We start from the raw sequence: 72089 nt of genomic DNA, 5'->3' as shown, positions 1-72089 counted from the left end.
TCTCCTTGAGTGTAGGCAGGACTTAGCGACTCACTCCCAAAAATAACACATGGAAAGGAAAAACCAGCAACTTTATAGTGGGAGACCTGGAGGAAATATTCATGATTTAGGGATAGGTCTTGTTGTTGTCATGCACCTTTAGATATGATGCAAGGAGAAGGGCACTTCTTCTCTGTGGTCTTCTTGCCATGAACCCACAACCTCCATTTAATCATAAGAAGACATTAGACAAACCAAATTGAGGGGCATTCTACAAAGAATTTGACCAGTTCTCCTTAAATTGTCAAAGTCATGGAAAACAAGGAAAGGCTGAGAAACTAGAAGACCGAGGTGACATGATGACACAATGCAATGTGATATCTTGTATTGGATCCTGGAGCAGAAAAAAGGACATTAATAATAATTTAAAAACTGGTGAAATCTGAATATAGCCTGTCATTCAATTAACAGTAATGAACTGATGTTAATTTCTTAGTTTTGACAAATGTACCATGGCCGTCTGAGATGTTAACATTAGAGGAAACTACAAAAGGTATTCAGGAGCTCTGTATATTTTTGCAACCCTTCTATAAAACATCTAAAATTATCCAAGATAAAACATTAATAAAAGTAAAAATCTCTATGTGTCCCACGATTCCAATTTTGTTTAAACACACCCACATGTGCACACACACACATGCACACACACCCTGAAAAAAAATCAGAAGGAAATATAGCAGAATATTAAAAACTGTATGAACACATACCCCTCCTGTCGGAGCAGTGTTCACTGGGGAAACTCTTGGAGATGGGGACAGGGCAATGAGCAGGACCTCGTTGTCCATTGCCTTCTGGGACAGTACCAGAGATCTGATTAGGGCTGGGTGTAGGGTCCAGGACAGGCATCTCAACTCCTGGGTTGTGGGGTTTAAGTTGTCTGATTAGTGAAGCACCAGTCTGGTGTGATCAGTGGTCAAGATAAGAACCACAGGACAATATGGCAGGACTTTGGCTCCAATCCTATCAGGACACCTCAGTATTTGTCGTTGTGTAGAGCACTATGCCCTCCCCTCTAAAAATCAGGTTGCTGGTTCAAGCTTTGCAGTTCCAGTGTGTGACATGGAAAACTAGTGGTAAAATTCGCCACATCAGTGTTCAGGTTTTGGGAACAACAGCCAGATTGACTTTCTTAGCACTGGGCCATAGATGACTACCATGGAACTTGGCAGGAGGCCACCTCCTTTTCTGGAAGGCCAGTTTGCAAGGGATCAGTCTGAGATAAGTTAACATTTACCTCTCACTCACTCCCTGATGCAACAGAGTGGCTTCTAAATATCACAGCCATCCTGTCAGCAGTCCCTAACATTTCAGCCCTGAAGGGGCTGCAAATCACAGTTATCACTATAAGGCACCCTGGAAGATGGTTAGGAAGAGACTCTCATGGGTGTGATCATGTTCACTTGAAACACAGAGGGGAGGACTATTTAAAAGCAAAGCCTAGGAAATGTGCGTCTCCTGCATCCTTGTCTCTTGGCCCTGAGCATGAGTTTGGGCAGTATAACAAGGTCAGCATTTGTGACTCCAGTGAAAAGTCAAGAAAAGGCTCGCCAGGACCTGCTGCCAGCTCTTTTTTAGTGATTGGAGAAGTCTGAGTGGTTTTGGGGAAAGGAAGAGTCTCCCTGCAGGGCTGACTCAGTCCCGGGTCCCATAGACCAGAAAGTCAAGAGCTGCCAGCAGAGTCTTGTGATGACAGGAGACACAGGTAGGGCTACAAGTCCTCCCCTGCCTTACCACACAATGGGTAGTAGATTCAACATGTGGAGCAGGTCACCATCTATGAAGTACGTACTTGGACATTTGGAGTGGCTTGGTTGATATCTCTTTTGCAGGGATAGTCCTGGAGGACAGTTAGTGCAAGTCAGTGAGTATGCCTCCCCTCCTACTTCTCATGATATTGAGGCTTTCCTTCCCATGAGGCAAAGGGATATGGGAGTAGTTATCTTCAGGACCTGTGGTAGCTGAAGTATACTCCTGTGTCTAGCACAGTGCTCACCACAGGGCATTTGGAGCAGTAAGCACGGTATCACACAGGGTGGGCGGTGTCACAGCCAGCAAGGAAATAGCAATGCTTCCAGATTGACATCCATCTCTTGACACAAGAGTCATCCAGACGTCCCAGCCACTTGAGGGAAAGAAGGAGTGTGGAAAGGATGTCCAGACTGGGCTCCCTACAAAGATTGCACTACTCTAAACACTTCTTCACCCGCCAACACCTGGATACCTAGTGGACATCTAAGAGCAGATGGACCCCTGCAGGAGATGGCTGAACTGCAGGCAATGGCTGAACTTCTCCACCTGCCAACTCCTGGGTGCCTAGTAGACACCTAAGAGCAGATAGACTCCTGCAAGAGATGTCTGTGTTTTACATTAGGCCAGTGGCTGGACCACTCTGTCATGATTAAAGTACAGGACTGGTACAATTTGCCATTGAGTCAGAAATTTTAGGGTCCTATGGCTCCCTCTCTCTATAGTTGGTAAAGGGCATGGAATATACCCCATAGCTCCCTACGTATATGGCACGGTCTTGACAAAGATACATCTTCCCAGTAGTCCATGGAAAACCTACATTTTCTGCATTTATCTCACAGCATTGAGGAAGCAACAATGGTGGCCAAATCCATTTAAATATCTACCTCAGAGGGCATCACCATGTGTAAAGGCCACTGCACATAAACATGCTGCTCTGTGTGCAAGGCAAGTCTGTGGCCTTTTCAATTTTCTAAATAACCACAGGGAAACTAAAGATATGGTCAGCAAAATGGATCCTCTTTTCAGAATAAGAATATTAAGCCAAATATCACTTTATTCACAACAACAGGCTTAGAAATCCCAATATAGAAATGTGGGTAGACCTCCCAGGGCCCCATTTCACACTCAGGGCCAAGAAACAAGGATGAAGTAGGAAAGATGCTCAGCAATGATGCTGAAGGAAAAGCAAGAGGCTAGTTGAAATGTCCAAATACTTACAGAGAAACAGGGCAGAGGTCGAAGGCCCAACCACAGAGGAACTTGCAAGGTATGTATTGTGAACACTGTGACGGTAGCAGGGGTATGTATCAAGTCAACTCAGACTTGGTGACTGTGGCTTTGCCTTTTCATTCACTCACCAAATTTTAGTTAAATACCTCCTAGATGCACAGAACTCTGTAGCTCCAGATCACTCATGGTGAATGTTGAATCTCAGGCCACTCTCCCAGATTCCCTTCCAAGCCTCCCTTCACTGATTCTTCTGCAATCACTTTGGCAGCAAATAAAGCAGATCCTTAGGATAGATTTGTCCACCGTTTCTGCCACCAACCCACACAAGCAAGGACTGCTGTGCTCTGCAGAAATTCAGCCTACAGGAATTCAAGGAACCAAGCTGAGAAAGGATGGGGACCAGGTGCTACAGAGCTTTTGCTTGGGGGGCCAGGCATATTGTTCAGAGGAAGAGCCTATGCACGGAGAGGCAGGGCCAACCCGTTACCTTTCTGTGCAAACATCTGAATCCCAAATGGGTGTGGGGAGAGGTAAGCAGCACCATACACAGCTTCTCAGAAGTTTGGCCCATCTCTTGTGAAATGAAGGGTCACTTCCACCCTTCATTCCCAACAACCCACTCAGTGCCCACCCTTGGGGTTTTCCTTCCAGGTGGTCTCAAGGAAGATTTTCACTTAGCTCAGTGGAGTTGGGGATGCATTCAGGAGACCCAGATGGTGCCCCTTTTTTGCCCCAGTGTCCTCCCTTAGAAGCTCAGTGTGGTTACTATTTCAAGTGCTTGCTTAAAGGTGGAAAAACCAAGATGCTAACACTGATTAATCAGCACATATGCTTTTGACCTGACACTCTCCTGATCCAGGCAGCCCCTCTCCCTCAAACGTCAGGTGCAAGATACTGAGGACGTGCAGGGAATGACTCCTATCTATAAGTGGGCTTTCTCTCTAAAGCTGTGCCAGTAAGAGCCTGTGTGTTCTTGCCTACAGGCCCATCCATGCCACAAGTGGAAGCAGCAGAATGACTCATGAGAATGAGGGTGGAGTCAGTGCCCTGGGATCTACATAAAAATAATGGATCCACATAAAATTCAAACCCAAAATGCTGAGATCATCAGCACCACACTCTTTCCAACAAAATGTCTCTGTTGTGCCTGAATTGATTCATTCAGCAAGCACTTTGACCTCATACTGCATGCCAGACCATATATTGGGGACCATGGATACAAAAGTGGAATTGCTAATTGTGCACACAGCTAATCCTGTAAGGGAGTGTGAGAGAAGGCCATGTGTGTGCAGCATTCTGTGTGGGAATGAAGACTGCCACTCCAAAGGAAGGAGGGTGCAGAAAAGACCTCATGTAAGAGATTGCATTAATCAGGGTTCTCCTGGAAGAACAAGTGTACTGAGAAGGGGCAGCTGCAGAGAGGTGTGGACAGTGAGAAGGGGGCCAACAAGGCCCTGGTGACAGCGGGCAGCTCCTAAGTCCCTGGGTCTGAAGGAGCAGGTGGATGGCAGGGAAGTAGGATGTGCAGAACTCGAAGGTGCTGCAGCTATGGAGACAGGCTTGTAGGACTGGGGCCCAGGAAGGGGAGTATAGTCACTCCCCAAATCACAGTGGAGAATGGGGGTTTCTCTTCACCCTCCCTCTGACCTCCTATTAGTGCAGGATTCATGGTAAATCCAACCGAAATGTAGACAGCAATGGACAGGGTCAGACCAGAATTGCCCTGGTCTCCAGGGCAAAGGAGAAGAGGAGAATGGATTTAGAGGAGCAAAGACAATTACCAACTGGTGGCAGGTTTGGAGCTGGACAGGCATAAGCTGAAGAAGACAAGTTGTGAGAAGCAATCAAGGAGATGGGCAGTGGCAAGGTGTTGGCAGCATCAGGAGGAGTGGTCCTCCATGTCTGGGACCCAGATTAAGGGTGGGGATGGGAGTGGGGGCAGAGGAAGTAGGGGAGGTGAGGAGCTGAGAGCAAGATGATCCGAGTTATCAGGAGTCAGGGATGTTGTGCAGCATGCTAAGAGGGGTAAGCTTCATTCTAGATGCATTGGAAACCATGAAAGTTCTGTTTTCATTTTTGAAGTCAGGGTAGTGGCATGATTGGAACTTTGTCTTAGCACAGCTGGCTCGAGGTGCCTGGGTGGCTCAGTCAGTTAAGTGTCTGACTTGGGCTCAGGCCATGATCTCACAGTCAGTGAGCTAGAGCCCCACTTCAGGCTCTGTGCTAACACAGCTCAGAGCCAGGAGCCTGCTTCAGATTCTGTGTCTCCCTTTCTCTCTGCTCCTCCCCCACTCACACTCTGTCTCTCTCTATCTCTCAAAAATGAATAAATGTTAATTTTTTAAAAAAAAAAGCACAACTGGCTCCACTGTGGGAAAGGAACTAAAAGGGAAGAGATGAGGGGCAGGAGACCAATGACAGCATCACTGTGGTAATTGTAGTAAGACATGGGAAGACCTGACCATGGCAGGCAAGCAAGTTTGCAGAGAAAGAAGGTGAAGGAAACAACCATTACAGCATGAAAATATCAAAACTTGGAAAGCAGAAAGGAAGTAGATTGGAATTACAGTCCTAGAAACATCCTCGGGACTCTGGTTTGGGATAGGACATTTCAAGCTCCTTACAGAATACTTGGGGAGTAATGTTGGCCTTGCCCACCTTGTTGCCTTATAGTCAGGCTCAAATAAGCACAGGTATTTTGAAAGAGCAAAGAGAGAGACATGCAAAGTGTAGTGGGGTCACTTTAATGATTAGTAGAGCCCTCCCGGTGAGGTCAATTTTGCAACACCGTGAAGCCAGAACCAAAAATGAGTCAAATCACCCTTTTAGGGGTCTGGATGAGGTGGGTGATTCACAGTGAATCCTCCAACCTTCCTAAGTCCCCTTCTGACCTGGATATCCTGATGGGTTTGATCTCTGGGCTGGCCAGTTACCTTCAATGATGGAAACAAATCTAAAATGTACTGCACAGTAATTCCCTTTTCTACTGAACTGTGGACTGTTGGGCAAAAGGAGGAAGTGGTTGCAATATGGCATGTTCCCACCAGGTGGCACCCAAGGCCCGAGTTTGAGATTCAGCACTGCCTTCCAGTCTCTTTAATGGAGACTTCTCGCTCAAAAGCCTACCCAGAAGAACCAGAAAAGATACTGCAGCCTTTATGACTTGTTCTTTATGGGACATAAGTCTATGGTGACAGAACAAGGCCAGAAGGGCAGAGGGCTAAAACTACATCAATTCTGACAGATGAAACTGAGACAAAAATAAAAACATTCCAGTGTTGATATGTGCTTGCCTGCATGCAGAGTGATGACCTCCATCTGTAGAGGACTTTTAAAAGGATGGCCTCTCAGCAGTCTGGAAGCTGCAAGCCTATCTGGAGACAGAAGATGGGAAAACCACCTCTCCAGGAACCTGCCATTGCTTCCAGCCTGGAACTCATAGTTTTGAGCATGTGAAGATTGGCATATCATTGTAATTTTATGGCTCCATGTTCAAGCTCTAAAGTTTGTGTCTACCTACCTAGCTTAGGAGTTTTAGAAAAGATGAGGAAAAACGTGGACAAAAGCAACCTCCATAAAATTGTGCATAACATTCTTTTCATGTAATAATTATAGTTGAATTTGAGCACTTAGTATAAGCAAAGTATTTTTTATGTGACTCCATTTACTTTTTTATTTTTTTATATTAAATATAATTTATTGTCAAATTCATTTCCATACAACACCCAGTGCTCATCCCAACAGGTGCCCTCCTCAATGCCCATCAAGCAAAGCATTTTTCAGGGCAAGATATGACTTAATCATCACAAGCACTCAAAGAGGCAGAGATTTCTCATCCTCATTATACAGATGGGGAAGCTATGGCTCAGAACATTAACACAACAAGTAGACGGCAGGGTCAGGACTTCTACCCAGGTCTGTTAGATTTCCAAGTTCAGATTCGTACCTACTGTACTGTGGAGGCTCCCTGGAGTGTGCTGCCAGTGGGGTCTGTGTGAAGGGCTGGATATCGACAGTGATGGGACATAGTCCCTACCCTAGGGAATATTCAGAGACATATATATGACCAAAATACACAGGGCCAAACCAAACATAGGTGAGCACAAGTGCTTCTAAGAGCCTAGAAAATAGACCAGTTAGCCTCCGAGGTCATCAAGGAAGGTTTTGAAAACTTGAAAGGTGAAGAAGGGCATCCCAGCATAGAGATGAGGTTGTGTAAAGGCACAGAGGCATGAACTTGCACAATGTCCAGAAATAACTGTGAGCCTGGAGTGAGGAGAAGAAATCAAAAACCTCACTTACGCCTGACACTGAAGAACTGTACACAGCCTGACACAGCAGTTGGAGATGGTTGGGGCTAGAGTTTGAGTGGCTGGAGGGGACAGGTGCTTCCCAGAGGACAATGGTGCAATTGCCTGTTGGCCGCACGGTGTTGAGTGTTTTTCTTTCTCCCATGGTGGACTCAAGGAAGTCCTTGGTACCTTAGTGAGGGAAAGGGAAATGACAGCTACCTTCATTGGCATGACCCAAGAAAAACTCAGAAACCTGAACACCACCTGGAAACTTACTGGCGAAATCCAACTGTCCTGTTGAGGCTTCCAAAGGACCAAGAACACAAGCTTTAGACAAAGGTTCTTCAAGTGCAGGGAATGGTCAGACAGTAAACACTTGCTTGGAGCTAGTAGGAATTGGGGGTGGCATGGCACTATGATTTTTAGGGGCATTACAGAAATCTCTTCCCATCAGTCTCCTTCAGGGAAAATAGCCCCATCTTAAGAGTTGGGAGCTAGTGTTCTCAGCTCATGTTTGCTATCACTGTGGATCAGGAGGGATCTTGCCTATACTGGGGCATGCTTCCTTTTCACAGAATGGCAGATGGGCTAACATATCTTTTGTCTTATTTTCTCTAGGCTGCTTCTTAACTTAAACCTAAAAACTCTGATATGGGGCTGGAAAGTAGGCAGAAAGGCCAATCATTAAATGTAGGGAACCAGTGAGCCCAAAGGAAAATACAGTGACAACACTCTTTTCTCTGATATCCTTTCCCTGTTTCCCAGGTAGAAAATTCTTAGTCCCCAGATGGTCCTCCTGGACATGATCTTAGTGACTCCTGAAACAAGCAGCCTGACCTTTCAACAGGCCTTCGACCTTCTTTCACTCCCACGCTCCCTGCATCAGGGGAAGGCCAGTCTTATCTGGCTCCCTCTCCAGGCTGTTACATCAGAGTGAGCTTATTCCTCATGGACTCCATGGCTTTATCTTGCTTAAAAAGATAGATTTGGCAGTACTAAAAATCAAAACATTTCTCTGGCCATGTCTTGCTGACCAAGACACAATTATCTCTGACCCACTGAGCATGTTAAGTGGCTTTTATTATTATGGAAATCATTGCATGCTGAGGATCTTAAAAAATAGTTACATTTCAGAAAGGCACAAAATGAAAACATTTTTCCTCCTCTACCTTCCAGAGACAACCTTCTCACAAGTGTCTGTGTTTTGTTTTCCTTGTGTTTATCATTGTAGCATAAAATAAAATGTATAGGCTTCTATTCCTTTATTTATCAAAATTTGATGGAAAGCATTGTCTACCAACTGTCACAGTGAGGTATTTATTGAATTCTACAACCACATATTTTCCTTCTCCCGTCTGTGTCCTGATTTTCATTAGTTATACTATTTCATTTTTTTCCTTAGTAATCTTTGTGACCCAAAAATATGCTTAAAATGATTTCAAATTTAAGATATACTTCCAAATATACTTAGAATTATTATTTTAAGATAAACATTTACTATTAATACCCCTACAGTTAGAATTTTAGTATTTACTCAAGTTCAGACAGTCTGTTAGCCTCTGTCTATGAAAGATGAGGAATTCGAAGTGTTTATCCCTCCTTTCACCTTCATCCTCAAAATCCTAATGTATTGTGTTATTATTCTTTCAATGCCAAGATAACAACAGTTATATTCATGCCAACATATACTTCCTGTCAGAGATTTTAACATCAGTAAGACCCTTCTTTCTCATTTTCAGTGTAAGCAGTGGAGCATATTAGTAACTATCCTACAAAGGAAATTTTTCAAACAAGCTGGTGCCTCTCTTTCTTCAGAACTGTACCTCCCACCTTATTAAGCAGAGAGCTGAAACTTCTTGGTCATCTTCTAACACCATAGGAAACTGTAAATAGGAAAAACATAGCTATGGATGTAGGGGAAGGAGATATTCCCCATCTCATCTGCCTTAAGGAGATCATTCATTACAGCTTCCTTTTGTGCTGTTTTGTCACCATCCAGTGTCAGGGTGCCCTGGCAAGCCCAACAGAAGTCTGTGAATAGAAATCCAGATCAGTATCCAGCCTGGGGGTTGGGGCTAGAGGGCAGGGAGTGGGGATGGGGAGAGTTGAGAAATTAAGCTCCCAGGTGGTGTAGGCCTCCTCTCACCTTGAAGAAAAAATGGATGTTCTGAGTCTAGCTGTTGGTTCAGCACCAATAGAACTCCACAGAAACGTCTGGAATGATAAAGTTCCATTCTACTAATCCAATTAAGGATTTCTTTGTCTGGGAAGGAATCTTGAAATATTACACCATCTGAGACTTTTAGGCAGGGGGATACAGTGAGCTAAGCTCTTGCAAGTTCCTACCTCAACACAAAAAATGCTAAAAAAAAAAAAAAGTAAGTTTTAAAAATTAAATATGCAGTTGGGCTCACAAGAAAGAAAGGAAAAAAATCCATAGATGTCTGAAATAATAATGGAAACGAAAGTCAGAATAATAATACTCTTTTCCTACAACAGCCGTGGGAAAAAGGGCATGAAGACTAGACTCTGAAATGGACCCCAACAGCCAGAGGCTTCCTTAGCAGACACAGAACAGAAGATGCAGCCTTGAAGAGTAGGATTTGAGAAACTTATGTGAATCTGTGATCCCCAAGTAAAAAGAAACTATAAAATCTCTGCCTCGTTCGTAAAGGGTGATAACCTCAGTAAAAAAAAAAAAAAAAAAAAAAAAAAGTGACTATAAAATCTCTCCCCTCCAGCCCAGGGTGCTGGCAAGAAGCTTGTCTCTACTCGGAGTTGTGAGAGGGAAAAAGCTCCCATGAGAAACCAAAAATCTCAAGGCCGTGTTGAGCATGAGCCTGGTGTCCAAAAATACACTATGCACATGATGGAGGAGAACATCGATATAGAAACTGGTCCTGGGCCATGATACCCAACCTGTGGCCTCTTGTAGAAGCAAAGTCCACACTGATCAACACCCTACAGCCAAATGGCTTCGGATTTCCATTTAAACAATTGTGGTAAAGATGAGCTCACACTAAAATACTTCAAGCCACCTTGAGAAATAGTTTAAGTGAAATCAGCTTTACTGAAACATGTTAAATGCTTAACATAAAAATTTAAGGGATATAAAAAATAGACACCATAAAAATACTATCAAAGTTACCTACCTCATCCATACCTGATTTCTCTTGAAGAAGGATGTCCCCAGACATCTCAGGAGAAAAAAGTCAGAAAGCCAGAAGGGACCATACACCCTCTCACCTAGCACCACCCTTCGTCTTACAGATGAGGACACTGAATCCGAGGGAGCAGATCTTGACTGTGTGGGAGTCTGTGTTGGAACTGGAGAGCTCAGGTTTCTAAACCACAGGCTGGCTCTTGAGTTCTCTGCATTGGAGGTGAGGTGGTAGTGAAGGTGGTAGGACAGCAGCAAACCAGGGAATAATAGTGCCCATTCTCATCTCCGTAGAAATAACCCCCCAGGAATGGCAGGATCATTTCCATAATTAGATTATAATCAATAATATATTATTAATATATTAATATTAATGTATGATGCCAGTGCTGCTGGTCCAGGGACCATATTTTGAGTGGTAAGTCTCAAGGTATTTTTCTATTATTCTGCTTCTTGTTACTTCTACCTACCATAGATATATATGCAAGAGAGGAAGGAGTCTGCACTGTTCTTCTTAAAGGCTCTTTTCCTTCCAGAGAAGCTCTCTAACACTCCCCCCCCACCTCCCTCAGTCACTTATAATGATGGTGAGCAAGTTAGTGAAGCCAGCACTGAGCCCATTGCATCAGTTCTGGAAGCTGAGGTCTTCTGTTGGAGCGGCCTTAATAGTATTATCACCCTTCAGGTTGGGTGATATTGGGGGAAGGCATGAAGGAGAGATGGGGAACTGAAATATGAGGTAGTAAGAATGGTTGAGGGGAAAGGAAATGGTCATGGTCCAAGAAGGCTCAGGAATACCTTAGCATGGGACCAGTGCAGAATGTCCTGTACTGGCACCAGCTTTCTTAGAAAAAAAGAAAGAAAGAAAGCTGTTCTAAAATTGGCCTTTCTTCTCTTGGGAAAGTCAGATTCTTTCCCAACAGCCACTAGTCTGAGGAAAATTGGGGGAGGGGGAGGGGAGACAAATCCTTCCTCTCACCATTACCTTCTATAATGGATGACTTTTCCCCTGAGGCTTCACTTAAAGCCAGTATTCTGAGTCTTGGCTCAGGTCCAGGCTGTCTGGGAGCCTGGGCTGCCATGTCTGATAGAGAGGAACCAGCGCCTGGGTTGGGTTCCCAGATCCAGCCATGGTTTTCTAATTATAATCATCTCTTGCTCTCAGGTTGTACATACATTTCTTGAAACACTTCATTCGTTCATTAATTTCTTTCATCAACAAATATTTATTGGGTATCTGCAACATGCATAGTGTTGTGTTATACCCCTCTAGGAAGGATCTAAGAACCTAAAAGCCATATTGATCACTAGACTGTAAGATAGAGGCAAATACTGTCCTGGTATTCAGATCTCTTACAGTGCTCATTCCTCAATGTATCTGTATATGTAGGGAGACTCAAGGGAATTGTTTTTCCTAACCCAGAGAGGGTTATCCTGGTTCACAGGACACTAACAGTCAGCCCCAGAGCCAGGGCTGCCATTCAAGGCTATCCCACCAAAGTATGACATGTCCTATATCGACTAGTGTAGACTCATGCAGGGGTTTCCCTCCACCTTCTCTCAGACCCAAAAAGAGGAAACAGGTTCAGGAGAGAAGTTTGAAAACCAAAATGAGACAAAATATGAACTCACCAGTGAGGGCTTGGGGACCCCAGCAGATCCCCAGAAGCAGATCCCCAGTACTACTGACTCCAGAGTGGTTTTCATGACCTCCTGCCAGGGCGATTGGAAGCTATCATGACAAGGCAGAGAACTGGTGAGATGGCTTTGTATACAGCCCTGAAACCTCAGCTGTTATGACTACCTTTGGCCAGAACAGAACACTACCAAGACTCTCTGTAACAGCGGGAAACATTTTCTCCTGATAGAAGTTTAATCCAGAAGTGGCTGCCGAAATGAGGGCAGAAGTCTCCCTGGGTAAAAGGCGGACGTCAGATCAGCACCTTTTGGGGAGACCCTGCAATGTTGAAGTTACAGTTGGGTAGATCACTACCAGCTGTTCTTTTAACATCTCATCAGACTCAGGTGAGGTCAGAATCATCATGGAGCTTCCAGAAAATGACTTACCCAGGCTTCATCTTCTGAGGTTCTAACTTTATTTATAAATCTGAGTGGGGGCCTTGGTGTTATTGGTGACTCTGATATGCAATCAGAACAAAGAACCATGAATGGACCTCTTCATAGCCAGAATTCTCCTTATCTCTATTCCCTTACTCTGCCTTTTTTAAAGGTTTTGGTCTATTATGGAATCTTCAAGTATTTGAAAAATAATCCATGTACCTACTGCCATAATGTAACAGATTTTACATACCTTGACATATTTATTCTGGATATTTTTGTTCAGAAATAAAATTACAAATGAGCATGTAAGCAAAGCAATAGGCTTTGCTATCTGGATACACCATCTTACTCTCTGCCTTCCCTTCCAAGAAATCATTCTCCTAATGTCATATGCACCCTTCCCGTGCATGGGTTCCATATTTCTACAAATGGGCATGCTTGTTTAAAAAGTTTGCATGGATGATGTCCTGGTGCATGTATCCTTTTGCCCCTTGTATTTTTCACTCAACATTATGACTTCAAGGTATACCAACACTGATCCACATTGATCTACTTCATTGCCTTAATTGCTCTTCAGAATGTGCAAATCCCCTGGACCTGGACTGCTGGCTGAGGTCTGGGTGATTTGTTCCATTACTCTGGAATCTTTCTCTCGAGGCTCGGATCAGGATCTTATAGACTTGTGGATTCCAGAGTTCCACTGGAGTTGGCCTACACCCAGGGTTGCTCTTGCCATGGAGTCGACACTATTTGCCCAATGGAGCATGTCAGGAGAGCAGCCCACCTTGCAGCCATCACAGCAGCATGGATCCTCTTACATGGCAATTGGAAAATTCTAGGCCTGGGCTTTCAGGGGTCCTCTTGTTTCCTGTATATAAACTTGAGAAAGGAAGGACCACCTAGACCGGCAGGAGAAGGGCACTGCCAGGACATGGCTCATATTTCGTGCTGCTATGGAATTTTCAATTGGCCTTTTCATTTTTCTGAAAAGTAAGGATCAGGTACAGTGAGACTGAGTGCCCTGTTCACTCCAGAAACCTTTCAGAATGGACAAAGACTGATCCAAGGAAATCTCTGAGTTTGTAACTTACCTGCAGACTCACAATATCTTGGGGTTTGATGAGACCCTAAGTTTTCTATTTTGGGTGATTTAACTTTTGAGTTTCCCATTTCTATATCCCATTTCTCCCCTGTAAATTTCTGAATGTCCTAAAACAGGATCCTCGCTGCTTCACTCTAATGCCTCAACTTACACTTATTGAATACTTGCTCTTTCTTACGTTTATTGAACACAAAGCACACAGCTTGCATATGTGTGGGGTGCAGGTGACTGGAACTGTACACAAATCAAATCTCTCTCTGGCTCCACCCAGGAGCCCCTGAACTTTCTACCCATGCCTTCCTGATACAACGCAGATTCTAATGCCTAAATAATAGACTCATATAGAGCTAAGGGTGGATACACAGAGATTCTGGAGGAACATGATTTAGAGTATCTGGGGAGCTTCTTGGAGAAAATGGTCTTAACCTGGGTACAGACCAACTTAACCCATAGAGTTTTAATCCATTGCAATCCTGAGCAGAATGATTTTTAGTGTTTACTAGGGAGCACTCAGAGGGTGTGGCTATTGCTTGGAACATAGTTAAGAGCACAGTGTCTTCATTAGCACTTTCTGGGAAGCTATGTCAGTTGCCATTATGCACAGGTAAGAAGAGGAATGAAAAATTAACCAGGCAATGGTGTAGAAGACAGATGTAAAGACCCTCTACTCACCATTTATAATGTAGACAAAGGAAGAGTGTGCTCCATGTAAGAAAGGCAGCCATGACAGAGCCTGAAGCTTGTAGGCCAAAGAACTGCCCAGACCACATGACCAACCATATGACCCAGATGAGGGGAGGTAGTCTCGTAGCATACTATAGATGATATCCCTGATCCCTCTGAGTTCAGCTTGTACCAAGATCATGGGTGAAACTTGCTCCAGGGTTAGGGGAAGGTATCTTCTGCTTTGCCTAAGGAGAACCCCACAAAACTGAAGGAGATTTGGGAGATCTTTGAAATCTTCATAACAATTATAGTTTACCTGTGCTTCCATCAACGTGGACTTCTTAGGTTTACAAAAACCCTAGGATTTAAGCCATTCAGTTACTATCACTGTTTTAATACAAACTGTTCACAGAGATGTTAGAGTCCACAGTCAGTACTCTGACAAGATAGAGATACAATTCCAGTCTTCTGATACAAATCCAGTGGCATTTCCACTGTCTGCCTCACATATATTATGCAATGTACAAACACTGACAGCAATAATGTCAGAGGAATCGTCTCAGGGTTTTACAGGCATTTCTCTTTAGCTTATAAAACAGCACTTCCAACAACCATGCCAGAGGATGAGGAAGAAGGCACATTTGAAAGAGAATGCCTCCACGCTTAGAGAACAATACCACATTTAGCTGCATTTTTCACAAGCAGCAGAACATCATGTGACAATGAACAATCCAAGTGTGTGAGGAGAGATAGCTGGGTCTGGGGATCTCAGAAACAAGAAGAATCCAAATTGCCTCTTGCGTGGAATTCCTTAGGCTACCAAATCATTAGAGGTTGACCTGAATCTAAACCAAGCCTCACCCTTCCCTCACCATCTCTGGACCTCTTTGCTTGTCATGCACTCTGATCATCTTTTGTCCCAACTGTTGTTGTTGGCCAAAGTCCCGGCAAGCCCCATGTCCCCAACCAAAGTTTCCACTCTCTGCATGATGTATCTTTCGGGGCATTTTTGGCTAAATTAAGTCATTTGAATGCTATTTGTTGTTGTCTTAAAGTATTTCTCTAAACTGAAAATAATTTTATTTGTACTTTTAAGGTATCCATTTTCTTGACTTCAGGAAAAAGAAAACAGGATTGTTTGCATTTGGGATACTTTGATGTTGTGAAACTGATCCAAAAGCCCTCAAGTACCTTGCAGATTGTAGAATGAAAGCACAAAAGGAGTTCCAGGTCCCCCTGCCCATTTTCCTCCTTCTGCACCTTCCTTGACTCATTGTTCAGGTTTGCAGCACAATGAGCAGCTGCGTGGGCATCCTATCCTTGAATCATCTGTGGCCCCATTTGTCCCTATCCCCACCTGCCTTTATCCCACCTTCAGGAGGTCCGAGTGCATGAGTTCACAAGAGGGGAGCTGAAAACTCAGGAATTATTTAGAGGTGGTCACTGAGGAATTGAACTGAGGTGAAGCAAACTGAACACAGACATGGTTCAGTTGCTCTGATCCCCAGCTCATAGGAAGGTAAGCATGCCTGCACCATTCAGATTTTTTTTTTAACGAGGAGGAGGAGGTATCAGGGAAGGAGGAGGAGAGTGCATGCATTCCTTCCCATCCCCATGAATTGGAGAGGATTCCCTTGATAACATCACATTTCCCATTCCCAGAATGAAATGCTTGGAAATGTTTCATGAGAAATGGGGGCAGTGTGGATAGTAGCACGGTATGAAGTCTGGCTCCAGGGATAGCTGTCTGGGACTGTAAGTCATAATATCAGGCACTCTGTAGACAAAATCCCCTCCACAGTGCTCCCCCAGGGCAGTCACACTAGGAAATGCTGCCATCTGGTGGGATTTTTGCAGCCTTCCTCCTTTTCCTGGCTTCATGCCAAGGAATGGGGAGCATCTTGAAATGGCCAAAGGGCTGGGCCCTAGAGTTCCAAGGTCTTCTAGACCTCACAAGGGTTGCTGTCATTAAAGCCTGTACCTCTTTAGGGCATGAAAATCAAGGACTGTTGCCTCAGGTTCTGTGTTTTACAATCAGGACATTCATGCATTCAAGACTCCTTCATCCCAGACTTTCCCTTATACAATAATGTATCCCACCTTTGTGTCTTCCCCAAGGCTGTGCCTCTGCCTGGATTCTCTCTCTTCTGTGGGCATAGATCCAAGAACTGCTCATCCCTCAGGAGCAGCTCATTGTCTTACTATATCACACCCTTCAGTCTTGGTATCCTTTAGTTTGACTTACCTCGTCTTTACATATCTGATAAGTCATTTTATATTCCCATGTCCTCTCCACTCACCTGGCACATTGCCCAGCATTTAGAACATGCTCAATATATGGCTGTTGATTGATGTCCAGCTTATATCCTTCCAGGTATAATAAGCATATTTCATGAATTGGAAATCTGGTTGCACCCAATCCTTAGAAGCAGAGGGAAAATCAGAGACCTTTTCAATTCCATTTTTACAGATGAGTCTATAAAGCAGAAGATTCTTACTCTGTGGACCGATGTAAGCTGGCCACTAGGAATGCAGAGTTTTTAGGCATTCATGTCTATGGATCATTCCAGGTTGATGGGGGTGGGGGGAAATGGAGAATATTAAAGTGTGACAACCGTAGGGGACATTCATCTGTGTGGTATCATGGGAAGATTTTGAGTCCTGAATCTGTTTATTGAACATAACACTTCTTATCAATCACAGGAAGTTTGTTTCCTCCTTTATACAATGGAATTAATAACTCAAGATACACTTGACCAGCAAAAATTTCTTGACCCCAACACCTATCTCTGGTCACATAGTAATAATCCAATAAATATTTGTTGAAAGAAAATAAAATACCTAGCCTAATGTTGTGGAGTATAAAATGAGAAAACACAAAAGCAATGAGTAAACTGTGAAAATCCATACAGATTCTCATTGTCAACATTCAGACTAAGGACTGCAGTAGAGATGGGTTGGGGCTCTCAGCATCCACTTCTCCCTGCTTCCTTTCCTCCATAACAAGGGTTCCTGTGTTATTGTTCTTAGTTCTTCTCTGTCTGCCTCTGTTTGTCTCTGTCCGCCTCTCTCTGTCCTCCATCATGGGCCTCTATTTGGATGATAAACCCATGTGAGGCATGGGTACTTCTGACAGCAGAGCCTAAAGATACCATGAATGACACTCAGAACCTAGTCCTTCTTCTTCAGGCTCAACCCCAGCAAGTTTGTATTCTAGGAAGCCAGTCACAGGGGATCTAGCCCCTCCAACAGCAAAATGCATGATGGCTGCTCCTTGTTTTTTTTTCCCTTTTGTAAGTAGGTCACTGCTGCCAGAACCTCTCAAGGCCTTACTGCTGATGCTTCCTTGGGCCAATGCCACATGGCTTTCCAGCACTTTCCCTCTCTGCTCCAGTGAGCAGCCCAGAGCAACTCAGAGCAGGCTGGATTGCAAGACTGCCATTGTGCTAAGAGCACAGGGGCAATGGTAAGACAAGCAATAATACCTGGGAGCTGGCTCCACAGGAGAGAGGTAGACATCCCAGTTCTGGTTCCAGAGAAATCCCAGTTATCATTGAAGTTTATAGACAAGGATAGACATCCTTGTCTATAAAATGAAAGGCTTGGATTTGAAGATTTCTAAGCCCTTGGCCAGCCCTATAGTATTAGGAGAGACTTGGCAAGCATAAGCAGGCTGTTTGTCCCCTGATAACCTTCACTTTCCAAGAGGGAGAGTATCTGCCGCCTAATCTCCTTATATGAAACATGGAGCTCTGTGGATTGGGAACTTATTATGTGTCAGACATCAGAGCAACTGCTTTATATACATTTAATTTAAGCCTTCTAACAAGCATATTAGGTCAATATTATCATCCCCATTTAAATTAAAGGGACTGGTATTCTGTTCTTGAAAGTGGTTAGCCTTGGGGCCCCTGGGTGGCTTAGTCTGTTAAGAGTCTGATATTTGGTTTCGGCTCAGGTCATGACTCAGCTGCTTCATGGGTTAGAGTCCCGCATCAGGCTCTGCACTGACAGTGTGGAGACTGCTTGGGATTCTCTCTCTTTCCCTCTCTCTCTGTCCCTTCTCCACTTGTGCTGTCTCTGTCTCTCTCAAAATAAATAAATGAACTTTAAAGTATAAATAAATAGGGGCACCTGGGTGGCTCAGTTGGTTAAGCGTCCGACTTCGGCTCAGGTCATGATCTCACGGTTCATGGGTTTGAGCCCCACGTTGGGCTCTGTGCTGACAGCTCAAAGCCTGGAGCCTGCTTCGGATTCTGTGTCTCCTTCTCTCTCTGCCCTTCCCTCACTCACACTCTCTCTCTCTCTCAAAAATAAATAAACATTTTAAAAAATTAAATAAATAAATAAAGTGGTTATCCTAGTTAGAAAGAGGGAGAATTATTCTTTTTTTTCCAATATATGAAATTTATTGTCAAATTGGTTTCCATACAACACCCAGTGCTCATCCCAAAAGGTGCCCTCCTCAATCACCCACCCTCCCCTCCCTCCCAACCCCCATCAACCCTCAGTTTGTTCTCAGTTTTTAAGAGTCTCTTATGCTTTGGCTCTCTCTCACTCTAACCTCTTTTTTTTTCCTTCCCCTCCCCCATGGGTTTCTGTTAAGTTTCTCAGGATCCACATAAGAGTGAAAACATATGGTATCTGTCTTTCTCTGTATGGCTTATTTCACTTAGGAGAATTATTCTTAAATGCAAGACATTCTGACTCTGAAGCCCTGCTGATAGCAGGCTGGCATGTTGCCAGGGAGCACCCTATAAAAAGGGAATAGTGCCTGTATTAGTCAGGATTCTCCAGAGAAACAGAACCAATAGCATACCTATAGATATAGACATGAGGAGATTTGTTATAGGAATTGATTTACACAGTAATGGAAGCTGAGAAGTCCCATGATCTGCCATGTGCAAACTGGTGGAGCAGAAAAGCTAGGAGTGTAAATCAGTCTGAATCCCAAGAATTGGAAAGGGAGTAGTGAGAGGTGATGGTGTAAGTCCCAATCTGAGTCCAAAAGCCCAGGAACCAGGAGCAATAATGTCCTAGGGCAGGTGAAGATAGATGTCTTAGCTCAATCAGAGAGAGTGAATTCACCCTTCCTCCACCTCTGTCTTCTGTTGGGGCCTTCAGTGGATTGGATGATGCTCACCCAAATTGATAAGGATAATCTTCTCTACTCAGTCTGCTGATTCAAATGCTAATATCTTCTAAAGACACTCTCACAGACACACCCAGAAATACTGTTTTATGAGATGTATGGCCATCTCAGTCCAGACAAGTTGACATATGAAATTAATTATCAGAGTACCCTGTAGACACGGTGGCATGTTTAGTTTATCACACATAAATAAACATAATTATGCAAATGTGGTATAACACCCTGCTGAGAAAAGAGGGGTGGGGGTAGGGGCTGCAGAAAGCTGACTTGCAGACAGTCACTCAGCTGGTAAAGGAGGGAGCTGCTAGGTAGCTTCCTGGTGGTTTGCGTTCGGGTCAGGCTTCCTGTCACTAGGCTACAGTTGGAAAAGGAGTACTAAGTGTCCTTTGCCCTCTCTGTCCCCAATTTCCCAGTTCACAGCCAGGATAACGTAGGCATAAATAATCTTCATCTTAATGGCACTTGAGTGGCTCAGTTGGTTAAGCATCCAACTTCGGCTCAGGTCATGATCTCACGGTTTGTGAGTTAGAGTCGTGAGTAAGAGTCCTGAGTTTGAGCCCCACGTTGGGTTCTGTGCTGACAGCTCAGAGCCTGGAGCCTGCTCAGATTCTGTCTCCCCTCTCTCTCTCTGCCCCTCCCCTGCTTGCACTCTGTCTCCTTCTCTCTCTCAAAAATAAATAAACATTAAAAAAGAATCTGCATCTTAGGGTATCTGGGTGGCTCAGTTGGTTAAGCGTCAACTCTTGATTTGGGCTCAGGTCCTGATCTCATGTTTCATGATATCAAGCCCTCTATAGGGCTCTGTGCTGTCAGTGTGGAGCCTGATTGGGATTCTCTCTCTCTCTCTCTCTCTCTCTCTCTCTCTCTCTCTGTCCTTCCCCCACTTGTACTCTCTCTCTCTCTCAAAACAAATAAATAAACATTAAAAAAAAAAAAGTCTGCTTCTTAACCATTCCAGAATAAAGATGGTGTGTGTCCAGACAGAAGCCAACTTTTCCCAGCTTCTAGCCCACAGTTATTCCCCTTTACTAGAGTCAGATGGCTTCCCTTGGTTCATGAGACCCTTCCCAATCTACTCCCAACTCCTGTCTCCAACCTATTCATGCTTGAACTTGTATATGAGAGGTGGCCTCTGCTCAGAGTCAAAGAAATTTGAGCCTCTTTGGTAGAAATGTAGCTCCATCAGTTAGAGCCAGAGGTTCTTGGGTAATTCATAAAAGACAGGTGAGCTCTATTTAGGGAAGTGGGGCCTGAATGCCTGCTTCACCACTCTCTACTTGCACCATTGCAAGTTCCTGACTTCTCTCAGTTTCAGCCTCCTGATGTCAGGCCTGGACATGACAATAGTATTCACCTTATGGGGATATTCTGAGGACTGAATGAAATAACATATGTGTATTGTTATCATTAGCTACTTTGTGGAGGTTGTTTACATCCTCCATCTAGGTTGTTTAAATAAAATAAATATATGTGAAATGGAAGGCACATGACAGAAACATAGAATATTCAATAAGTGTTCACTCCTTTCTTGTCAACCCACCACTTGGTTTAGCTGCAGTACAATTCCTGGATGCTAGAGGTAGGGTTATTCCTTTGTATTCCCAGCATCAGTCATAGTCCAAGGTACAGAGCAGAAGCTCTATAAATGCTTGATGAAACATAGAAAAGAAAAACAAGCAAAAGAAAAGAAAAGAGAGAAAAGCTTGCAATTTTTAAATGTGTTTATCTGTCTGATAGATCAAAAAGGAGTTGGGCACCTGGATGGCTCAGTCAGTTAAGCGTCTGACTTCGGCTCAAGTCATGATCTCACAGTCCGTGGGTTTGAGCCCTGTGTCAGGCTCTGTGCTGACAGCTCAGAGCCTGAAGCCTGCTTCAGATTCTGTGTCTCCCTCTACCTCTGCCCCTTTCCTGCTCTCATTCTGTCTCTGTGTCTGTCAAAAATGAATAAATGTTAAAAAAATTAAAAATAAATAAAAATAAAAAGGGGTCATTTGCCAAATAATGACACTATCATTACAATCTATTATTAACACTGTATTAAAAGAATAACTATGCATTGTATAAATGCACTACAAAAACAAAAATCCTTTGTTCCAGCTGGTCTAAGGATTTGGATTAGGAGGATCAGATTTCTCATCCCATTGTCTCTGTTATCTGGGTTTCAAATTCAGCCCCTGGCCTCTTGCCATAAGTCTTTCTATCTCCTATAGGAAGGAGGAGGCCTCCCTCTCCACAAGACCCAACTCAGCCACTGCAGTCCCTGTGCTCCTGAGACAAGACCAGAGGAAGGGAGAAGGGTGGCCAGAAAAATCACACTGCAGGTCAGGGCTCAGAAGACACAGCCTCTGCCTTGTCTCCTCACACTTGCCACAATCAGCTGGAGGGGCCCGAGGCCAACTACCAAAACAGCCCCTTCTTGGGAACTGTCACTCCACACTTTCTTCATTTGAATCTCTTTCCTTTCAGTGCTTCTCCCCAGAGGCACATAAATTCAAAGATATAATTATAAAAGCAGTAACAAAGATTAGAAAAATACTTGAGAATTTATAAAGACTTTCATGGAGATGCCTTGATTTGGCCTGCACCACATCTCCCTAAGTTAGGTACAGCAGGGTTGTAAGAAGTCTCCCTCAACTTCACTTTGGAGTCAGCAACATGAAGCTTAAGAGATTGAACAGTGTGTTTAAGTGACAGAGATGGGACCTGAGCCCAGACTTTTATCCTCTAAATTTAAAGTCACATGATTTCCATAGTAGCAATGAGGATTCATCCAATTTCCATAGTTTCTTCCTCTCAAAGACCTCAGAAATTTCTATTTATACACACACACACACACACACACACACACACACCCCATCTCTGGTTGTTGAAGGCCATATCTCCACATTTAATAAACAAAGGAAACTAAGGTAAGAAATAGAATTTGACAAATTTAAGACTCATGCAGACACCTCATTAAAAATATCTTGTTGACATTTGCTTTGCCCACCTTCCAACCACCATGCTATCTCTCTTTAAGTGGAGTTTTATGGAACAATTATCAGTGCATTGTTCCCATTTTCTCACCCACAATCTTTGAGTTTTGAGTACCTAAAATCCAGCTTCAAGGGGTGATTTGTTGCCCAAACCTCCAGGGAAGTGCAGGGGTGGAAAGGTTTTTCTTGACCCTTTTAGGGTCCCTGACTGGGTTGGAAAATTAAACTTACAAAGAAAGATTAACAGGAGAAAAGCATATAAGTTTCATTGAATTTCTCCCAAGAGAATGAAGACCTAAAGAAATAATCATACTAGGAAGCTTTTAGACAAAGAAACAATAGATTTGTGAAGAATTGCAAGACAGAGGGGTTTGGGCTGGGGTAGTAAATGTGAAGAAGTAGCAGTCAAGACAAGGATTGGTTTAATAAGGTTTGTTTACATGGATTTCTTGGCCCCAAATTCCATCTCCATGATAAGAATGTCTTCCATCTTCCTGGTACAGGGAGGGCACCTTTCACATAAGCAATTTATGAACTGTTTTAGGGAAGAAGGGTGTGGTGGGGGAGGTCAGAGGAAACCTCCTGCCTCTGCTATTTTCTCAGGCTCTTTCAGTTTAAGACATTCAATATGCCAAGGTGCCACATTTTGGGGTAGCATATCCTAACCCCATCACAAGCAAATCGAGAACTACACATTTGAAAGACTCAACACTCTCAGCCACTATTCAAATAGGCACTTGTCAAAATGCAATCAAATAACGATGAAATAGCTTGAAGAAGCATATAAGGATGAACTTTATATAACCCACCAGCAATTTTCTCTATATTAAAAACCTCTCTCAGTGTCTCAGCTATTATAATTCCTCCTCCTACTATTACTGCTGCTACCATCTACAGAATGGCAGGAACGCTACTGTTACTACACATTTTACTCATATCTCATGGATCCTCACAAGAACCTCATCAGTTAGGGACTTTTATCACCATTTACAGATAAGGAAATAGAAGCTTATTGAGGTTAAACAGCCTGCTCAGGCTCACACACCTCGTAAGTGGCAGTGGGCAGCATTCAAAGTCAGATCCATGCGAATCCAGGTATTGAACTCCTACGTGACTCTGAGGAATGTTTTCTGGGGCTGTAATTTCAATTGGATTATGCCCTAATTTAGCAATATTTTCAATAATGATTTGTGATCCACTTGTGTGCATTGCACCTTTTTTGGGTAACATAAAACAAATAAAGGTATTTGTGCCCTGAAACTGAGCCCAAGAAGCTTGTGAATTTTTGGAGGTAAAAGTGTTGAGAAAGAAGACAAATCACTAATACTGTGGAGCCAGATGGCCCAGGTTAAGCCCTGATTCATCCATTTATTTGCTACATGGCATCTACTCTTTCACCTTAGTTTGCTCATCTATTAAATGGGACTAATAATATCTACCCTTTGAGGTTGCTGTGAGGACAAGATAAATTGTTTGTTAAGCACCTGGCATAGTATGTGGCCAAAGTAAACAATCATTCTTATCAGAAATTTTACAGAGAGCCTTGGAGCTGAAAATATTGTGATGGACTGAGTGAAAATGGTCCTTGCTTTCACTGAGTTCACTGTTTAGCATGAGATAGTTACTTATATTATAGTAGATAACCAAGTAACACAACAGCATTGGAATACATAATTAGAGGACAGAAGGCTGGTCTTCACCTAATAACTGCAACAAACAGCTCCCTCATGTAAGTTCAATAGGCCAACCAGAGTCCTAGCAAATGAATTTATGAATAGTTTAGAAAAACAAGCACTACATTAGGAGTTAGACTAAAAGCCCGGGTATCTTGGTCTTACTGAGCAGACATTCCTTTATTTGATAAAATGAGTAATGCAGATGAATTCTGTTAGATGAGCCAGTTGTATCAGTAAAAATAACATCAGAGCTGGTACCACAAAAAAACATCTGGTTCTGGCAAAGGACTGCAGAGTGCCAGAGGACTGCCTCACTGCAGAGGCAAGTGAAATAGACATAAACAGGAGAGCTGGATTCAGGACCCAGACCAATGCCGAAATGGCTGTGTGATTAGGAAAAAGACCCCTAGCCCCTCTGGGTCTGTTCCCTATCTGTGAAGCGGGCAGAGCCATGAGCTCTCATCCACCTCTGTCACTCTATGGTTCAATAAATACAAATAGAACGATAATTAAATAAGGTTAGTTTTCATAGCAGTAAGACTACCTCCAGTGAACAACTTTGACCTCTAGTAATATTAGAGATTAGACCATACCTTGACATCATTTCAGAAGGTGGATTTTCTCCACGTTGCGCATCAAGAGGGGATTCCTGCTTTACTCCATAGTGGTAGTTAAAATTCTGACAATGTTGGCTTTAAATTACCGACTAGGGCGGTGATTATTGTTCCCAAGTATTTTTGGCTGTCTTCCTTCTGGACAGAATTGTTGGTGGGTTGCTGTCATCATGTGACTAGTTCTGGCCAATGAGTGGGGATGCGAGAAGCATGTAACACTTCCAGGTAAGAGCATTTAACTGGATAAAAGACTTTTCAGAGCTCACCATCTTCCAGCATGGTAATTCAGAGTGTTCAGGATAGGGGCTGTGTGTGGCTCTTGGTTCCTGAGTGACTAGAATGAACAAAGCCCCATGCTATCCCATGATAGATATGTAAAAATAGGCAAATAAAAACATGTTTTATGCCTTTGAGATTTAGGGGTTATTTTGTTACTGCAGCATAATCTAACCTATTCTTATTGACACATCACTTCATATTAATGGTTTGCTGATTTAACAGCTTCATGAAATATACACTAGAATTATGTACTAAAATCTAACTTCCTTCCACCTGATTTGACACCACTACATTGCCACTATGGCTACTGCAAGGGCCATTTGTGTGGAATACAACATAATGAGCAGTTCCAGACTTGTAACAGTATAGGGCAAATAAGTCATCCCACTTACTGTTTTTACTTCATTGATTTTCAGGTTAATGGAAACTTGAGAAATGGGACTTGAAAACTATACAGCTTAAGTGACTGCATGAGGATGCCAGTTAATAAGTGGCCTGGGTGGCTCAGTCAGTTGAGCATCCGACTCTCGATTTTGGCTCAGGTCATGATCCCAGGGTTGTGAGATCAAGGGCCACATTGGGTTCATGCAGAGCACAAAGCTTGCTTGAAATTCTCTCTCTGCCCCTCCCCTGCTCATATTCTCTCTCTCTCTCACTGCTTCCCTCTCTCTCTCTCTCTCTCTCTCTCAAAATAAATAAATAAACTTTAAAAAAATTAAGTGGAAACACTGGGATTTTAACTCTTGTCTCCTGACTCCATGTGTGGGACTAACTCAACTGTACCACATTTCCTTTGGCATCTTTACTCTGAATGGAAGTCTCTTTTTGTTTCTTTCCATTTGTTCTAATCAGGTTTCTCTTAAGTGGGGGAATAGTATACTAATCAGCTCCTTGTCATTATTAGTTTTTTGCAGTCTGGTTGTTCAAACAAAAATGCAGCTGGCAGAAACCTTCCACCATGTGCTCTTGGGGCAGTGGAGTCACTCTAGAAGTCTAGGAGATGCCAGCCACTAGGACTAATAGACTGGAGGCCAGCCCTCTGGTCAGCCCTGAACTCCTATACTCTGCCTTGGTTGTCAGTCTTGGCCCTGATCTTGGAGAAGCTGACAGCCTCTGCAACTCGTAATATGGCAAAGTACCTGGCCCATGAAGTGTGGGGACAGGGAGAGCAGCAGGAAAGTGTCCCCACAGCATTATCCAGCTACTCTCCCAGAGAGTCTGAGAGCTAGCCTCTTCCTCTCACATTGCCACCTCTCTTTCCTTTCCTTCCAGGTTTTCCCTTTCGGTAAAGTTTTGCTTTGAGTTGATCAGCCTCCTTTTCTTAATTGGTTTCATATGAATGAAATTGCCCTGTTTTCTGCATCACTGATACCAATGCTGTCAGTTGGGCTGAGGCACAAGGACTCAAAATCTAAGCAGAAAAGCCCTACCATCCAGGGTCTTCAGAGTTGACTCACAGAGAATCCCTCTCTGTCCTCTCCCCAGTTAACACACTACACGCAGATAGTACAACGCTTCAGAAATCACCTGTGTGGTCCCTGAGTCTCCAGAGCTCTCCTGTGAATGCATGTGGTGATGCCCACACCAATATTTGGAGGTGAAATGACATCAGAGTGCCTCCCTCTGATGTCCTCACTTCACCACAGAAGGCACACCGGGCAAACATAGGGCATGGCCATGTCTCCAGGATCTGCCAGTGGGACCTCAGCTCCCACAGAGTGTCCATCCTCTTCTCCCCTGAGGTCTGCATACCTGATACCCATTTCTCTGTCAGCAGAATGGACATGGATTATTCTTTTCAAGAACTTTCTTACCACTATGGAGGGTCTGATGCTGAATTCTCATACTGGGAAGGAGTAAGCTTTCGGGCTGACAGCTAGGAAGACCCGGCTGGTTCACCCTTTCAAGGGCTCACCTCAGGACTAGAAAAAGTAGCAGGTAAGAAAGGGAAGAAGAGAAGGCATAGCATTCTCCTGTTTCTTCTCCTCTCTTTCCAAACCAAGACTCCCGAAGCTGCGGTTAGGTCACAAGGTAAACTTAGCAGTTGTGGGCACACTGCTAAGGCTTGCAGGGCCTAGTTATACAGGGTCTTGTAGTTTTCAGACCTCCATTTCATGCATACCTGACCAGGAAAATCATCATACTGTGCATTTTCATGGCATCGTGGACATCTCCTTCAGTACATTTTGCTTTTTCACGGAAGCAATTTCACATAGATTTGTAGGATTATTTGACCAGTGTCTTTCTCCCTCATTAGACTCAGCTACTTAAAGTCAGAGACCATACAATTTTCCCTAGCTTAGAAAAGAGTAGGCACTTGATAAATATTTGTTGAATGGATGAATTAATCTTCGGTGCTGACATAGCAAGAGAGAATAAGCTTAAGCTACAGCAAGAAGGATTAGCTCAGCACTACTCTGGAGCCCACTGCCTGGTTTTAAATCCTGGCTCTGCAACTTACTTCCTGGGAGACCCTAGGCAAATATCACTGTGCTGTCTCATTTTATAGTTCTCAAGGGTGGAAATACACTGTACTACTGCTCCACATGTTTGTTCTGAGGATTATATGAGATGATATATGTAACACATTTCAGACAGTCTCAATATAAATGTTCAGTAACTATTAGCTAACTACAGCTTGCTCACAGATGGAGGGTAGCTGAGGGAAAAGTTTTGATTTTTGTCTTTGCAAGATACAGGAGGAGAGGTATAATACCTTCTACTTATCCAAGGAGGTGGTTTTCATAGTTAATTAAAAAAGATTGTTTAACTATAATTTCTTAACAAAGACATTGGCCATACCTAGAAATAGTGTCTCCATAAGAACATCATCCTGGTTACTATAAACAATGACATAGTTTAAGGAGCCAGGATGGAAACCATGGAAATCTTTGGCAACAGACAACTAATCATAAGTATCTAAGACCAAAAAGGACAAAGTGGGCATCCCAATAAAATCCTATTTAAATAATTTTAAAAAACCCTCCAGATGTGATATATAGCAGCCTGATATACATCACAGAGCTCTTCCAAAGAAAGAGAGTCCAGGTGAAGTGCAAGGTTAGAAGAATGCAGAGTTTGGAACCAGAATGCCTAGGCTTGCATCCCAGGTAACCCATTACTTGCCATGTATCTTGGTTACTTCATCTCTCTCAGTTTCAGCTTCCTCATCTGTAAAATGGGAATGTTAATAGGATACCAGTTTTCCAAAGCTATTCCTAGGATTGAATGTATAATATCACACAGTAAATACTGCATTAAATATTAGGTCTAATTAAAACAATTTTTAAAAACCACAATTGTGTAACACAAAGCCTATTCATAGCTAACGGACAAAAAATAGTCCTTTTTTTTTTTTTCAACGTTTATTTATTTTTGGGACAGAGAGAGACAGAGCATGAACTGGCGAGGGGCAGAGAGAGAGGGAGACACAGAATCAGAAACAGGCTCCAGTCTCTGAGCCATCAGCCCAGAGCCCGACACAGGGCTCGAACTCACGGACCGGGAGATCGTGACCTGGCTGAAGTCAGACGCTTAACCGACTGCGCCACCCAGGCGCCCCAATAGTCCTTTTTTAAATCATAGAAAATAGATAGTAGTTTGGCTCTACAGTTAAAGACATAGATGGGCCAACCTCAGAAGACCAGTTACAAGGGGGTTCAGGAAAGAGGTTTGAAGAAGCAATGGGATACAGAATGACTAAATGCCACCACAGGGTCTCTTGTGCGGAGCTGATGTTTAGCAGTCAGGTTGACCAGATGACTCCCTCTTGATGTCATTCCACTTCCTTCTTTGTGTTTCCAGAGTATTCTGCCTGCCCAGCTTCCCTTAGCTCCATGTGCTACACATACCTTTCTATAAACTACTTTTCTGCTTAAATCAGACAAGATGCAATTCCTACTATTTACAATGCAAAGTTCCAGCTAATAATGCAAACTCCCCAAACCTACTAAGTCAGACTCTGGATTTTTAGAAGCACCTCAGGTAATTCTTACACCTACTGAAATTTGAGGGCCTCTGCTATTGTGGACTCTGAGACACATTCCAGAAACTCTCTGATTCTCTGGTTGTCTGGGTGTATGAACTCCTGGGCCCACTCCATGTTGTCAGATCTACTAGGCACAGTTTTCAGAGGCTGAAGCCATCTTTATAATGTGGAGAGAACAGTAGAGCAGAGACCTGAACCTTCCTCTTTTCCCTTCCCCTCACACCTGTACATCACACTCTCATCTGCCGTAGGTGTGGCACCTGAGCCTGGGGTGCTTGTAGCAGTCCATAACAAGGGAACTGACACTTTTCTTGGTAAAAGTAACTCTATGTTTTCCAGGAGCCCTGATCACATTGCTGGGGGAGAAAATCATGATACTCTGTTTTTCATGGACAACTTTTCAACAACTTTCCAGCAAGTCAATTATGATGTTATGGACTATGTAATATTAGTCTCCCATTTAAAACAAGATTCACCCTCTTCCCATCCTTCTCCAAATGGGACAAGGGAAATAAATTATGTTATAAGTGCCCAAGTTATTTCTCTAATGACCAATAACATTTTTAACAAGACAGTAAAAAATGTGTATCCCCTCATAATGGCAATGTATTGGCAGGCTTCCCTCAGGCTGAGATCTGCTGAGCTCAGCAGAGTGGGCATAGTGGTGGCCCCCTGGCCTGAGGGAGTCACACCCAGCCCTGGCAGAACCTAGGCAGAGCACGTAGGAAGGGCAGAACTGTGTTGGCTATTTTGGGAGGACATGGGCAGCTCTGTTGAGATGGAGATAAGCAGAGAGGACGGAAATGGTTCTCAGACTGAACAGCCAGTAGGGACCTGGGAACAGTCTCACACCTCTGCCATGACTGAATCTCACTGCTGGTTTCCCTGCCCTAGATCTCCTACATGGCATCTGCATCTGTCTTCTTAAAATACCACTTGCATCAGGTTAATTCTTCCTCTTCAAAACCTCCACAGCGGTATAAAATGAGTCCCAAACTACCTAGTTAGTTGTTCAAAACCCACCACAGCCTGTCTCAACTTGTTTCCCCAAATTTGGCTCCTGCATTTCCCATGAACCTTCTCAAATACTCATACACCTTCCACTCAAGCAAAACGAACCCTTACTCTCTTCCCAGTTAATTTCCCACATAGTTACCTCCAGGCTTTTGCTGTCAGGATTTCCCATTCTGCTCCTGAGCTCTATTCTCCCTGACCTGGCCTTTCCTTTCCAACTTTTCAAATCCTGTGCTTGCCTGAAGGTGGATCTTCATTGCTCTATGTCTACCATCACCAACATGGACCTTTGCTCCTTCATTGTCAGTCCTTAACAGCTGTCTGGGTGGAAAGAGACACACAGTCTGGAGGCAGAGAGCATGGGTTCAAATCCAGCTGTGCCACTTATTAGCTGTGTGATTTCTCTAAATTTTGTTGGCTCTACAACCTGGGAGGCTTTTCCTATGATTGGGGATAATGCACATAAAATGTCTCCCATGAAGTATGGCACACAGTAGGTGCACAGGAAGTAGTAGCTAGCAGTAAGAGCAGCACTTACTACCTTGAGTTCTTAAATCTTATCTGTGTAAGGGTTAACAACCCAATATGACTCTTGGTGTCTTCACTATACTACCCCCAACCATGGTAGCTCACTTCCCAGTTCTTAGAATGGACTCAGAAAATATTTTCTGGGGTCTCTGGGTGTTTTTGCTATGAGTTCACTGGTTTTTCCTAATCAAAAAGAAGGTGATGAGGCCTGAGACCAGCTTTGCTCAGCTGATAAGCCAGCTTCACAGAGCCTGGAGACAAATTCATACAGCAGTCTTAGAATGAAATCAGTGCATGCTTCTGAGAAGGGAAGCCCTTGAGAGTTATAGTCTTGATCTGAAAGCCAGAGCTTTCTCTGCAGAGCTGCCTGAGAACACCAGCAGCTTGCTAAGGAAACCACTTGGTTGTCAAAACACATCCCAGCTTCTCCTGTCAGAGGTGTCAGCCAGCATCTTAGCGAATGGCAGAGCAAGCTCTTGGGAGTTCAATGCTGATAAATGATTTGTAAATGTCACGTAGACCCTAGAGGTGGATGCCAGTGCAGATGGAAGTCACTTCTATTACAAAGCTATGGAAAATTGTGAAACTTCCAGCTTTCTTGTATAAGCTCATGTACCATATTTTTAAATTTATGAGCAGTAAAAATTACTATATATCCACTTGTCCATACCACACCCCAATAATAAGACCTCTCTTTACACGAGAAATAATTCCCAATGCTTTTTTAGTCTTCAAGACCAATAATCTTATTGCACCCTTTACCTCGTCCAGGTATGCTTCCTCTCTGGTTGCTATTGATTCGACCAATCAACCAACAAGTATTTATTATGTTTCACCATGTGTCCAGAACTCTGTCAGGGCTGAGGAAGACAACAGAAGAAAACATGGCCTCTGTCCTCAAGGAAATTTTTTAAAATCCAGTTTTCCTGTCAAAACTGCATTGCCCAAGACCTTCTGCTGGCCTTCATTCAGTAGTCAGTCAGCCAGGAAATATTTATTAAACACCGCTGTGTGCCTGAGATACAGAGGGTGAATGAGCCAGACAAGGTCCTGGTTCTCACAGAGCTTACATTCTAGTAGGAGAAACAGGCAATGAGCAAGTCTACAGGTATTATAAGTTCAGAAAATGGCAAATGCTACAAATAAATTAGGTAAAAGACAGGTAGCTGGGACTGGAGGGGCTGGAGGCCAGAGAAAGCCCTCCTGAAGAAGTGGCATGACTAATCTGTCAAAAGAACTAAGAAAAGAAAAGATGCTTAGAAACCCCTTCCAGAAAGGGGCTGCCTATAAACCCTGGAGAAATACAAAGGATGTGAAAATTAACTCTATGTCTCTTGGTCAAGGGCTCTACTTTATTCTCAGCACTAAGCACAGTCCCTGGTACATAGAAGATGCTGAATGATAGTGATGCATAATATTATTCACAATTTACTACATGACAGGCAATGGAGTGGGTACCTGCCATGCGCAGTCATTTCTCAGTCACCATATGAGGAAGGCACTGCTATCCCTACATGACAGACACAAAGAGGTTTTCATATAAAATAAGCTAGAGCGACAATGCAAACCCCAGCAGTCTATTTCCAGACCAGTTGGTCTTTTACACTATAATGCATGTAGGCATGAGTGAATGAATGAATGATCATCCACATGATCTTCAATCTCATTAATGTCTAGGATGGATACAGAGGGGGAGGTTACATACTTCAGGCTTTGCATTGTTGGAATCCATATATTAAATTGCACCTGCAACAAAGCTACATCCAAATGTTCACACTGTTTCCAGTATCCAACCAAATAGCCACTTGTCTGAGACAAAAGGCTGAGAGAGGTTTCATTTCTGAGTTTGGACAAATCAAACAGTGAAAGAAATGCGTTTATTTCATCCTGTGTAGCTCATCAGTTCACATGAAATTTTTGTGAACTGGTAGATCAAAATTTTTTTCTTTATCACTATAAACTGTAATATTGAAAAATAACGTTTAGTGCCCTGTGATGGTCAAGTAAGGGCCCAGTTCCTCAGACCTGTGATGGATACAAAACTGAGATAAGGTGAGAGTCATTTAGGGAATTTTTTAGGACTTCACATGCGATGTACCAGGACAGCCTTAGTCCCACTCTGCAGCACGGGCAGTCCACCCATGGCCTCTGCTCAAAGGGAGGCTTCCTCTTGGATCCCCTGACATTTCCCTGACCAGCATACATCCCTGCCATCCTTCACATCCATCCCAAACACCTGATTCCTATATCTGTTTTTGTTTGGGCTGCTTTGTAGATCACAGGCAAATAATTTCCCCTTATCCATCTTTTTACATCTTAGAGATCTAGCCAGGCACAGGAGATTTTAATGCTTAATTAATTGCTGAAATGAATTTGATGTAGCTCCCCCTTGGATGGGCAGAGCTTATTCTAAGCTCCCTCCTGGAATTTTACATGATAATAGCAGCAAAAGCTGACCCGTGCTGAGGGCTTACTGCCTAACAAACATTTGTGTTGTTTATGGCATTTGTCTATGACAACTCTGGAAAAAGGCCATATTATTATTCCTAATTTATAATTGGAAAAAACAACAAGCCCTTTAGAAAAGTATCACTTACATTTGGTAACATTGCCTGATAAATGACAAAACTAGGATTCCAACTCAGATCTTCCTACCTCCAAACCTCTCACTTAACCAAATGCTTGACTACCTTGGTGCCTTCTCATCCACTAGCCCTGAGGTTCCTCTTTATGCCTTTCTGACCCCCTTTCACTGGAGGCCCCTACATCCTAGCCCTCTGTCTTCAACTTCCTGGGGCACAACTCTCCCCAGCTATTCTCTAAAGGCCTTAAATATTCTCTATTCCCACAATTCTTTAACCCATTCTGCTACCCAGCATTCCACTGCCAAGTTCTGCCTTCCCCCACTCCCTTTCCTAGACTGTAAGATTATAGTTAAATTGCATTTGACTTAACTAGTTCATGCTGAAGTGTGAGTGACTGCCAGCCACTTAAAGTTCAGTGGGAATTTTCCATTTGATAAGAGGATATCTATCAACTCAAAGAACTCAGTCTGAATGTGTTTCCAAAGACGGATTTCAAAATGTTTTGAGCAATGGCAGTATTTCCTAGTTACACACATAGCCTTCTCCAGGATGCCCCTTTGAACACTTATTTATTTGTGTGTCAAAAGGTCTGTACGTATACATTTGCTTAAAAAAAAACTCTAATGAGTTTATGGTCAGACTTTATTCACATATTCTTTATCAGACAATTCAATTGTGTCATCAATGTATACTTTTCATCATGATCCTATCATTGTTCCTTTTTCCAGGTTAGTCTCTAAGATATGGTGTCCACACTACAAATCCCCTCTGCTGCCACAGCATGAGAGTGGTTTACACCCAACATCAGAAAGGAGTAATCAGTAATTCACAGCAGAGATGTAATCCTCAGCTTTGCCCTCTTGGAGTTTTCCCAGAAAAGACCTAAGAAACCATGCCTTGCTGGGGATGGCATCAGAGCAACCCCTTCAAAGCTGCAGAACAAAGGCCTCTGTGTGGCTCTGGGAAATTCCATTTTCCATTCAGATTCAGGTCTGGTTTGGTGGCCTCCAGCTGTCAACATCTGGAATCCATTTCCCACTTGGAAAAGCCACCCAGACAGAACTGCTTATCCCCATAATTGGGTCCAGTGATGTGGCCAAGTGAGCATGGGGATCTCCTCTGGGCTGGGAGGGGATTGGGTCAGTGCCAGATTTTCCAATTAGAAGAGTTAACCTGAGCTGAGGGCACCCAAAATTTTTTAAATAACAGTTGATATTTCAGTAAAAGCATCAAGAAAAATATTAGAACTTCTGGGGACTTTCTTAAATTTATGTTTAGGTTAATATTGTTTTTATTTGGATTACATACGAGAGAGCATCATATTATTTTCAGTACTTAAGACTTCTAATGATTTTACCCAGTGTTATGCCAGGGATTGACAACTACATTGCATTGGACTGGGGTTAGATATCACACAGAGCACCCTAATGTCTTACATATACTTAAATTCCAGCAGCTAACACAGCACAGCTCAGAAAATGTGTGGTGGCCCAATTGCACTTGGCCTTGTAGGCAACATTGCTACTGGTATGGCAGCCAACCAAGATGGCAATCCAGGGCTACCCATGAAAATGACAGCGGAGAATGATAGAAAGAAAGACCATCACCACTCCTCCCAAATCCTACCTCCACTTGGGTGATCATTCAATTCATCTTCCAAACTGGGACCTTTTGGGAATAAGGGAGAATGGAGTGTTGGAAATAATTAATAAGATTTCATTAATCAACAACAGGTATACATTGGTTGTCCTTGGCAGAGCTGATGTATATTCACTCTATCCTCACCAACACTTTTTACCCACAGTGACAACTTCTCTGGTTTTCCATGTCTGTCCCTCAGCCACCTTCTCTCCCGTTGCCACCCTGTGGCTCTTCCCTGGTTCTGAAACACTCCCCTGGATCCTTGTCCAGAGACCGCTCCATCTTTCTAATTCTAGGAGCTCCAGCTCACACTGAATGCTCTTGTCCACCTAGATTACACACGTGGTGAGTGAAAGCAGAGCAATGACAACTGCAAATACAGGCCATTCTCCCACAGCTTCCTAGATGCCAAAAAGTGTATCAGTGACTGCTCTGCAAAACTTAGTGTGGGAGGCCCAGAGTGACTGTCTTTTACTACATTGCAAAACAGCTTGCCAAGGGCTTAACAAAGCTCCCTGCCCATAACAGGTGCCTCATCAACATATTACATATGGACATCACAATGTAGCTTATTTATATGTGTAGTGTCTTAGGAGGACTGGGACATAATTCTAGGGTACAAACAAGAAGTCAAAAGAGGAGTCAATTCAGTCCAGAAAACTATCTTATTGAGTGCTCCCTGTATTCCAGGCTAATTCTAGGCACTGAGATGAATCAGAAGGTGGCGGCCAATTCCTGCTCTGAAGGAATGTTTGAGCCTGGGAGAGAGATAGGTAAACAGCTGCCATGGTGGGGGCAAATGTATTTAAGATAGGAGCACCAAAGAAGGGAGATGGCTTTGGGCTGAAGGGACTGAGTGTGGCTTCTTTAAGAAGGAGGTATTTGAGCTGTGCATTGAAGTAGGAGTAGAATTTCAACAAATAAAAATAAGAGTCAGGCATTCCAACCAAGAGGATGACTGATGGGAAGGCATACTGCTGGGGGCATAACTTTCTCCAGTTTGGTTACAAAGTGTAAGTCTTTGGAGGTACATGATGTAGAGAAAGAAATGGCTGGAAAGAAAGATCTAGCATCATATTATGGAGGACTTCCAAGTCAGGCTAAAGGGACTGGAATTATTCTGTTTAGCAGTCCTCAGATGACCTGATTATATGGGATGTCCTCTGGAAAGATTAATTTGGAAGTCATATGTAGGTGGACTGGAGGCAGACATGAAAAAAAATTTTTTAAAAGGCCATGGGGAGGCTACTATGGCCATCTAGACACCATTTTAAAACTGGTATACAGGGGCACCTGGGTGGCTCCATCATTTGAGTGTCTGACTCTTAATCTCAGGTCGGGTGTTGATCTCAGGGTCATGAGTTCCTGCACTGGGCTCCATGCTAGGCATGAAGCGTACTTAAAAATAAATAAATAAACAAATGAATGAATGAATGAATAAATAAATAAATAAATAAATAAATAAATAAAACTGGTGTCCAAATGATATGGGATTTATAGGGGCTGTAGTAAAACCAAACAAGAGCAAAAAATACATACATATATATACATACACACACACACACACACACACACATATATATATATATACAACAAGAATATAATAATGTGTACACTACAGAGAATGTACAGTCGAGGAGCATAAGCATAAACAAGAGTGGATTGTTCAACCTAGATATTCTGTGAGAAATATAGTTGACCCTTGGACAAAAAGGAGGTTAGGGGACAAACCTCCCATGCAGTTGAAAGTCTGCGTATAACTTTTGCCTCCCCCAAAACTTAACTAATGGTAGCCTACTATTGACCAGAAGTCTTGCTGATAACAGACGATTAACACATATTTTGTATGTTGTATGTTATGTGTATTATATGTTGTATTCTTAAAGTCAGCTAGAGAAAATAAAATGTTATTAAGAAAATTGTAAGGAGTAGAGAATGCGTTTGCATTACTGCACTGTATTGATCAGGAAAAATCCATGTATAAATCGACCCACACAATTCAAGCCCCTGTTGCTGAGGGTCAACTGTACTTGCCTGGCCAACTAAGCAAAAGGGACTGTGTGTGGAATTGCTTGCTTCCATTTCCCAAGTGATGCCCATTTAAAAGATGCAGATTATTGCAGTAATAGAAAATTTAATCAGCTGGGGAAGAAAGCAAGCAAGCATGTTGTGCTATGACTGGCATGGATTACTGGGACATACCCATTCAGGTTTTAGTGATCTCACTTGTTCATAATCCATGCCAAGGGGACAGATGTTTGCACTCCTTGGAGCAAAGCTGCCATGTAAATCGGAAATTTTATTATTGCAGTAATCTGGAAAATTATAATAAATATTACATTGCAATGGTATCACGTTATAAATACTCAGAAGTTCCAAAAGAGCAGTTCTTTCACTGGAACACAATTTACACATCACCAAAAATGAAACCAAAGAAGTAGTCTTCCAATGTCTCAGAAGACCAATCACTATAAAACTGAAAACAAAACAAAAAAGGTAAACTTCATTCTTTCTATGTGAAAACAAACATTTAGCAGATTATTACTGATCTCTCACTATATTGGAGCACCTGGCTTGATGTATGCAAAGGCCGCGTGCAAGGGGCTGAGAGCCATGGCCAGGCACAAGATGTCTCGCAACCTGACAGAGAAGACTGGGCACTAGAGACAGAGTTACATGTGACATGACAGGGCTGTGGGAAGTGGCAGGAGGGTTCATAGGCAGGAGGACAGGGATGACTTATACTAACAAGCACTAAGTCTATGTCCTCCCCTTCACACTGCTTCTGAAGATCACTTCTAGGAATCCTGACTCAACTCCCCTGGGCTTACATCAATTCCCCCAAACCTTTCAATGCAATTGTATTTCTCAGGGACATTTTTAGCTGGTTGTTTGGTTTTATTTTTAGGGGCTTTTTTTCATTACTATTTTTGCAGATATCTCCTTATGTACAAGCAGGTGTGGCCTGCCCACATGAGCCTCTGAGTTTCCTGAGGGCAGAATCGGTTTCATTTCTGTCTCCACCACAGAAGCCAGGACTGAAGGCTTGTGCCAGCAGATGCAAGACACCTGTGGGAGGCAGAAGTGACTTCTCCTGGGCACAGAGAGCATGTGTGAGAAAAGGTATGGAGAACATGGTTAGAAGAGGGAGACACTGAGCAAGCCACCTTGATGGACAGCACTTGTCTCCAGTTCCTACACCATCCCTACCTCTCCACTTCTCCCAAATGGGTTCTCACACACACAGAAAAGAGGCCCAATGCCTACGGGAAAGAGGGGGTAGTGTGGGCTGGCTGAAAGGGGAAATCCCACTGTCTTTCAGAGCCCTTTAGTCCTGAAAAAACCACAGAGGAGCATGCTCATGGGCATCCAAGCCAAGTTCACCAACCAGGTGCAAGTGGGGAATCCTTCTGAATGTTTAGGCAATCACACAAAGAAGTCTGGCTTTCCCACCATGCTCTCTCCTTGACCCTACCACATTCCCTCTTAGGTTTTTCAGTTACCATTCCTGGTCTTTGAATAGTTAGGAGGAACTCTGGGTCTCTAGTTCTTCTTGCCCCCCTGCTCCCCACCTCTCACATGGGGCTGGCCTCAGTCCACAGCCTCAGATTGCTCACACCTGCTTTTTAGTGCAAACTCAAAAATATGCTGGGGTCTCCTATTAGTTGCCCAACCAATAAGGGAGTGTCTGAGGGCCTTAGCCTGCCCCTCCTCACGAATTTTTAAAGTTCATATTTAAACCCACCTCTGGTCTTCCAGCAGAAATTCGTGTTGTGTTTCCCTTGGTGAGATGGTCCTGTTGAATCTCTTTTGGGTGTGCTGCCTGCAACGACAGGGCCACGTTCCTTCTCTTCAGTTGTGAAGGGTTGTGGGTGATGCTGGGATTGACAATCCTGCCTGGAGCTGTCTGGTGGGCCTTCGCTTTCCCTGGTATCCCAGCTCTGCCTGAGGCCTCCACTCCTGTGCTTCTGCAGAAAAACGTACACTCCATCCTGGTGCCCCCATAGTCCCCACATCCCTCTCTTCACCCCATTTCATGCCTTCTCATGTTTCCCTTACATGTAGCCCTTCTTGAAACATACATCTCTCTCCCAGTCACAACACTGCTCATTTCCCCCATGGCCCTCAATTTAAAAATGACTTAGCAAAATATTCATTTGCTTACTTGACTCTCCACACTGGACAGGAAAAACGAATCAGAGAAGATCCCTTGCCAGTCATCCCCAGAGCCTAGCACAGTGCTGCCTCAAAGTATATATTACTTGAATAATATTTGTTGAATGAATGAATGAATGAATGATAGATAGTATCAAGGACACCGGATAATAAATGTTTCAGATTCCCCCCCCCCCCCCCGCCCCTTGACAGTGGGATGCATGTCTGTAGGAGCCTGTTCATTATAGTGCTATACCTTCATTGCCCATACAGGCTTGACCTTTGCAATAAACGCAAGTTTAGTTGAGCAAAATCAAATCACAGGAAACAAATCAGGGTGTCACAAGCATGACTGGATACCCAGGAGGCAGCCCTAACAGGCAGACTGGGTAGAGATAAACTGATGTGGCAGGGATGTGCCTGGGGAGGAGGGATTGGGGACAGCTTGAGAATTTTCATGCAGAGGAAGCACAGTGGTACACATGGAGAAATCCAGCCTAGGAGTCAGGGAAAACAGTTTCAGTCCTACTTCCCTTTAGCTATGGTTGTGATTGGGCAAATCACCTCTTCTCTGTGGGTCTCAGTTTGCTCATTTGTAAAATGAGAAGGACAGACCAGATTACTTGCAAGGCTCCTTCCAGCAGAAACATTGCATGGTGCAAAGTTTGACGTCAGACAATAAATGTCAATTAAAAGGGCAGGTAACAATCCTCTGGTTTTGTCTGGAGGCCTGAGTTCTGGAGTTAATTCACTCCAGGCTGGGCCACACCTCCCCCGCCACGCACACTCCTATACATGTGCACACCATATGCACACCGTGTGCATGCAAAAGACACACAAGCCCAGGGCCCATCTCTATAGCCAGAGGAAAGCCAGGTGAAGCGGGGGGGGGGGGGTGGGGTGGGGGGAGTGCATCCTTATGACTTCCTGTGTGATGTCATGTCAGGGAAAGGACTAAAGACCAGAAGGAGAAAGAGGCCCATCCTCTGGCAGTCTGGGCCTATTTCCACCTACAGCTTGGTGGAAACCCACTGTCCAGAGTCCTAGGCAGAAATTCCAATTTGGCACTTTCTTCTTCTCCCTTGAAACAGAGCAGCCTGTCCCACAGCTACTAGCACAATCTAATTTTCATGAGGAGGGAGAAATGAGTAACATCTTCTTAATAAGGCCTTCCCTGGTCTAGGAAATCCTAGCATGAGAGCCGGGGGTCATTGTTTGCAAGAAATACAAATTCAATGGGGTAAAAATCAAATCAGGGAGCCAGGTCAGGTGTAACAGGCATGACTGGATGCCCAGAGGCATCTTCTGTATGACAGATAAACTGGTATGAGAGAAATCTGTAGCTCTTGAGCTGAGGCTGGTTTTGACATATTTAAATAACTATATTTTAAATGGTAATGTGAGTGCGTACAGGAGTAGTTTCCATTTGCTTCTTGGCCTACAAAGCCTATAATATTTACTATCTGGCCCTTTTCAGAACTTTTGCCAACCTCTGTCCTGAGCAACAGCTGAGTGGCCCTGCTAATGGCAAAATCAGATCTCCTACTTCCTGGGGAGCGGCACCAGCCTTTAACTATGGACACCACCCCAAACAACGGTGATGGGGACAGGACGGCCACTCTCTGAGCGATGGCACCCCCACCTCCCTCATCCTGAATTCCCTCCCCTCTTCCTAGCCACCTCTCAGGTCTCCAGAAACTCCTCTTTTCTCCTCTATTCCTCCTCACCCTCCCATGCCTGACCCATAACACTAAATTTTGAAACGCCCTCCAAGACAATTGATCACATGCTGTCTTGCAATACTTACTTTTGTTTTACACGATTGTTTCCCAGGGGGAGTGGAAGCGTGAGAAGGCAGGGACAATATCCTAACATTTGTTCCAGTACCCCCCATCCCCAGCACAATGAGGAGTGTGGGGTCCAGAGCAGCTGGTGAGAAGCCATGTGCTGCTCAGGTCCAACTGCAGAGAGTACTTGAACATCACCCAGGGTCACACTCCACTGCACAAGCCTGCCATTTCTGGAGGGGACTTGGAGCAAGGTGTCCCTGCTCCAAGAGAAACACTTTGTGCCTTCCACTCCAAGCCCAGAAGTGCTTCTATGGTTAATGCTAGAATCACTTAAAGCCCAGCTCAGTGAAAAGATTCCTCTCGGGCTGATTCTCTGTTTCATTTTCCTCTCTAGGGAGTGTCCCAGGCAGGGCAATCAAGGAGCTGGGATTCTGAAAGCATGTGAAAAGATTTGTTTTCTGAATCTGTCATTACTCAGCATTCAGGAAACATGGACAAGAGAGAAAACAAGTAGAGAAAAAGAAGGGGCCAGATGCTTTGCTGTAGAGAAGCTGTCCTTCCATAAGAGCATGACATAGAGCACAGCCCTGCTCTCACAGTTGCGGTGGCCAGAGCTGGTAGATTATGAACCGAGTGCTGGTTTCCTGCTGTGGGAGCCAAGACACAACATCTGGATAAAATCTTGACTGAGGCCACTTGATATAATATCCTCGGGAAGGTAATGGGTATGGAAAATCAATGATAGCAGAGAAGAGGATGGTGGGGGAGGATGCAGGGGCCCCTAATCTCAGGTGGCCTGGGTAAAGAACTTTGACATTCAGGTCGCTTTTTTTTTTTTTTTTTTTTGCTAATCACATGAGTAGGCAAGTCATGATGGCCGGAGTGAAAGAGTGCAGCCTATTTGGAGAATCGTGGCAACAGGTGCACTGAGAAGATGGAGAGATTAAAATCCTTGCACTGCCTAGTGAGTGCCCCCTCAGTGCTCCAGAGCAGATACCATGACACTGAACTTGGGGATGGGAGGTTGCAGCAGGGGACTATGGTACCTGACCCCTCTCTAGAGCTGCCCCGATCCCCTTTGTAACCTGCTCTGCAGTATCCCCTTCTCTCATGACAAACACAGAAACCCACTCTCTCTTTTCCTCCCATCTCTCCCTGAGGATTTGTATAAGACTGAAGCAACTTACTGGACATTTCAGCCATGCAGTCTGTTCTACTTAGGCATCTGGACACAACTAAGACCCAAGTGTTGCTGTCTCTTTGAGCCTAAAGGAACTGACTTTCAGGTCATAGGTGGCGATTTCTCTTTTGTCTGTAAGGGAGGGTGGAGCCTGAGGGAAGATCTAGTCCCAATCACCAGGTGTGTGCCCAACTACACACATTAACTTTAGACTGAAAGAGGGCTTGGAGGTGAGACTGTGGAGTTGAACTTTGGCAAGATGCCGTGCTTTCAGGTAGATTGTAAATTATAAATAAATAGCCTCTGTTGTTGTTGTTGTTGTTGTTGTTGTTCTTCTTCTTCTTCTTCTTCTTCTTCCCCTTCTTTTTTTTTTTTTTTTTTTTTTGCTTCAGCATGTAATGAAAAACAACAGAGCCCTGCCTGCACAATCCTTCTATTTCCGCCTCAGATTCGCTGTTAACAGTTCCTGACTGGAAATGACTCCAGGCAGTCACAGACACTGGCTTTTATTATTGTGTCGGCATCTTATTTAAATCCACAGTTCCCAGACATCAATTTAGCAAAGCCTCCCTCGCCCCACGGAGATGTGGATGCACTCTCAGAACCAGTCATTATTCTCCCTGTGGTCGTGGGGGAGGTGTGATTGTAGATCACCAGCCCACCCTGGTGAGGATCTAAGACAACCAGTCTTTGGATTCTTTAGCAGCAAAAGCAACAGCAGGAATCCAGAGCCCCAGAAGGTAGCTAATCCCAGAGAGAAATGGTAGCCAGTGTTATACCTACTGTGATATTTACCACAACCATCCAGTGAAAAGGGAACCAAGACATTCGTTCTGAATTTGGGGGTTACTTGGCACAAGGCCACAATCTGTAGAAACTAGCCTTCAATGTGGACAAGCAAATCCTTCCATTTGGCTTCTCTCTGCCTCTGTCCACCAGAAAGTCACTGCATTCCCTTCTCCCACACCATGGTTGAGGGGGAGAGTTTAACAGCAAAGCACTAGTCCCTCCCTCCTCCATGACTTTCACACCAGGGCTGCACTTTTGTGAACAGGCTTCATGTCTGCGAGAATCAGGCTTGTTTCACAGAGCTGTTGAGAGCCATGTTAAACAGGGCTTAAAGCCTGCAGACAAAGGAGAACTCAGAAATGCAGTCCCAGGAGACAGCAGTGGGGTCATAAGGAGTCTGATCTTCTCATGCCTTTTGGCTCCTACCCCCACCCCCGATGGTTGAGTCTGATACCATACCATCAGGTGGCATGTCATAAACAGTCTGAGACAAACAGAGTTCATCCCTCTGTCTGTGATGTGCAGAGGGGGCCCAGCAAAAAAAGTTGACAATCAAACCATTACCTTTCCAAGTGATCTACCCCAGTGAAGGTGGTGTTTGCTCTGACTTCAAAACCAGAAACAGTAAGTCACAGACTCCTTTCTAAATTTCAAAACAAAAACAAAAACAAAAACAAAACTAACACTTGCCTCAACCAAGTAACATTTTATTTCCTGGGATAAAAATAAAGAGAATGAATTATCAGAAGCCTATCTTCAACGTCATTAAAATGCTTTTCAAAGAAAGTTACAAGAATTGTTTAAGGCGCACAGAAAAGGTCAGATTTTCCTTTCTTCCAAAACATTCCCTGCCCTAGACTCAAAGCACCGATACCACATCCCAGAAAAGAGAGAGGCTTATAGACACAGGAACCAGAACAGCCACAACCAGGGTCTCTGGCTGTAATATACGTATCACATAAAAACATCACAATAACTCTCTCTTCCATAAATACAACATTTCTGGAAAATATATCCAAAATATCTCCATCTGAACTACAGTACAAAAATCCATTCACCAGCCATAAAAATAATATTTCCCCCTATACACAAATAAAATCATATGTAAAGCAAATTTGGAACACATGGAGGGGGTTACAAAATCTCTTGGGATCTGGGCTATTTAAAGTCATTTTTGTTTGGGTTATCCCTCTGCTGGGTATAGGAAACTGGCTACAAATACATCCATTTACAGTGCCCACCATTTCAACAGCTCCTGCGTCATGGAATGTGGTACTTTTTAAAAATAGGCGACCCTTGGTGTCATGGAAAGAAGAGGAAAAATGGGGGATCAAGGGAGGGAGGGGGAGGGACAGAAGAAGTGGAAGAAGAGGGACAGACTTCAAGGTGGGCTTGAAATACTCTGTGGTATGAAGTAGATGCCCAGACTCAGGAGGCCTCCCCCATCCCTGTCCCACTACCACCAATCTGCCCAGGCTTCCCCTTACAAATCCGTTTCCCGGCTCGTGTCCAGGCAGAGGGCATAGAGGGACCTCCGCAAGTCCACATTGCTCTTGGCCTTGAGGTTACATTTTTCCAGGGGGCAGCTGCCCCTTCTGGCTCCGTCTGCATTCTCCAGGGACACCCCAGGCTTGCACAGGGACCCCTTGCTCCAGCTGGCCTTCCGAGGGCCTCCACTGTCCAGCCCTGCCCCATGGCTCTGGCTGCCCTGCTCTTCCTTAAGAGCTGCCTGCTCCTCGTGGTCTGTCTCCCGGTGGTAGAAGTAGTTGAAGTTGGAGACAATGACCGGCACAGGCAGGGCGATGGTGAGGACCCCAGCGATGGCACACAGCGAGCCCACGATCTTGCCCCCTACAGTGACAGGCCTCATGTCCCCATAGCCTACCGTGGTCATCGTGACTACTGCCCACCAGAAGGCATCCGGGATGCTGGAAAAGTGGGTCTCCTGGTTGTCAGCCTCTGCGAAGTAGACGGCACTGGAGAAGAGGATGACCCCGATGAAGAGGAAGAAGATGAGCAGACCCAGCTCCCGCATGGAGGCCTGCAAGGTCTTGCCCAGGATCTGCAGCCCCTTGGAGTGGCGGGACAGCTTGAAGATGCGGAACACCCGGACCAGGCGGATCACCCTGAGGATGGCCAGGGACATGGCCTGCTGCCCATTCTGGCCACCTCCTCCTCCACCCCCTGGCTGTTGCTCTGCCAGCTCAGTGCCCAAGGTGATGAAGTAAGGGAAGATGGCCACAACATCGATGATGTTCATAATGTTCCGAGAGAACTCTGCTTTGCTGGGGCAGGCGAAGAAGCGTACAAGCAGCTCGAAAGTGAACCAGATGACACAAGTGGTCTCTACAATAAAGAAGGGGTCTGCCAGGGTCCTAGGCAGGAGAGGTGCCACTGTAGGGCCAGAGGGAGGCGCCAGAGCCCCGCTGCCGTTCGCCCCCCGGGCTGGCCCGGGAGGCTGGTGGGGCGCTGGAGGATGGCGGAGCAGCTCGCGTTCATCCCTGAACTCAGGTAAGGTCTCCAAGCAGAAGGTGATGATGGAGATGAGAATGACCAAGACCGAGACGATGGCGATGCCCCTCGCGGACCCCGAGCTTTCTGGATATTCAAAGATAAGCCACACCTGGCGTTGGAACTCGTTGCGGGGCAGGGGCTTCTCCTCTTCTTTAATGAAGCCCTCGTCCTCCCGGAAGCGCTCCATGGCCTCGTCCCCCAGCTGGTAGAAGCGGATCTCATCTGCGAACACGTCCAGGGAGACGTTGACCGGCCTCCGCAGGCGGCCCCCCGACTGGTAGTAGTAGAGGATGCCATCGAAGCTCGGCCGGTTGCGGTCGAAGAAGTACTCGTTCCTCAGGGGGTCGAAGTAGCGCAGGCGCTTGGCTGGGTCCCCCAGGAGGGTATTAGGGAACTGCGCCAGCGTGCCCAGCTGCGTCTCGAAGCGCAGCCCGGAGATGTTTATAAGGACGCGCTGGTGGTGAAGGGACCCCGCGCCCAGCATCTGGTCCTCTGCCATGCCCAAGGCAGGGTCGCCTTCTCCCTCCTCGTCCTCCGGTGGCAGCCGTCGAGGCTGTGGCAGCTCCTGTGGCAGCGGCGGCAAAGGCCGCCCTCCCGGGTCCACTCCCCTCTGCGCGCCGCGCCCCTTTGGAGCCCGCTCTTTGGGTCCATCGCCGAGCCCAGCCGTCGGGGGGCACTGGAGCTCTCCCCCTACGGCCTGGCCACAGCCTGCCCGGGCCTCACCTCCTCCTCTAATGGTCATGGCACCGCCGTTCTCCAGGGGCACCAGGGCGATCTCCATGGCCAGGGGGCAGGGGGCATGCTTCGCCCCTGCTGACCGGCGTCTGCGCCCCCCACCTCACGCCCCGCTGGGCGCCTCGCGTCCAGGGCTCTTCTCGAACCGTCGGCCGGCCCCCCTGTGGGGCGGGCTGGGGCTGCTTGGCAGGATCCCCTGGCTCGGTCCTGACGTCAAGAAGCTGCTGCCCCGCTCTCAGCCTCGCTCTCTGTTCTGGCAGCCCGTTACCAAGCAGCCAAAGCCTCCTTCCAGCAGATGCAACCTTCAGCCGCCCCTCTCTGGCTGCGGGGCGGTGCTCTGCCTCCACCCTGCGCGGCTCCCCCGCCTCCTCCCTCACCTCCCCCCCAACCCCGCCCGGCCCCCTCCCCTCCTCTTTCCGCCTCACCTCTCGGGGCACGCAGCAGCGGGTGTTTCCCCGGAGGCCACTGCTGGGGCCCCGGGCGAGGGGAGGAAGGGGGGCTGAGCGGCGCGCAGCCTGGCGGAGGGAGGGAGGGGGGAGGGAATGGAGAGGCTGGAGGAACAGGTTGTACCCAGAGCGCCCAAACTCCCAGGGCAACCAGATGAGAATAGCTGTGGATTTCAGTTCACCTGGGAGCTCGCTGAACGCCTCTGGACTCCAGGGGAAATGAATTGCCTTGGGTTGGACGGATGAGACAAGAAATAACAGTCCTATTCTCTCTTCTTGGGGAAAAATTACAGACAGGAAGGGGCTGGGCGGAGCTCCTGCGGATCTAGAAATCTAGAGATCCATAGCAATGGAGATACCTCCAGACCAGTGGAGAAGCCTGTCTCTTCCCATCTTCCTACACACCCAACAAAAGGTTAAGAGCTGGCAGTGCCCCATGCCATTGCGCTGGGACAGCCCTGATTTCCCAGTCCAGAAAGTGATGGCCCGGTGGAACAAATTTGCTGAGGACACACAACTCCTCCATGCTCTCTCCACAAATCTCTTTATAAAAACTGTTAACAGAGAAGGGGAGGAGGAAGGGAAAGATCCTGGTGAGAGCTGTGAAGCTTGGAGCTAGCAACTACAGCTTTGTGAAGAGGGGTTTGGGGGGGGGGAGGGAGGAGGGGCAGGGAGGTTGTGGAATCCCAGGGCTAGAGGACTCCCAAGAGTAGAATAAGAAGCAATACTTACTTTGCTCCTAGGATGTACTAGGATTACCCTCAGCACTTTATGAATACTGACCGGTGTATTCCTACAGCAATGTGTTTTCTGAGTACTATTACTATCTATCTCCATTTCCTAGGTGAGGAAAATGAGACACATGGATTGACTAAATTGTCCATGGTCATACAGGTAGAAAGTGGTGGGGCTGGGATTCAAATCCAAGCAAGCAGAGCTTGGGCCCTTGATCCCTCCACTCTACACCTCTACAGAAATGTGTAACCCCTGTTCCAGGTACAAGTGCTCCCCCTTCCTGGCATCTGGCCTGAGAGCTTTAATTTTCTCCCTCGGGAGGCAGGAGGTTGGCTGAGTAACAGCCAAGTCTCTCTAGGTTAGGAAATGGTCTATCTACCCCTGCCCCGGCCCCTGTGGGGTTTTAGTGGACAACAGAAATATCTTCCAAGTCATATCTGCCATCTCCAGACATAGCCTCCAGATATTTGTTGATTTTAAGTTACCATAAAGCCGCTGTTTCTGAATGTTCAAAGTTCATTCAAAGTTTGTCTCTTTTTGTTCCTGTATGTTGTTTATTGTTAATATATATGGATGTTACGGCCTCTTGTCTGGAAATGTATCTGCACCTAAGGGAAGTTTGGGAAACTTGCTATGGGGTGCACAAGTGTTTGCTGGAATAGCAAGGTGTGCACATAGAAGCTTGTGTCAGGTATGAAGAAATAGGGCTTTTCTGCATGGGGCCTTTCTGTGTGTTGCGTGAAGGTGGATGTGAATGTGGTCTATGTAAATGTTTTCATTGTGTGTGGTTCTGTGCATGGGGGGTGGCTGTCTTTGCAAATGTGCCTGGGTGAGGAAGGGACAGGAAAGTGAAAATCAATATGTGAGGGTATCACTGTAACCACAGAGCCTTGTCCTCCCCTCCCTAGACCTCTGCTATCCCTGTTCCATCTGCCCTGAGTTTTTAATTCTTCTCTGGCTCTCAGGTTGTCTGGTCAGGATCGGGTTTGCCCCTGGGAGACTCGGGCCTACTGAGTTTGTAGAGGGTGAGCTCAAGAGACCCATGGCCACTGAGTCGTCTTTACTGATTCATGCACATTGTAATACAGGGATGCCATCTTGGTTCACACAAGGGCTCTGCCTGAGCTCCCTATGGGATAGAGTCCTCAGGACCTTGTCTTCCAGGGGCCCTTAGAGAGACTGTTCCCTGAAGAATAAGAGCACAACATAAACAGTGCTGAAAAAGCATATAAAGCAGGTTTCCTTTAATGTGGTATTTCCTTCAATCTGCTTTCCATACATTTACCAGCATTTATAGATTTCTTGTACAATTATCTTCAGATGTCACATATGGCAGCCATGGGGGTATACTGGGAGGATGTGCTTTAAAGAAAACAGTTGCTTTTCAGCTTCAATGAGTGCCATTAGCTGAGAGCTTCCAGCCATTAGCAACTTCTCACCCTTCCTGGGCAGCCCTCTGCCAATGACTGAGAACAACACGGTTCCAGGGACCTGGCCATTTATGCCCAATGCAGAACTCCTCTGCTGTGCCTTCTTTGCCTTGGATCTCCCCCATTAGGTTGGCCACGACTTTGTAAGAAATATGTTTCAGTCTGAGACTCCATTCAACCTTCTTCCTCATCTCTTTGCTTTCACAGGTGTCATGGGATCAGCATCATGGGCTGAAGGCTTTCTCTACTGGCTTCTGTAGGCTCTTTTCTCTTTCTTCTATCACTTCCCAGTAAACCTCTTGCACTCCAACACTACCTGATCTGTCATATAACTGAAACTTGCTCCCCCCTCTACCCAACTAACCCTAGGAGATAAGCCCCTTCACAGCAGAGCTTCATGTGCACCATCACCTGAGGATCTGGTCCAAACACAGACTCTGATGCAGGGAGAATTCAGACCACATTTCAGACAAGACCTGCAGTAATGCTAAGGCTCTTGTCTGAAGGTCACACTTGTGAGTCACCTCCTCTCAAACAAACCCCAGACAAGGCCTGCGAAGGAATTACTTAGACACCTAGATTATGTCCCCCAGAATGAGATATACAGAGCAGACAAATGGGAAGTCTTCCCCTAATTCATCGGACTGGTCCTAGTAGACCACAGGAGGACTTGGAAGGTGTGCAGAACCAAGAAAAAATAGAATATATTAAGAGAAGTAAGGCATTGATGGGAAGGAGGCCTGGGGTTGAAGAGAAAGGAGATAGATAAGAAGAAGAGGAGAAAAAAAAATCCCAAATGCCACCTTTCTTAATTCACTCAAAAACAATTCATTGAGCATCGACTATGTGCAAGGCCTTGTTCCAGGTTCTGGGAGGATACTGAGGACAAAGACAGACATATTTCTTAACTTCTGTGGAGTTATATCTTGGGGGAGGCAAAAGCCACTAAGCATCTAATTTTCCACTGGTTGCTTAATTGCAATTTTAAGAGACACCATGTAGAATGTAGGGTGTTGTGAGATTAGCGGGGAGCCGGACATCATCAAGGACCCAAGGAAGTTTTCCTGAGGTGGTGATGGGGTAAAAACTATTACAGGTGGAAAAAAGAGTATGTTCCAAGGCCTCAGGGCTGGTTTGAGGAATTGAAAGACAGTATTGTTGATGGGGGGCTCAGAAAGAGTTCTGTGAGATGGGGCTACAGAGGTGGAGGAGATCCAGATTATGAAGAGCTCCCTAGGTCATGTTTCATGATCTCCCCAGCAAGATTCAATAATACTTTCTTCCTTCCACCCTCAGACACTTTGCTTGTGCTTCTATGAAAGCAAGTGTGCCAATGTACTTCTATTTTACTCTCCACTACTTGTTTTTAGTCTCTTCTCCCCTCCACGTCTGCCAGAATATATCTTAACTTTATCTCTATGTGTGTATATGTCTATCTACTTATCTTCCATTTATTATCTATCTATCTATATATCTATCTATCATCTATCTATCATTTATAATACATAGGTAGGTAGGCAGGTATATGGATAGATAGATAATAGAGAAAAGCAGAGGTATCTTGAAATCAAAGTCCATACGTTACTCATCTCATTTCCCTTACAACACCAAACATCGTGTTCTGTTCATCTTAGGAATTTCAATAAGTATGTGTTAAATGCAATTGAGTTAAAAGAAAGGAGCTCAGCTATGGAGCAGGAAGGGAGGGGAAACAGGGATAGGAACTGAATCTGATATCGGAGATTAACTAAATAGTCAAAGTGATCGTGGAGCTGGAGCCCAATCAGAAAAACGTAAGACTCATTTGGGTGGCCAGATAGGGGAGGTGAATTAAATGTGCTTTGGCTCTATGTTCAGGTTATATGCATTATCTATTATGACACAAACCAGCTCAATTTTGTGTATAAGAGCAACTTTGTGGGGCACCTGGGTGGCTCAGTTGGTTAAGCGGTTAAGCGTCAACTCTTGATTTCATCTCAGGTCATGGTCTCACATTCATGAGATCAAGTCCTGTGTCTTCAGGCTCTGCACTGACAACTCAGAGCCTGCTTGGGAATCAATCTCTCTCTCTCTCTCTCTCTCTCTCTCTCTCTCTCTCTCGCCCCCATGTCTTTTTCTCTCTCTCTTAAAATAAACATTAAAAAAAAACAACTTTGTGGCTAAAAACAGTTTAATATATAAGACTGTGCAATTTAGTTCCTAGATTGAGATAGTATTTGAGACCTAAAGTTACCATAACTGTTTATTGTATAAGACTAAAACGATAAAGCATAAACGTCCACTTAATTTTCATCTAGGTCAAGGGAAAAGCTTCCACCATTAGGCAAAATTTAAAGGAACAGAAGGAGGCAAAAATAAAATTGTGTTCTAATTATGCCAGTAGTCTTTCCTGCCAAACATCAGTTTTGCTGCTCTACCTTGGAGGGTGTTACAGACCTGGGAACCTCATCAAAAATGCAATGAGATGGGGGACGCCAGGGTGGCTCAGCCAGTTGAGCGACTGACTCTTAATTTCCTCTCAGGTCATGATCTCAAGGTCTCGAGATATAGCCCCTCATCAGGCTTTGTGCTGGGCGGGGAGCCTGCTTGGGATCCACTCTCTCCCTCTCTTTCTGCCTTCCCTCCCCTCAAAATAAATAAATAAACAAACATTTTTTAAAAAATGCAACAAGAGGGTCCTAGCAAGAGCATGGGCTGACAAACCATTAAAGGTACTAACTTTGCAAACCATTAAAAGTACTAACCAGTCTGTCCAGGGCTCAGGGCTCAATTACTCGTGCTCCTCCTTTTTGAGGGAGAAAGAAAGGCTCTGCTTCTAGCAACACCAGGCTTTCTAAAGTTCCGAGGCACCATGCATGGCTGAGAGATCTTAGATTTCTTAAGGAGGAAAGGTACAATCTGAGCCATTTCCCCAGTCCCCCTGCTATCACTCTGACAAGCCAGTTATGTTGAATTACTGTCATCCCAACTGAGTCTCTTCTTCATTATAAAAGGAAATTGAACAAAACCACCATTGTGTCTCCTCCATGAGGGAAGCTGTCACCCCCAAATTGGGAAGGCTTGCCTTCCCCCGACCTTCCCACAACTCCTTGATGTTATGGAAACACAGAGTTTCTGAAAGTCAGGAGAGAGCGTTCAGGGTTTCTTAGGCTGGAGCAGGGAGAACCAAATAGGAGGCAGCATAGTTAAAATCAACCAAAATACACAGTTTTTTTAAAAAAAAAATTTAAGAGGAAAACTTGATACTCTGGGTCTTACTGCTAAATGTTACAAAGTATATAATCCTATGGCTCATTACTATTAAGTAATATCACAAGGGCATATTATCAAGCAATAACTGGGAATAGAGTATTAATCAGCAAAAGGGTAAAGCTGTCTCTCTCCTGATCCCCTCTCCCAGATGCATTCTGCTTCCAGATCTGTAGTAGAAAACATCTTTAATGAGGGGAGCAGCTGTTCTTCCTTCCCTCCCTTTCCCTTCTCACTTGCCCCTCAATCTGACACCTTGGGAAGGAAGCCCTGGAAATGACCTTCCTTTCCGGATTGATGGGAGCAGCAGAGGTGGAGTCAACAAGGCACACATACAAAACAAGTGTGCACTTGTGGGGTGGGGGGAGGGGATTTATCTGCTGTGTTACAGATGGAAGCAGGAGAAGACAGTGAACAGCAGAAAGATGATGTTTAAATGACCCAGATCCTGAGACCTCAAGCCTAGTGCTAGGATTTCCCGTTTGCAGGGATTAAGATGAGAGGCCGTTCACAAATCAAGGCTCACATCTGGAGCTTGGCTTTTTCTCTCCCTCCCTCACTCCCACCTTCCCCAGATTTAATCCAGGAATAAATTCATTAATGGGTCCACTGCATTTTCAGAGCCAAACATAGAAAGGGAAGTGACCTAGATGCACAGGGACTGGGAGGTTCAAGGGACGGCTTGCCCTGATGAATAATGGTTTCCCTCCCTCCCCTTCCCTCCTCCATTGATGAACTGGTGGATTATAGGTACACCATGACTATTTTTCATGCTCTCTCATTTTCTCCTTCAACACACCTCACTATGGTACTCACTTATAAACCATGAAAACTTCCTGACTTTGAAATTGTGAACCAGTAGCTTCATGTGTTGTCAGGGTTAGAGATGTCTGAATTTTTTATACTTTGTCAATACCATGTGCAACTTTTATTTCCTCACTCTCTGCGTAGGCATCCAGATCAAGGAAGGCATTAGTTGAGAATTTTGTATTCAGTGGCTTCTCTAGCTAAATTGTTGCCCACGTTGCATAAAAATACAGTATGAATTTAGGTTATGTATCAAGATATAGGAACAAAGTATTTTAAAAGTGCTAAGCAAATGTAAGAGAGGGTTAAAGAAAAGTATATTTATTTATTTTAAAAGAGAGAAAGTGAGGGAGGAGCTGAGGGAAGAGAGAAAGTGAGTGAGGGAGAGAGGAAATCCCAAGCAGGCTCCACGCTGTCAGCGAAGAGCCTGACACGGGGCTTGATCTCAGGAGCTGTGAGATCATGACCTTAACCAAACCAAGAGTTGGACACTTAACCAAATGAGCCACCCAGACACCCCTAAGACAGTTTTCTTCCTATGGAAGGAGCATCCTTTCAAGCTGGAAAAACATGTGATCACTACATAATTCATGCAGGCCAGGCAGCACCCATTTTTCTCAATGTTCCTATCAAAATAAATCCTCTTTATTCTGATTTGACAAAAATCATGAAACAGGATTAGGGCTCAGCCTCAGTTTCAATGTCACTGGACCTGGAGGTAGGGGCTGAGTTGGAATGGCTTGCAGAGGCTTGCTACTCCCAAGAACAGTTCATGGACGGGCAGTGTCAAGGTCAACGGGAAGTTTTTGAGGGATGTTATTTCCCAAGTCCCTTCTCAGACCTACTGAATCAGAATGTCAGAATTCCTACAAGGAATCTGTTTTAACAAGCTTTCTGGGGGATTCTGATGCTACCAAAGTTTGAGAACCAGTGTCCCTAGAGGGTCTGTCCTACTCAGGAGTCTGGTCCTTTTATTAGACGCTGTGTTGCATAAGGAATTCAGAGGTTCGGAAGTTCTTTGAGATAAATAGCTTAGTATCTGGATTGAGGTAGATTCCAGTCAAGTTCCAGCAACACCTCTTATTTGTGATGACATTCAACCTTTCTAGGCCTCAGTTTCTTCATCTGTCAAATAAAGACACTAATAGTGCCTACCTCCTGTAATTGTTTTAAGCATGAAAATGTCTGGGAAATTGCAAGCACTCAATTGATATTAGTTAATATTGTTAATGCTAGCTAACCTTAGTTGCCTGTAGTGACTAATGGTGTCATCTTTCTGTTAACCGAGTCGTGGTGCTATGGGCTCCCAGTTTGGTGGAAAGTGAAACCTGATGCCTGGGTATTAGCCTCAGCATTCTCTGAGTGATGGGTGTGGGGGCAAGCCATTCATGATCTGGCTCTTGACCTTCTTGCTAGTATTACTTTCCTATTGTTACTCTAACAAACTACCCCAAAATTATGGCTTAAAACAACATAAATTTATTATCTTATAGTTCAGGAGGTTAGAAGTCCAAAATTCATCTTTCTGGACTAAAATTGAGGTGTCAGCAACGCTGGTTCCCTCTGGAGGCTCCAAGGTGTATTCATTAGAGGCCACCTGCATCCCTTGGATTATAGCCCCTTCCCTCATCCTTAAAGCCAGCATACTTGCATCCCTCCAACTCTGCTTCTTTTGTCACATCTCCTTCTCTGTGTCTTCTTCCATCTTTTAAGGACCTTGCCATTTGTATTGGTTTCCTATTGTATGATCCTTACTTTAATTATATTTGCAAAGTCCCTTCTGCTGTGTAAGGTAACATGTTCACAGGTTCCAGGGATGAGGACCTGGACATCTTTGAAAGATAATTATTCAGTCTGCCATTATTCCCACCCCTCCCAGTGACACTCCTAGGGTGGGGCTTTGAGTGCTGAATGGAGCCTAAGCTCCATGTCAAATCATTTTGTTATACAGATAACAAACACCTGGAGGTTTTCCCCCTGAGAAGGATCAGAGGCAGAGCAACCCATTTCCAACCAAAGTCTGCAGACTCCAGGTTCAGTTGTTTCTCCAGCAGACAATCTCTCTGCAGTGAGGAAAAACCCATGAATGACCAGTCATGTCAAATCATAATTCTCCAGACCCAGACTTGCTGGAAGATGAAGGCCAACTCTAAAGGCTAAATCATCCCATGAGTAGGTCAGTCTCCCTGTTGTGGAAGAAGAGTTTATCATGTTTTCTGCTCTAAGAGCTGTCTCTCTGCTTCTGAAAGGCCCTGTGCATGGATGAAATATTTGCGAACTTGAAGTCTGATCTCTCATTAATCACTGCCACTTCTCGTGAAGTGGGAGGCAGCATGATTTCTCACACATGGCCATCATTTCCTTCTCTGGTAAAGACAGTAATCTGAGGAAGGGCAATTATCTCAGCAGAATTGCCAACCTTGCAGCGTGACATTATCGACTGTTGGAAATTACATGGTATTCATTTGCTGCTATTTTAATGTCTGTCGCCTTCTATTTCCCCTTCCCCAGCCCAACACCAACCACCCACCTCCCAGCCTCTTTCTTTTTATTAATCTTGGGAAATAATTTCCTTATTTTTAGTAGGCCGATGCTACCAGTAGGAATATGATGAGGAGGATCATAATAAGGACTTTCACACTTTAAGCTGGGACTCAGCCACCACCCATTGGATTTTTCAACTAAGCTTCAGAGCCTGTGTCTCTGCCAACAAAGAAATGGCTGGCAAATGCCCCCACGACTGACTCTGTGAGCTGCCTGGCTACTCTCCACTCCCGAGTGTTATTGCACTACACTGGGTGATGCGAAAGCCAATTACCACATTGTGAAGACAGCTTTCCTAGAGCTCAGGGACAAGTGGAAATGGCAGTGAGCAAGTGAGTGAGTGAGTTAAGGTGGAGGGAAGAGGTGACTGCTAACACTGTTTCTAGGCAATATAATAGGCATGACATTGGAAGGCAGGCAACCAAGACTTTGGGCCTCACTCTGTACCTCTATTGACACATGACTTGAGCAAATAATTTAGCTTCTCTAAATGTTTTTTTTTTAACATTTTTGCTAAATGTTCCCATTCCCTAACATGGGAAATAAACATTGACTCCATTGCTTAAAATTGGGTTCACATAAAACAGCAAACTGCATTTCACCTGGTGTCTACAATGTAATCAGAACAGTTAACATTTCTTGATTCTTATTATGTACCCAAACTTGAACTACATATATGATCCTCTTACATGCATATGGTACTTTATCCTCAGTAACAACCGTAAAAGTAGACACTATTGTTAATTTTAGTTTATAGATATGGAAGCTGAGAGTTAATGTAGTTAAGGAAATTATCAAAGGTTTGCAGAGAAGTAAATGTAGAGCTCCTGGTTACCACTGGTTATTGTTAAGCCATTATTAGCGCATCGCCTCTGAACAAAGGTACAGCAGAGAGAGTTTTTCATGGGATGTTTCTTCCTAACTTTCTATACCCTATTCCCACTCATGTCAAGTCCCTGTTATGTCCTAATGGGGAAAAGCCAGTGATAAAAGTGTGAATGACTGATGGCCCTGAAAAGTTTCTAGGTCATTGCTTGTTAACATGTAAAAAACAGGTGGGATGTCCAGCATCTTGCCAAAATCAAGTGACTCCAAGAGGCAGAGATTTTCTACCTGGCGTGTGATTTCCCAGGTTAGGACAGCCAAATTGCTTACTCAGAGGAGACAGCGCCCTCTGTCTTCTCCTCCCTCCACCTGCACCAGTCTGGCCTGTGCAGCTTAGCTGAGATCAGAGGGACTGAGGGCAAGAAGAAACCTCTGAAGAGGAAAATTAAGACCACCAAGACTAGAGATTGGGTTTTCAGTCTCAAAAGAAGGAGGTTTCTTGGAGACCATTAGCACTGAGCAAACACTGGAACTAAAGAAGGGCCTGTTTTTTGAAACAGAACTAATAATTGCTGGGAGCTACAGCTGTACCATGCCGGCTTTCATCTTGTGATGGATATTTTTTAAGCACTTAAGCTTGGGGCACCTGGGTGGCTCAGTCGGTTGAACATCTGACTTTGGCTCAGGTCAGGATCCCGCAGTTAGTGAGCTCAAGTCCTGTGTAGGACTCTGTGTCTCCCTTGCTCTCTGCCCTCCCCCACTCACAAATATAAATGTCTCTCTCAAAAATAAATACACATCTAAAAATTAAAAAAAAAAAGACTTAAGCTTATTCAGAATCTTTCTTCTAGGGAACTCCAAGCCTTTGACCCCACCATTCTCTCAGCACTCACAGGAAATAGTTAAGGGAAAGGTTAGGATGAGAAATCCAAATATCTAAAGGAAGGGGTGTTGCACTGCATCATAATAGATTTCAACGTTTATTTATTTTTTGGGGGACAGAGAGAGACAGAACATGAAAGGGGGAGGGGCAGAGAGAGAGGGAGACACAGAATCGGAAACAGGCTCCAGGCTCCGAGCCATCAGCCCAGAGCCTGACGCGGGGCTCGAACTCACGGACTGCGAGATCGTGACCTGGCTGCCGCTTAACCGACTGCGCCACCCAGGCACCCCATGCATCATAATAGATTTAAACCTGGCTCTGCCAGACTCACTGGCTGCATAACCTTGAGCCTGTCATTTAACTTCTCTGTGCTTTGGTTTTCTCATCTGTAAAACAAGAGTAATAATAATAATGGTGCTTAACCTCATGGGGTTGCTATAAAGATTAAATGAGTTAATGTTTGTAAACTGCTCAGACCAGTGTCTGGCACACAGCAGGCATTATATAAGTGTTTATTAATAAATGAGATTTTAAAGATGCCCAACATTCCCAGTGAGGTGCAGTCAATGCCAGGAAGAGGGCCCAGCACATTCCTCTTTAGAAAGACTATAATTAGAGCCAACTGAAGGATGCAGGAATTTCGTGCGAATTAGGGAACTGTGGTGGCCAGCAGTGTGGCAGTGCGGACAAATCATGGGCTTTGGAATTAGACAAATCTGGATTTAAATCCGACTCTACCGTTTACTCTTTGTTACCTTGAACAAGTCACTGGACCCTCTGTGCCTTACTTCTCTCTGTAAAATGGGGGCAATGATGTCTAGCTTGCAGAATTGTCACCTGGATCAATGATATATAGAAAGTAAGTAGAATCCAGCAGGCCCTGAATCAGGGGCCTCTTTATTGTCATCATGACCATCATGATCATCGTCATCTTCATCATCATCAATCTGCTGGGTAGGAAGAATCAAGAAAACAAGATAGACTTTAAGTCAGTGATTCTAAGCATGGAGAGCCTAGGAGAGTACGTTGACGTTGAAGGCATAGGAGGTCAGTATGAAGGCCGAAAAGTATATTCAACAAAATGTCATTTGCTATTTGGTAAATGAAAAACAACACTATTGTTTTCATAACACAGACCAAATAGAATGAGATTAAACTTGTCTCTCTGGAGGAATTTGTCAAATTCCCCAGGAAAATTGCCACACTGGAGAGAGATGGTTGGGGAATAAGATGGGAAGATTTTATTTCTCTAGCTGGTGGTTGTAAAGACCAGACATTCATATGTATGATGGCTATGAATTTTTGAAAGCCTCACAGACAACGAACTCATATATGCAAAATGTTAATTTTTAAAACATTTCTGATCACTTGATTTACTTTTCAATATTGAGGCTCCATTCTGACTGGTGCAGAAATTTAATCTAGTCACTTCCAGTCAAAGTCAACATACGCTCCCCTAGAAGCCCTAGCATGTCTTTTTAAATCGACAACTTGGCCATATTCAGGATATTTCTCCCATCCGCTTTCCTTCTTCCAGGGTTGATGTTGGGCTTGCTGTGGGTGCAAGGGGGGATGCAGTGTTTACACAGATGTAGTGGCAGCATTGGTGAAAAATGGGCATCCAATTCTGCACCTAGATATGTCTTGAGCTCATATTCTTGCTCTAGAATAATCATTTTGCTTCTAGTTCTTGGGCATGCCTCCTCTACCCTGACAATTCATTGAGACACAGCTGAATCCTCATCCAATCCCTAGGAGGCTTACCCACATCACCTCTGATGTGTTTGCCTTCTTTTAGCTCTGAAACTCGCTATAGCCTCACCAGGGATCTCACTCCTGCCTTCTTAACTTTTGCTTTCCAGTTGTGGGAATGGGGCATGAGAATGTTTATTTTCCCTCCTTCAGGATTACCAGATTTAGCAAATAAAAATATAGGACACTCAGTTACATTTGAATTTCAGACAAATAATGAATACTTTTTTAGAATAAGTATGCCCCAAATATTGCATAAGATATATTTATGCTAAAAATCTTTCATTGTTTTTCTGAAATTCAAGTACAACTGAACATCCTGCATTTTATTTGGCAACCCTACCTCCTGGACTAGGGCAAAGTCATGAGGAACTCAAGAAGCTGTCTCCAGCCCTCTCCAGCATAGGAAGACCATACCACCATCTTACCTTAAGGCTGCTGCGCATTGCAAGGACAGGAGACTTCTTTATGTGCAAATAAAGTATGTCCAACCAAATAGAGACAAGCAAAGCTTGTGATAGTAAGGAGTCAACCATCATTACTTGCATTTTGACAGAGATTCAAAGGCAGACAGAGGTAGGAAAGCTTGATAGTGGGAAGGGAAAGCTTTGGACGTGCTCTGATTGGAGCGTTGCTCATGTGGGGAAGCTGTTGGTGTGCTAAGTAGAAACAGGGCATCCTGTGTAATTGGTGCATATTTAGTTTTGTGTTTTTTTGTTTTTTGTTGCTGTTCTTGGTGGTGGTGGTGGTGGTCAGTTTTAAATTTTCTTGGGAAAAAATTAGGGAAACTGTCAGCTAGGAAATCCTAGTGTTTGGGATGATTGTTATAAGGCTATTGTTTGGCTTCCTGGACCAGTTACAGAGATCGTGGTCTTACTTCCTGCAAGTCTGACTTGTAGATAGCAGGCTGATTTCCTGGGCTGGGAGCTATCTGTAATGGGTTAGTTTCCTGGGCTGGTTCTGCAGACTGGTATCAGAGCTCTATTTTTATATATGGTCTCACCATTGTCCATTTGTATATCCAGTGTGTCATCTGCAAGACTTGTCACGTCCCTGGACTTCAACAAAGTCTCTCCTCGCTAAATGAAGGTGGTGCACGACACAGGGTCTCCACACTGACATCTAGTTGCATTGCATATTCTCCAACTATTCTCTCCCTCCTTGGTTTTATTGGCTGGGGAAAAGAAAAAAATAAAGAGCCCTGCAGAATCACATATATGTTTTGCAATCTTTCCCCACATGTGAATTGACACCTTTCTCCTTAAAAGCCAAGAATTTCAGTTCTCTGTTCTCAGGATTTTTTGGTTGATTATCTTAAAGCAATGAATGTCCCCTTCTCTAGCTGTCTTAATGAAGAAAGGCAAACAGGAGCTGGGTCTTCATACAGCCCCAGCTGGTCCAGGGTGGGGGTGAAGTTCACCATCCTGGCGCTAGAGGGCGCTCTTGACTCTCGCGGGAGGCACTCCCTGCAATAGCTGCTGGGTCAGTCAGCCTCCTCTGCTTAGTTCTTACAGGATACAGACACTGCTGCTGAAAGGCAACTTCTCTCCATTTTTAATTCAGGGCTGTCTGTAACTTTGTGGAGCTTTATACACTGCGGGGAAATGGTATCAGTCAGGGTTTCATCAAAGAAGCTGACCACTAAGAGGTATGTATGGTAAGGAATTAGTAACAGGGACTTGACCCTATGCGATTGTGGGAGTTGGTGAAACAGTCTCTGTAAGGCTACTGTCTTCACATCTGGTGCTGGAGCTTCTAAAACCACACCCGTGTTCCCCTTTTTTGCTCCTACAGAATCTGAAGACCGCAGATACCTTTTTTTTTCCTTCTTCCTTTTAAAAGTAGGCTATTTTAAACGATTTTTTCCTCTGTGTCTTTCCTCTTTTCATCCTGATCCTATTTGATATTTTGCAACCAGTGAGCTAAATGGTAAATTTAATCACCACAGAAACACCCTATGCTTGAAATAAGGGATAAGAAAGGAGGCACAGAAAGGATACAGGAATGCTGATTCATAGGGGCACATGTACCCCAATGTTTATAGCAGTGCTTTCAACAATAGCCAAATTGTGGAAAGAGCCTAAATGTCCATCAACTGATGAATGGATAAAGAAGATGTGGTTTATATATACAATGGAATACTACTTGGCAATGAGAAAGAATGAAATCCTGCCATTTGCAACAATGTGGATGGAACTGGAAGTTATTATACTGAGTGAAATTAGTCACTCAGAGAAAGACAGATATCATGGTTTCACTAATATGTGGATCTTGAGAAACTGAACAGAAGACCATGGGGGGAAGGGAAGGGGAAAAAATAGTTACAAACAGAGAGGGAGGCGAACCATAAGAGACTCGTAAATATGAGAACAACCTGAGCTTTGATGGGAGGGGGGAGTGGGGGAGAGAGGAAAATGGGTGATGGGCATTGGGGAGGGCACTTGTTGGGATGAGCACTTGGTGTTGTGTGTAAGTGATGAACCATGGGAATCTACCCCAAAAACTAAGAGCACACTTTACACACTATACGTTACCCAATTTGACAATAAATTATATTTTTAAAAAAAGGAGGCACAGGATGGTGGTAGAGAGTGGCATATAGAAACCTAATGTCAATTTTTCCAGTAGGATGAGCTACCAGCTAGAATTCAGGAGCTGGGATATCCGAACTGCCCTGTTTACAAGAATACATTTCTTTTGTCTTGACACTGAAGACATAGAACCCTGGATATAAGTCAAGAAACCAAGGCCTCAGGTGTAACTGTCATCATATTGATTCAGGACAAAGTCTCTTTTCATCTATGGACAGCATTTTCTCCGCTTCTCAAGTAAAAGTTTATTTATGTTTATTTATTTTTGAGAGAGAGAGAGAGAGAGAGAGAGAGAGAGACATTGTGGGCAGGGGTGGGGGAGGAGCAGAGAGACGGGAAGACACAGAACTGGAAGCGGGCTCCAGGCTCCACACTGTCAGCAGAGAGCCTGACATGGGACTCAAACTCATGAACCACAAAATCATGACCTGAACCGAAGTTGGATGCTTATCAGATTGAACCACCCAGGCAGCCCTCAAGTAAAAGTTTTTAGATACTAAGGTCATTGGAAACTTGAGAAGTCTGTAATTCAATGATCACTATCATTCACAGCTATCAATCAACTTTTGTTATATATATAAAGATTGTTATGAAGTCTCCCCACCCTCAGATACTCACTTCAAAAAGTGTTTGTTAAGAACCAAAAATGAAGGGTGTCTGGGTGTCTCAGTTGGTTAAGTGTCCAACTTTGGCCCAGGTCATGATCTCACAGCTTGTAGGTTCTAATCCCGCATCAGACTCTGTGCTGACAGCTCAGAGCCTGGAGCCTGCTTCGGATTCTGTCTTCTTCTCTCTCTGCCCCTCCCCCACTCTTGCTCTGTCTCCCTCTTTCTTTCTCAAAAATAAATAAACATTAAAAAATCAATAAACAAACAAACCAAAAATGAGTCCATGGTATGGGCAAAAGTTATGTCTTAAACACAGATATTTTTTTTTAAATGTACCCTATTTGATTAATTTTTGAGAAAGTGTTTCAGATTTCCATTTGGATACCTACCTCACTTCTAATGCTCTGGAAGCTGTCTTCAAAGCAAGGAATGGAGTCACACAGGAAGATTGGATACAGAAGGGTGGGGTTCAGCCCCATTTTCACATTTGACACTATATATAAGTCTATTTTCAAAATCTTCTTTGACCACCACCACGGGACAAAAATGGCTTTCTTCCTAACACTCCCTGGATCAGTGGAAGTGGCCAGAGGTTTAGCTTTTTACGTACTCACATGTCCTTTACTGCAAATCATACCTGCCATGTGTCAGATCCCTAACACAGAGCTCAGCACCTAGAATACAGTTAGCCCTCTATATTTGTATGTTGCATGACCAAGAGGTCAGTAGTAGGGTCAACTGTGCCACCCGTGTCAATAATGAAGATCTGATGAGCAGATCCAATAAACACTTTCATAACTCTCAGGAAAAAGAACAGCCTAGGTATCCTGTATTTGCAATAGTAAAATTTTTATGATTAAAAAAAGGAATAAGCATTGCAGAAAACAGAAAAATACAAAGAAATTAAAAACATCCATAATCTCACCATCTATAGATGATTGTTGCAAACAGTTTTGTATTTATACTTTATATGTAATTCTTTACAAAATTGGGATGCTCTTACATTTTTATTTAATATTATATTGCTAAGTTATTAAATATTTTTAAAAGAAGGGGTTTTTATGATCCTATATTATTATGTCAGTTCTGTCAGAATATATTTTTTAGAGCTGAAAACCTCTCCTACTTGAGTTCTATACATGAAAAAGACCCTAGGGGCTCCTGGCTGGCTCAGTCTGGGAGCAGTGACTCTTGATCTCAGGGTCGTGAGTTCAGGCCCCACATGGGATGTAGAGATTACTTAAATAAATAAGACTTAAAAAAAAAAGACAATGAAAGAGGATGTGCACTGCCCCACATCCTCCCCAGGCAGCAAGAGGGCAAAGGCCGACTCTGACCTTGGCTGTTGTCTGAGAGTCCAGGGCTGCTGCCCAGTGAGTGCTGTCCTCCAGCATGGGTCTCCACCTTTATAATGGCTCTGTGTGAGCTATTGGAAATGGATCATCCCTTACTTTATTCATGAGCCCTTGTTCTCCCTCTCCCTGTTGATAAGCAGATGCTTCAAGTCAAGGTCTTCTAGTTCTTTGGTGGCTTATTCCCTCTTCTTCCCACCGGTATCTGCAGCAGGAGCTTGCTGACTACCCAAAACTTGCAAATCCGTAAGATCTTAGATCCTGATTGGGAGGGCTTGAATTCCAAAAACCTTAGTTAAAGTCCACCTTTGCAGATGTTTTACCTTAAGACCGCCCAAGGACAAAAGACAAAAGGCAGAGTCTGTCTTCTTATAGAAGGGTTCCTCCATTTACGTAGAGAACCCCAAGAAAGAGTGTAAAGGAGTGTGATGTAATGGAGGGAGTGTAAAAGAGGAACATGGCTTTTCTCCTAATCTCTGGCTCCAGGCACCTGTCCAGGCCCAGCAGCACCTGGGACACCTTCTCAGCTGAGCGTACAATGGAGTGTGTATGGAAGCTGGCAAAGGTAGGGGTGTTCACTGAACTCTGAGCTAGAAGGTGACCATGAAGCTGCTCCATCTTGGGTGGGTTTTATTCCTTCAACTAGATGGAATCTGATTTAGGAAGTGATAGGTAGGAACCCAGACCATCATCTTTTGCACCCTCATGTCAGATTCAGCACAACCCCCTCGCTTCTGTCTCTGGGACCATCCCACTGGTTACTCACAGCCTCCTTGTCTTGGCCCATGGCCACTGTCGGCTATAACTCAGCTCTGCTATATATTTAAGAATTTAACCAGCACTCTTGCTTATCATTATCTCAAAACAGAAAAGTTCATAGAAATGAACTACAATATTAATTATGAATTTGGCTATGTTTTGGCAAATACAAATTAACTTTGTGTCTTATAAGATTCACACAATCTTTCTACACTGATAAACAATACCTGCACAGTACTCCTGAACCAGGTAGAGTCAGGGTCTCCCCAGCCAAAACCTTACATTCAGACATGAACTGGGACATATCACTTCCTCTTGTGCTGCTTGATCAGGCAAAGCAGCTACACAGACCTGGACAAACATTAGCTCTGAACTCTGGAATGAGTAATATTTCCTTATCCTGGCTGCTAAGCACATGAACAGACTTTAGTCTTATGTGTTTAAGGAGATATGCACCCACCTCCAAAGGCACTCAACCTGTGTATGGAAAATTGTGTGGGATGTGTTCACATCCTGCTAACTTACAGGAAATTTTCTTTGAATATACTGTCCACAGGATGCAACCCTGCCTGGCCTTCGGTTAATTAGCTCAAGTATCTGATGGATAGATAGTCCCCAAATAGCACTCCATAAACTTCAACAGTTCTTGAATGTTCTTTACTGGGGAGCCTTCGCAAAATAAGGATTTACTTCATGGGGGGAAAGAGTGAAGAAGAGAGATTATAAAGAAAAATAAGCATCCTGGAAACCCAGAGGCAGCTCCCAGGCCAACTGCTTCCCAGAGACCCATCCACTCCTGTTTTTTTTTTTTTAATTTTTAATGTTTTTATTTATTTTTGGGACAGAGACAGAGCATGAGAGGGGAGGGGCAGAGAGAGAGGGAGACACAGAATCGAAGCAGGCTCCAGGCTCTGAGCTGTCAGCACAGAGCCTGATGAATCCACTCCTGGTTTTAAATGGATCAGGAAATGTTTGCTTCCACCATACTATATTATCTCAGACATATATTCCCTTTTTCTGGTCTTCAGTTTCCCTCTCTGTGAAGTGGATGGCTATATTCATTTTTCCCATTTCTCCTTTTCTCACATGCCTCTTGGGAGGCCTTCAGTGGAACATGTATTCAGATTTCTCAGGGAACTTCCATGTTTCCCATTGGGGACAGGAAAAATATTGATCCCAGTTGGCTTTTGTTGCCATGTGGCACTTACATAGACATACAGAAGAGACAAGCAGATGACACTGAGAGAAACTCAAATGGAAACATGCATGTTTACTTGAAAACAAAAATTTAGACATATACACATAACCCTCTCCCATTTACACACACAGAATCATACAAGTGCAAGTAAGAGTGAAGAGACAAGAAGAGACACAGGGGCAAACATTGACACAGCCATGCTAGAAAGCAAACAGACCCACCCTTGCATATTCTTAGCATCATTTCCTACTGCAAGGTTGGATATCAAGCCAGCCTTGGCTTTGGGCATGCCACCAGCCCTGATCTTCACCAAATGTCATGACGGCCAGTCATGGAATGCAAGGACCCAAATGCACATTTATTAAGGTGCTGTGCCAAGTGGGGGGGGAACATTGAGAACAAGACAATCCCTCCTGAGGGGGCTCACATCAAACAGTGACAAATCCATGTGAGAAATGCTGTAACAGAAGTGAGTGCAAGGAGCTGGGTCCATTTCTGTTCTCCTGAACTTCAGAAAGAAGGCAATTCTCCTCCACCCCTCACAGAATGAAATGCAGGCCCAGAGGTATCTGCTCAGCACAGGTGGGCTGTGACCCACGCTGTCTTCTGCCGACTCTCTGTGGGGACAGCTCTACTAGTTTCAGTCCTTGGGTCCTGCCCCTGAAGTCAGCTTCTCCCGCTTGCCCCTCAGGTACGTCTGGTGGTGGCAGTTGAGGAAAAGGCTGATGACGCTGAGGCTGCAGAGGAGGACCGCCATGTTGAACCCATCAGGGAAGGAGCACTCAGTGAAGTGGCTGTAGGAGGAGTGGGCAACGGTGGCAACTGACCCTGGGTGAAGGAAAGCATGACAGAATATAAACAGGAGAGCAGTGAGCAGTGCTGAGGAACTGGAAGAACGTTACCCTTGACTCCTCTTGTCTTCACTTCCCTGTCTACCGGCAGGGGGATGGTGAGGCATTGCCCCCATTTTCTCCTGATTTATGATCCTAAGAGTCTTCCTGATCCTTCTCCCAATTCTGGCTCCCCATTTGCACCAATCCAGCCATGTCTTGTGAACATTGATGATGGACTCAATCAATCCCAGGCAGCTGGCAATGGCACTCCCCAAACCACAAGGCACCCTCTGGTCACATGAAGGGTCATCAGTTATCCCAGGCTCTCAGGATATTAGTGCTTTGAGGTCATATAGCCCACCCCCCTTACTTCATGGATTAGACTGACGTCTGAAGTGTGGAAGTCACTTGCTCCAGGTCCCACATCAGGTCAGTGACTTAGGGTTGGTTCTAGGATTGACAAGATGGTTACTGAGAACCTTACAAGTTTAGAAACTAAGGAAGAACAGCGTTAAGAAGGGCTTGTTTGTGTTCAGATACCACATCACTGGTGCAACTAAGAATAGAACCCAGGACTCAGCCAAGACCCCTGGAGCTGATGGGTCTTTCTTACCTGAAGGATGGTTAAATGTCACTTCCACCACAGGTAGAGCTACACACAGGGCCCCAGACTGGCCAGTCCATAGTACAGGCATGTGAAGACGGGGACCAAAGCATTCAGCATCCTGACAAAGGAGGCTATAGGGTGGCGTGGGGAGATAAAGCGAAATAGTGGAGCTGGGCCTAGTGGTTTGTTTTTTTTTTTTTATCCCATCTTCCAATTGTCTAAGCTGCAGGGAGCATTTCTGCATACCTCACAGAAAAAGTCCTTGGGAAGGTCCTATCATGAGGAGGTCTGGCACGAGCAGTTTGAGGCCATCATGGTGGGTTGGGGCTGACAGGATGCCAAACGAGAGTGCTTATAACTCCCTCTGTACTGTCAAGGCAGATGGCTCTGAGAATCTCCCACAGTCCCCTGCCCAAGGGTGGTAGGAAGCTCTGAAGAAAAACAGAGATAAAATGGGAGGAGAGGCTTGGTCTCATGGCCACAAAGAAGGGGAACCTTAGCACCAAACTGTTGTTTACAGGATACACACCTCCCAAGCTCAGGACTCAGCCAGCAGACAGGGACCTGCCTCAGAAGGGCCTGGGGCAAGGCTGCCTGCAGCTGTGTCACTTACCTTGACCATATGACACATATCTGGCCCCAGCCCACTGTTTGAAGAACATGGCAGACATGCAGAAAGGTGATGTGCTCTGGCTTCTTTCGTAATATGAAGAAGACCTGGAGAGGAAGAAAAGATGGTGTTGATTCTCTACTCTTCTCCTGGGGCCTCAACTGCCAAAGACAGGGTGATTCTGCCTGTTTTGCTGAAGGGGAGACTAAAACTTGAGGGAAATAACACTTGTTAAACATCTATGTAGCATCTACTGTGTGCCAGGTACTTTACATGTTTAAAATATTATATAAATACTCACAGTAGTATGTGGTTTATATTTAGCTCCATTTTACAGATGGGAAAACTGAGGCACAGAGAGGTTAAGTAACTTGCCCAAGGTTATTTGAACACGGTCTGGCTTCAGAGACTGGGCTCCTTCCAATATCCTTCCCAGGGCACTGGGAAGAGAACTCAGGTATTGAACACCCAGCCCAGGTCCCATAAGACAAATTCCCAAATGTTCTCTGCTCAGACTTCATTTTGGCAAGTTTTTGATTAGAAAGAGCCCCCTCCCTTTCATCACTTCCTCCAAATTATGACCTCTCCCCATCCCACTCAATCCTACAAACTGTCTGGATTCACAAGTAGTGTTTTTTCTCCTCATTAACACTTAAGAATGGCTCTTGGTGCATGACGATCCTTGCCACATAATATTAGGTTTTTAAATTTGTTTATCTTTCCATTTTCATTTAGCCTAGAACCTTGTTGCTAATGGGGGAAAGTGCTTACTTTTATGCAGGTGCATGAATGAAGAGTGGGGGCCCATGAGAGCGTTTGGTGGTGTGAGGTGTTACATCAAGGAGCATCTTTCCTCTGCTAGGTAATGGGACCAAGGTTTTGCTCTGAGATCAGCCTCAGATGTGGCCACCTGGACAAACCCTGAGAACATCAACAAGGATGCTTGAGGGAAGCATCCAAACAGAGCGCCTTAAAACTCAACCCAGACCCAGCTAACAGAGATAACTCCATACAAGTGTGTAAGAGCCAAAGGGACCTTGGTGCTTTCAGTATCAGTTTAATGGCCTTTGAAAAGCACCATCAGCACATGCTCGCCATCTGCTGGGAATCAAGGGGAAGTTCAGTCAGACCACTGTCCTGCTGGTGGTGCAGCTGGCCCCAACAAGGCTGGCTTCAGCTCCAGTCCCCACTGTTCCTAGGTGCCCCCTGCTCCCACAGTGCTTACCTGTCTGCAGGAAGATGCTTGTGAGCACAGGGAAATGGGGAGAAGCTACTGAGAGTGTTAACAGAAGGACTCTCCAAAGGTGTTGTAGCCTGTAGCCATGTAATCTTAATGAGCACGCAGATTTCCAGGTCGTCTTGTCTGTTGAAACACAGATTCTTAATCAGTGTGCCTGGAGTGGGACATGAGATTCTGCATTTTCAACAGGTTCCCAGGTGATGCTGCTGCTGCTGGTCTGGGGACCACACTTTGAGTAGCAAGACTTCAGCCCATCACTCAGTATCTCTCAATTCAGGATCTAAATCACTACCTGGTGACTTGTCAATCCTCAGTTAGATTTTTTCCTACAAAGAAGCTTTTTCGTTCTGCTACAGTTGAACAGAGAACAGCTAAAAATAATGAAATACTTACCACTTAGCTACCACTCAGTGTGTGCCAGGCCCAGGGCTAAACACTTTCATACATAGCCACTTCAATCTTCTTTCAATTGTTGCCTTTTATAAAGTAGGTATTATTGATCCCATTTTATAGATTAAAAAAATTGTGGCCCATAAAAGGTAAGTAAGCCACCCATTGTAACACAGCAAGTAATTGGCAGAGCTGAGATTCAAACTGAGGTCTTCCAAAGCTGCATGGAACCAATGGATTCACTGCCTCCCATCATAAGTGACACCACCCTGATCAAGCTCCAGTTTTTACAAAGTGCATCCTATCAACACTCTCTCCAGGCCTAACGCTGCCATGTCTTGCCATCCCCTTATCTTGGTAATAATTTACAGACTGGCAGAAGTAGCTGTAGTTATCCAGAAGTGAGGTGGCTATGAACAGGGAGGAAGAAGAGAAAATGAAAGCTTGCTCTGCCATGGTGAGACCCACCTGGCTCAGGGCCTGTGAGGCTAAAACCTCCTCCAGCCAAGTTCTGGACACCATCGTCCCTCTCCAACCCTCAATGATACTCAGTGAGTGGTTGCTAATCAGATCACCTCCATGGAGTGGCTAGAGCAGAGGCTGGGATGTGCATACGTGTTGCTGGTCTCTCATTTTTTTTTTTTAATGTGCACAACTATGGGCCACACAGCCACACTGAGCACTTACTATGTGTGAGACCCTAATCCAGGTGCTGGAGTGTTGGAGGGACACCAATCCTTATACACATCAACCCTGCCCCCAAGGAGCTCAAAGGCTCACTGAGATGTAGGAAACCTTGTAAAGTTGGGGCTGGAAGAAGAGTAGGAACCACAAGGTGTTCCAGAAGTTGGTAGAGGACTGGAGAATGAAGAGGGCCTGAGCATGCCAGGGAGAAGTGCAGGGTGCCTGGACCTCTCCTAACTGCCCTGAGGCCAGAAAGGGATCAGTGAGAATGCAGCAGAGGCTTCCACTGGGGGAGGAGCAGCCGCAGAAGAAGAGAGAGAACAGAATTGGTTAATGAGGGGACTTAAAGACTATTTTAAGGAGCTTGAACTTTATCATTTGGTATTCCTTTGAAAATGACAGGTTGAATGGTACCATGCACTTCTCCATGCTAGCCACTGTTCTGAGCACTGAGACAAATCCTTACCTTGTGGGAGTTCACATTTGGGTCATATAAGCCAAGGGAGCTACCAAGGGCTTCTGAGCAAGAAGTGGATGTGGACATGGCAGATTTTCAAAGGATTATGGTGGAAGCAGAGCAATTTGTTGCCACAATTAAATGACAAGCTCTCTGGGGTATGTCTCGTGTTTCACAAAGTATCTGTATCTTCCGCAAGGTAGCAGACATTATGCTGGGCCTGACTTTTAAAAGAGAAGTGAGCAGTAGCCAAAGTATGGAAAAAGCCCAAATGTCATCGACTGATGAATGGATAAAGAAGATGTGGTATATACATACAATGGAATACTACTTGGCGATGAAAAAGAATGAAATCTTGCCATTTGCGGCAATGTGGATGGAACTAGAATGTATTATACTAAGCAAAATAAGTCAGTCATAGAAAGACAAATATATGATTTCACCCGTATGTGGAATTTGAGAAACACAACAGATGAACAAAGCGGAAGGGAAGGAAAAATCAGATGACAAAAGAGAAGGAGGCAAACAGTAAGTACAGAGAACAAACTGGGAGGTGCTAGTGGGGAGGTGAGTGGGGTAATGGGCTAAATGGGTGATAGGCATTAAGGAGGGCACTTGTTGGGATGAGCACTGGGTGCTGTATGTAAGTGATGAATCACTGGGTTCTACTTCTAAAACCAAAACTGCACTGTATGTTAACTAACGTTAATTTAAATTACAAAAATAAAAATAAAAATAGGGAGGAGTGACCCTGCCTTTGAAGCACTTGCCCTTCAGAGTGAGACCAACAAATCGTTTAACAGGCCCTTAGGGTAGGAGAGGGGAGACTGATCTGTAGAGTTGGCCAGTTCCTATGGTGTAAATGCTCCCACCATGGCTGGTTTCGACCTACCAGGAAGTGACTGAACGTAGAGCTAGGGAGACATACACATGAGCAGTGCTGCCCAGCTGGTAGACCTGCCCCTGGTCCACCATGGAGAGTAGAGGTGGAAACCCAAAGAAGGAAACAAATGACCTGGACTTGGAGAGCCAAGGAAGGCTTCAGGAGAAACCTGAGTCTACAGAATATGTAGGAATTTGTCAAGGTCAGGTAACAGCCAAGGCCTGGGGCCCATGGAGCAAGGCTGTGGGCCTGGGGAGCAGTGTGGCTTTGGAGGAGGCAGGTGGCATGCAGGCTGCCCAGGCAGTAGAAGGAGGTGAGGTGGGAATGTAAGGCTGAGCTGAGAGGACTGTGGGAGGCTTCTATACCCATCGAAAGGGTTGCCTTACCCCTGCTGCTGGGAAGCCTTCATAGGGTCAGCAGTTCCTTTTGGTGCGTAGGTGTCTGGGATGATCATTCTGTCAGCAGTGCAGAGGGTGGCCTGGAGGTGAACATTAATGAGGAATGGAGACCAGTGGATAGAGGAGGGAAGGTGAGAGGTGTGGCTGTCAGGACCTGCTTCTTCAGGCTGGACCGCTTGCCTCATCTCCTCCCAGCTGGTGCACTGAGGCAGAGGGGCTGGGGGTGAAGGGGCAAGCTCTGTGGCCAGAGAGGCTCACCACCTGCTATGTTACCTGGCCCCTTTGTATCTTGGGGCAGTGCTGGTATGAGGACTGATGAGCAGGTCCTTGGAAAGCACTTAGAGCAGTGCCTCACTGTAATAATCGCAGTAAAATGCCAGTAATGATGTCCACTTTCTCCAGAAAGCTCTTCCTGACACCCCAAATGGGTCTCTGCGCCTCCTCCCCGTCCCTAGCACATACTTCCTGTTGTGAATTGTAATCACCCATTTCCACAAATTACTCTCCACCTAGAGCGGAAACTGCAGGGGTGAGGGGTGCCTTCTCCAGCAGCGGCTCTGCAGGTTCTTGCACAGCCAGGCACCCAATTCATGCCGAGGGCACACATGGTGACCAATGATTTGCTGACAGCAAGGTGTCTGGAAGGGACCCTGCGTTTGGAGCTTGGAACACTAGGCAGAGAATAACAGAGCCTAGGCAGAAACAGGAGGCAGTGGGGGGTTCTTTTAGGCGTGCATGGCGGGGGGGGGGGGTGGGTAATACATTCTATCTTGCTTGCTGCTGACATCTATTTTTCCATTTAAAGAAAAGGTAAATGGGAGTTGGTGATAGGATTTGTGTCTCTATAGGGAAGGCAGGGTCACCAAAGATGGAATGGAACCCCAGCTCCTATAT

The 72089-nt window shown here is 44.7% G+C and overlaps 2 protein-coding genes across 6 annotated transcripts in view; both read right to left on the bottom strand.

The window, feature by feature from the left end:
* Positions 1–43356: 43356 nt before the first annotated feature.
* On the bottom strand, positions 43357–46276 carry KCNA5 (potassium voltage-gated channel subfamily A member 5). The gene has a single exon (XM_006933430.5). The coding sequence runs from the start codon at positions 45958–45960 to the stop codon at positions 44149–44151; it is 1812 nt and encodes a 603-aa protein (XP_006933492.2). The 5' UTR covers positions 45961–46276; the 3' UTR covers positions 43357–44148.
* Positions 46277–65140: 18864 nt separating this feature from the next.
* Positions 65141–72089, bottom strand: part of LOC102900369 — a 20699-nt gene continuing 13750 nt past the window's right edge. For 2 of the 5 annotated variants that reach the window (XM_019834393.3, XM_019834395.3), the window contains exons 4-7: positions 71184–71275; positions 68369–68506; positions 67147–67250; positions 65141–65921 (exon numbers count right to left, since the gene is read on the bottom strand). In XM_019834393.3, the coding sequence (XP_019689952.1) occupies positions 65734–65921; positions 67147–67250; positions 68369–68506; positions 71184–71275 (522 nt within the window). In that variant the 3' untranslated portion in view covers positions 65141–65733. Of the gene's footprint in view, positions 65922–66539; positions 66665–66709; positions 66965–67146; positions 67251–68368; positions 68507–71183; positions 71276–72089 lie in introns of those variants that run through there. The other 3 variants (XR_002159479.3, XR_002159478.3, XM_019834396.3) reach the window with 3 other exon arrangements.

Source organism: Felis catus, chromosome B4, assembly GCF_018350175.1.
Source record: "Felis catus isolate Fca126 chromosome B4, F.catus_Fca126_mat1.0, whole genome shotgun sequence".
NCBI classification, from domain to species: domain Eukaryota; kingdom Metazoa; phylum Chordata; class Mammalia; order Carnivora; family Felidae; genus Felis; species Felis catus.
The sequence above is the reverse complement of the archived record's forward strand: the minus strand, read 5'-3'. Positions and strand labels throughout refer to the sequence as shown.

Excerpts from the sequence above, each read along its gene's own strand:
- KCNA5 (XM_006933430.5), bottom strand. The coding sequence starts at position 45,960 with ATGGAGATCGCCCTGGTGCCCCTGGAGAACGGCGGTGCCATGACCATT.